Source organism: Solanum dulcamara, chromosome 9 (genome assembly GCF_947179165.1).
Source record: "Solanum dulcamara chromosome 9, daSolDulc1.2, whole genome shotgun sequence".
In the NCBI taxonomy this organism is placed as follows: Eukaryota; Viridiplantae; Streptophyta; class Magnoliopsida; order Solanales; family Solanaceae; genus Solanum; species Solanum dulcamara.
This window is the reverse complement of record NC_077245.1, coordinates 15,668,830-15,740,918: the sequence shown is the minus strand read 5'-3', so window position 1 is coordinate 15,740,918 and position 72,089 is coordinate 15,668,830. Positions and strand designations below refer to the sequence as shown.

The 72,089-nt window shown below is 35.0% G+C and overlaps 3 protein-coding genes across 4 annotated transcripts; 2 read left to right on the top strand and 1 right to left on the bottom strand.

Annotated features, from left to right (window-relative positions):
* The first annotated feature begins 16,084 nt into the window (after window positions 1-16,084).
* On the top strand, window positions 16,085-19,767 carry LOC129904044 (magnesium dechelatase SGRL, chloroplastic). The gene is made up of 5 exons (XM_055979572.1): window positions 16,085-16,391; window positions 17,407-17,583; window positions 17,763-17,921; window positions 18,756-18,902; window positions 19,358-19,767. Exons 1-5 carry the CDS (start codon window positions 16,257-16,259, stop codon window positions 19,475-19,477), a joined length of 738 nt encoding a protein of 245 aa, XP_055835547.1. The 5' UTR covers window positions 16,085-16,256; the 3' UTR covers window positions 19,478-19,767.
* A 22,391-nt stretch (window positions 19,768-42,158) lies between these two features.
* LOC129904712 (pentatricopeptide repeat-containing protein At2g36730) lies at window positions 42,159-44,264 on the top strand. Its single transcript, XM_055980292.1, has one exon. The coding sequence runs from the start codon at window positions 42,609-42,611 to the stop codon at window positions 43,998-44,000; it is 1,392 nt and encodes a 463-aa protein (XP_055836267.1). The 5' UTR covers window positions 42,159-42,608; the 3' UTR covers window positions 44,001-44,264.
* Window positions 44,265-45,463: 1,199 nt separating this feature from the next.
* LOC129902166 (TOM1-like protein 3) lies at window positions 45,464-60,072 on the bottom strand. Of its 2 annotated transcripts, none has more exons than XM_055977234.1 (10): window positions 59,888-60,072; window positions 59,295-59,453; window positions 57,019-57,097; window positions 56,347-56,445; window positions 56,144-56,257; window positions 51,164-51,309; window positions 49,905-49,986; window positions 47,862-47,947; window positions 47,597-47,788; window positions 45,464-46,342 (listed from the first exon to the last, which is right to left on the bottom strand). In XM_055977234.1, exons 2-10 carry the CDS (start codon window positions 59,402-59,404, stop codon window positions 45,661-45,663), a joined length of 1,590 nt encoding a protein of 529 aa, XP_055833209.1. In that variant the 5' UTR covers window positions 59,405-59,453; window positions 59,888-60,072; the 3' UTR covers window positions 45,464-45,660. The 2 variants fall into 2 exon arrangements, with proteins under 2 accessions (XP_055833209.1, XP_055833210.1); XM_055977235.1 differs by lacking the exon at window positions 59,888-60,072 and adding an exon at window positions 59,553-59,705.
* Between the last annotated feature and the right edge of the window lie 12,017 nt (window positions 60,073-72,089).

Below are 72,089 nucleotides of genomic sequence, written 5' to 3'. Positions count from 1 at the left end.
AACAAGAATAATTGAGAATCCAAGAAATTAGGTTTATAATTGTTCAATAATAACAAGTCTTAACTATACATACTATGAAAAAGAAAAATTGATCAAGGGATGTTATATCTTACCATAATTATTTCCGAAATCATATAATCAATAAATAAATTAAATTATACATAGAATTAGTCTAAACACATCAGTTACTTAAATTCAAAAGAAAGGCAGGATCAATTAAGAGCACAAAAAATAAGTAGAAATCAATAGATGATCAAAATCATACTACAAATTACTCTGAAATATCACAGTAGCAGTCCCCATTTGATCTTAAAACCAATTAGGCCAACAAATAAGGTAATAATGTTAAACATGTACTTTAACTCTGATTCACCGTGTGTTCAATCAAGCAAATAAGGCAGTATAAATAAATTATTACGAATAATTTAAAAGGACAGGGAGTTGAATAGATGTGTGTAACAATACACAACTTAGAAGAACATCAAATGGGTAAGTGTCAACAAAACCTCACTATAATCAAACCAAAATCTCACAATCAGAGGACCAAGAATTAGCAAATCTCATAGCGTAAAAATACAAGAATGTGTTAATCATCAAACATTCCAAAAGGAACACTTCATGGACAGAAAGACATTAAAGCTCTAACTGAACATTTAGAACAAATCAAGGCACTGTGATACGTCAACAAAGCCAAAAAAATCTTGGTATGTCAAACAAATTCAGAAGGAGGTTGTGGTTAATCCAAAACCCATATACGAATCACGCAAAACAAACAAACAATGATCAATTTGTAAAGAAAACAAGTGAATGAAGAGGCAAATGTCATTAGAAGAACATATTCGGGACAGATCTCTTATAGATCCATCTCAAAATAATGAAATATTGAAGCTCTTCTTGTGACCATGGCAGTTTGTTATCTTTAGTGTTGCTGGCTTCGCCAGCGAAGGAAAAAATGAGGCGGCGTTCATAGGGGAGATCAGAGAGGGGAGAAAAAGGAAAAGGGGACGTCACTGGTCCTGTCCGCCAGAGTTAAAAGGAGAAGAAAGAGGAGCATTGGGAGTGTGAGGCGTTTTCTCTCTAGAGAGAAGAGGAACAAAGGAGGAAAGAGCATGGAGGGGGCAGCGGTCTTCATAGCTTTTCCGGTGTGGTTTTCCGGAGTTCTCGCCGGAGACGAGTGGAACAGAGGGGTTCGGTGGTGCGTGAGAGGAGAGAGATCGAGAGATGAGGGGAGAGAATGGAGGAGAGAGGCGACGGCGGAGATAGTGAGGATGACCACTTGTCTTCTCTTCTATTTGGAGAAGATGAAGAGAGTGTAGAGAGAGGGAGATAAGGGAGGAGTAGCGGCGGCCTCTCCTTCTTCTCATCTAGAGAAGATGACCCCAAAATGAAAGAAAAAAGAAAAAAAAAGTTTTTGGTTAGGGTTTGGGTATTTAGTAATTAGATGTAGGAAATACAATCTTAGCCGTTCATTAATTGTGATGAGCGGTTGGGATTGAATCTTGATATTTGGTAAAGATGAGATGGATGAGTGTGATTAAAAGATGGATTTAAGATTTGAATTTGGGTTATATATGAATTTAATCTAGGCTAAAATTAAAATGAATAGGACTATGCTTTAAATAAAATGGAGAATTTTTTTTTGAATAGATTGCTACCTAATTAATAACTATAATATATATATATTGAATAAGTAAAATCATAAATTCTATTCAAGTAGTAGTATTTTTATACATAAAGTAACTACTTATGTATATGCTACGTAAATATATGTATATATATATATATATATATATATATATGACATACGTATGTATATAATACAGACTAAAATAGATGCATAATTTATATAGTTAACTAAAATATATAATAAAATTAATTAAGTAATAACTTTATATGCACATGTATACAAGACGTATTAAAATAGATATATAATATAAGCGTGTTAATATGAATAAGTAAATTATAAAATAAACTTAGTTAAGAAATATTTTTTATATAAAGAAAATACAGACATATATACTAAATAGATACGTAAGAATATTTGAACGTATTAAGCTTATTATAAAAATAATAAAGTTAATAGTAGTAATATTAATAAATAGCAAAAATATTATAAATTATTAATATCAAAATATACGATTTATTTATTAAACTAAATATAAACTTATTTAATTAATAAAGAAATTTTGAAAAATGCCTATTTATTAAGATAGCAATCCGAAAAGTAGTTATGGCAGGTCAAAATTGGATATCAACAACTGTCCCTTTCTGAGATTCAGCGTGTGCATATCATTAAGACAAACATGCATCACTCTACTTGACATTGCACTTCATCTTTGTGGTCTGATACTCAATGTGTGATGATATGGTCTTGTGATTGCTGAATTATGGAATTTTGTGATGATATAGATGTATATACGTGTTGAGGTGCAAGTTATAATGTTCTATATGTATTCTGATGATATTGAGTGAGATTGTTAGGTTGGCCTAATTTATTCTATGAAGGTTGTAGTTGTGGAGGTTCGGATGGTGTGTGATGGAGTACTTGTGTTCTGTATTACTTAACTTTACGTTAGATAGGTCTGCTTGCTAAGTACCATTGTTGTTTGGTACTCACTCCCTTGCTTTATCTTGCTAAGTACCATTGTTGTTTGGTACTCATTTCCTTGCTTTCTACACTTGTGTAGATTATGGACCCGAGACATCTTGATTACCCCCTTCCCACCTTCGTTTGAGGCTTGCTTATTTCGTGGGTAGTTACTTGTCACTTCGGCAGACATCACGTACTCTTTCATTTTTTTTTTGTTCTAATCTAGACACATACATTCACACTTGTATTTCTTTTCAATCTAATATAATACTTAGAGGCTTGTACACATGATACTAGGTTTTGAGGGTATATTTGAGTTATGTTATATTTATCTGCAATGTTCATGATATTTTAGTCTCTCTTCCTATTTTATTTCCGCATTTATCTTATCAAGGGTTATTTAAGCTGACCTGTCTTGGTGGGATAAGACGGGTGCCATTACACTCTATTTTTGAATCGTGACAAGTCATATGCTAAGTTGAAATAAGTGATAGTTTGACTTTCTAAATAAAATTTAGTGACAAGATAAAAGTTTTCAAGCTACTAACCCATTTATAATAAATGGAAAAAAGTCAAAATTACCTTCGAACTATTCAAAATAGCTCACATTTATCCTTCATTAATTTTTGCGATCAAAACTACCCATGTCGTCTATGTTTTGGACCACAAATGCCCTTTAAACATTATGTGGTAGTCCACCTAGGTAGTCCAACATAGCAAAAAATTCCTTCCCTCTCAATCATTTTATTCTTCCTTGTTGAGCTCTATCACAAAAAATAAAAATTAAAAAACATAAAAAATATCAAAAATAGTCCTTTCATTATTCTTATTTGACTCATTGTCCGGACTTTGAAACTCCAATTTTGAAGTATGGTGAGGTTTGTTTGAAGTTGTAGTTGCTTGTTGAAGGATCAAATTATTTATTTGGGTTTTGGGGTCATAGATTCACAAAATCATTTTCAGGTTTTCAATCTTTTAAAAACTTGTCCATAGTTTATTTATTTATTTATTTGGATTTTAACTCAAATCTTCAATTATCAATCCTCAAATTAAGAAATCAATTGTTATAGGTCAGTTTTTAGCTTTAATCGTAATATTCAAGCAATTTTCAGTAACATTCAATTAAATCTCTGTAAATTTTTGCACTTCAAAAATCCAACAGAAGCTAAAAAAAATTCTCACCAACAAGCTCTCAAATGAGTAGCTATTTTCGGGTTTCAACACACAAAGAATGACATCAAGAGTTTTTCAACATCATTAAACATTAGAATAAAATTATCAGTCTCAGATTCGATGATCCCAAAATCCAAGATGAACTCGATCCTTCAACACATAGCTACAACCTCAAACAAACTTTAATAAACTCTGAAATTGGAGTTTCAAAGTCAAGACAACAACTCAAACAAAATAATGAAAAAACTATCTTTGGTATTTTATGTTGTTGGGTTTTGGTGATAGAGCTCAACAAAGAAGAAGAACATTATTGAGGGAATGGATTTTGATGTTAATCCATGTACCCCATCCTCTCCTACTGATGATATTACAGGATTTGATATTTAGAATTGTTTCATCAGCTGCTACACTACTCTAGCGAAGTTCACCGACTATCCAGCGAACAACAGGATCCTTTTCCGGCGAATTCTCTTTCTTCCTTTTTTTTTCTTTTTCTTTTTTTTTTGTTTTTCGATGAAATACCTCCAGATCTATTTAGATCAGACCTCGATCTAGTTATTTTCGGCGAACTTTCCGGTGAATTTTTCAGCGACTAAATATCTTTGGGCCAAGTTCTATCGTTCCTCTCCTCAACTAATTATTTGAAGTTTGATTACTATTCTTCTTTACTAGTTCCTACCTTTAGTGTTTTAGTTATTGTTATTTACTTTCCTTCTTCACTTAGTGTCTAGGGTTGTTGATTTGCATATTAGCTAGTGTGTGTTGTCTCTTTATTATACATTCTATATTGTGAATTATTATCTCGTTGCTTGTATTCTCTTAATTTATTTGTTATTAGTTTTTTTTCACTTTGTAGTTCATATCATTTTAGTGGCTTTGGTTACTGATGGTGGACTAGGGTCATGTCCTCAATTGGGGGTGAAGGCGAGGGAAAATAGTATTAAGAGGGAGATGGGTTTTCGTAAGTTAAGAGTAGGATCGTGGAATATAGGGTCGCTTACAGGAAAGTTCATAGAGCTAGTGAAGAGTCTTAAGAGGAGAAAAATTAATATAGTCTATGTTCAGGAGACTAGATGGATAGGTTCCAAAGCTCGGGATGTGGATGAATTTAAATTATGGTACTCAGGAGGCTCAAGAGATAGGAATAGAGTAGGTATTCTAATCGACGCAGCTGTTAGAGAGTGTGTGGTAAAGGTAAAGAGGATAAGTGATAAGATGATGTTTATTAAGCTAGTTATAGGCAAGCTTTTTATGAACGTTGTTAGTGCGTATGTACCCCATGTGGGTCTGAATGAAGAAGTCAAAAGGCTCTTTTGGGAGGATTTAGATGAACTAGTGAGAGGTATACCTAGTATCGAAAATATTTTCATTGGTAGAGATTTCAATGGTCATATCGGTACAACTTCTAATGGTTTTGATGATGTCCATGAAGGCTTTAGTTTTGGGGAAAGGAATGGCGGTCGGGGTATCTCTTTTGGAGTTTGCCAAATCTTTTGAGTTGGTTATTGCTAATTTGTATTTTTTGAAGAGGGATAATCAATTGGTCACCTTTAGTATCACGATAGCTAGGACTCAGATTGACTACTTACTCCTCCGAAAGGGTGATAGAGGCCTTTGTAAGAATTGTAAGGTTATTCCGGGTAAAAATATTACCACCTAACATAAGATTTTGGTGATGGACTTGGAGATTAAAAGAGATAGGAGAAAGAAAACCCTTTATGATCGATCAAGAATTAGATGGGGGGCCAAACTCATGCCTTTTCTCGGGAGATGGGAGAGAAGTTAAATAGTTTAGGGCCTAGAGTAGTAGCGAGGATGTGAATAACATGTGGGACATGACAACTAGTTGCATTAGAAAAGCATCTGCCGAGGTTCTTGGGGTATCGATACAAATCTTTGGTGGTCGTCAAAGAGACTGGTGGTGGAATGGAGAAGTACAAGGCAAAGTGAAAACCAATAAGGTTGCCTATATAGAGTGGTTGGAGTGTATGGATGAGGAGGAGAAGTGTCACGACCCAACCTCATAGGCCGTGACGGGTGCCCAAACTAGACACTCATGTTTACCCTTGCTATCTATAAGCAAACTTGTCCATTGTCTGAGTCATAGTGTATAAATATACTAGCTAACACCTCAGCCGTCACGGTGATCACGATAGGGGAAAACATCCCCCAAAACATAAACCATATCTGCACGACTGTACATACATACCTATATAACCCATATACACCCCACACACATATCTATAGACCTCTAAGAGTATAATGATAACATAAGGCGGGACAGGTCCCCCACCGTATCCGTGAATAAATAAATACATGCATCGAAGGTTAGTACCAAAATTAGGCCCCAGCACAATTGAGCGCTTTCGAACTGTTGATCGGGACACCTATGCTGGCGGATACTCAAGGTGTGAGTCTATACCTGCGGGCATGAACGCAGCCCCCCCGAGAGAGGGAGGTCAGTATGACATATGTATTGAGTATATAAAGCATAACTGAAAACATATCTAAAATAGAGAGAGTCAGGGGAATAAATGTGATACTTAAGAAGGCACTGTACCTGTACTTGTAAATTATAAGCAAACATGCATGCTCACATATATAATATAGCCGGCCCTTTCAGGGCTCGGTGAATTATAACTGTAGGACCAGCATAGGCCCGGTGCCATTTTCACCTTATCACATCACATCCTCACATATATACATACGTACCCGGCCCTCTAGTGAGGGACTCGGTGAGTGGATCATGCCATTGCATTACCATGTCTTTATATAACGTACCCGACCCTTTAATGAGGGACTCGGTGGATAATGCAGTAAACTACGTATGATTTCCTACCCGGCCTGGGACTCAGTGATAGAAGGGTTACGGTATACATGAGTAGAGTAGTGAGTAACCATATGCAATTTAAACCATCATTGGAGACTTGTTGAGATAATCAAAATGAACTATCATTCAAAAATTAAGACAATAGCCATAACAAGTACCTTTGGAGTGTCATTATGGTTTGCATCAAAGTAGTACTTTTGGAATCATCTACTCGTATCAAGGCGTAATAAAATATCTTTTGAAAGTCAAGAAAATGGTCATCTTAGGGTCTTTGAGAATGGGGGCTTCCTTGGGATCACATATACTTCGTCTATATGTTTCATAAAGTTCATGCAAAAAAAAAAGAAGATTAACTTTACCTACTTACTACTTTCCAAGGTATAGAAAAACTTGAGAAGCCATAGTTCAATTATTGGAAGAGTTTTAGCTTAAAGGAGTGAATAAGAGTCATGTTTTATACCACAACATAAATTATACCAACTTAGGATGGTTGGACACTTTCACATGAATCGAGTCAAAAGGACATAAGTTCTAGGAAATTAAAAACGTTAGCCATCCTAGTGTACTTAAGAATAAGAGCTTCTTGTAGATTTTGTGCATTCTTCGTACGTTGGATTTCTATGGGTCATTCCAAAAGAAGAAAGACGATAAGCTTTACATACCCTCTACTTTCTCTCATAGAGTCATTAAATACATATATCGTACCCGGTCCGTCATGAGCTCGGTATCATAACTTTTTATTGCTTTACCATACCATCATATAACGTACCCGACCCATGATGGGACTCAGTGATTAATCATAGCATTATAACATTGTACTTATGTCAAAGACATATCAAGAGGAAAGAAGGGTAGCTTTACATACTTTTGCCAAAATATGCCAAGAGAAAGCTTCACATACATTTTCAAGGATTAATCGAAATCCGGCTTGTCTTGATACCTCTTTAACCTATTTGACATGAAAGTAATACTAAGGTTAATAGCCTTTAATTTTCCAATATCCCACTCTACAACTAAGTACTAATAGGAGTCATTTCCTATCCATTACCCTCGACTAGTTTGTTACTAGTTTTGAAGCTACCGAAAATCGGGCAGCATTTCCCCTATAACTTCAACATCCACGAGATTTTGACTCGGCTAAACATCAACAACCATACCAACAACAACAACCAGCAGCATATTTATAAGTAAATCACTTCAACATTACACAATACAAGCTCCAAACAACTAGCTCCAAACTACGATACAAAAATAAAGTTTTTAAATCTTTATTTCACAAAATCTTTAATCATACCAAATGGAGGGTCGTGTGGATGCAACCATAAGCACCCACACCCTTTTTAAAATACTTTACATCCCTGCAACACAAACCCAACCAGCTTCAATCACAGCACCACAACGACAACACACTACGCGACTTCGATTTAACTACTACGACTTTAACTTAGTTTGCTTCTAGCGTCTAGCATCCTTATGCAATTTTTCTACTTCCAACCTTATTTAAGACATTTAATATACCTCACAAAAATATCATAAATTCCAATTTGAAAAAGAAACCCTTACCTTGTCCAAAACTCGTCAAACTCATCGAAACTTATCTCGGAAGTTCCCTTAGCGCGCCCAAAACCTTGTGGCTGCTTGCTAACGTTTTGGTGCTGATACAATCCATAAATTTACATTAATAACACCTTCATACCACCATGGTATACCCTAGATAATTAATTCACGGAACAAAATCGGAGAACTTACCCTTTTTTGGCTCCAAATTTGTGGCTCTCTTTCTCAAGTTTAAGGTTTCTCCTCTCTCTTGTTCTAGATTTCTCTTCTCTTCTATTTATCTCTAGAAGTCTCTTGATAAGAATGACTACAGGATAAGTATGAACTAAATTCATAAAACATATATATATAGGCCACTTTTAGGGGTGACATGGGTCAATCCCTAAGTGGTGACACATGTCAAGCCCTTATAGGGCCAATGCACCTACCTCCAACCATGGGTTGCCACGCGGCATGTGAGGGACCACCCCTTACTCCAAATGCTTCCATGTGGAACTCTCAGCTGCTGCCATGTGGCACTCACTTATGCTTCCACGTGGCACCTTCTTTTCTCCCTCGTGGGTTCGTACTCTCGTCTTACTTTACGAACTTATGTAATTCTTGCTAAGTAAGGTTGGTATGTACTTGAGTAACTTAAACTTGTAAGCTTTCCAAGTTTGTAGCTTACGTAAGTAAGCCGAGTCCTACGACTCATTATTTAGTCTCCAACGTCTTCCAGATTCTTACAACTCTATTCTCCATCTTCTCTATTATAGGGTATCTCATTCCCCCTTCCTTAGAGTTGTTTGGTAGAGTTATAGATTATCCGGCTCACATGGTAACTCTTAAGAGCTTAAGAGTTCTTAAGGAGTCTTAAGAAGCTTTAAGAAACTTTAGGAAGCCTTAAGAAACTTAAAAGGCTTACGATCCTTCCAAGAAACTTAAGAGCCTTTCAAGAGACTTAGGAACCTTTCAAGAGACTTGAGAACGCGTTCCAAGGTAAAAAAGTATGGGTTGTAACAAGAAGAATAGGCTTAAAGATATCTATAAGAAAGCAAAGACGGAAGAGAAGTGGGCAGTCACCAGTGCTAAGACGACAGCTTTTGAACGTGTGTATGTCGAGTTAGGGGGAAAAGGTGGGGATAAGAGATTGTATAGGCTCGCCGACGTGAAAGAGGTAAAAGCACAAGATCCGGATGTGGTAAAGTGCATCAAGGAAGAGGAAGGTGAAGTGTTAGTAGATGAGACCTCTATCAAGCAAAGGTGGCAAACTTACTTCCACAAACTCCGAAATGAAAAAAGAGACAGAGACATTATACTAGGTGATTTGGCGTACTCTCATAGTCTTCAAGACCTTGGGTACTGCGGGTGTTTTAAGGTTAAGGAGGTTAGATGTGTTATTAGCAGGATGAGGAGGGGGAGAGCGATAGGGTCCGATGAGATTCCGGTGGACTTTTGGAAGAGCACTGACAAGGCAGGTTTGGAGTGGTTGACTAAGTTATTTAATGTTATTTTAAAGACTGCTAAGATGCCTAATGAATGGAGGTGGAGTACTATGGTTCTATTGTACAAGAACAAGGGTGATATCCAAAATTGTAATAATTATAGAGGTATCAAACTACTAAGCCATACTATGAAGATTTGGGAGAGTGGTGGAGATGAGGGTGAGGAGAAGAGTATCAATCAAAGAGAACTAGTTCGAATTCATGCCGGGGCGGTCGACTACTGAAGCAATCCATCTTATGCGGAGACTAATGGAGAAATTTAGAGAAAGAAAAAGGGATCTCCATATGGTATTTATTGACCTTGAAAAGGCTTATAACAACGTTTCGAGGGATGTTCTCTGGAGGTGTCTGGAGGCTAAAGGTGTCCCAATGGTGTATATTAGGGCAATAAATGACATGTATACTGGAGCAAAGACTCGGGTTAGGACGGTGGAAGGTGACTCAGAGCATTTTTGGTGAGACTACATCAGGGATCGGTGTTGAGCCCTTTTCTTTTTGCCTTGATGATGGATGAGCTGACAAAGTCTATTCAGGAGGAGGTTCCATGGTGTATGCTATTTGCGGACAATATAGTTTTGATTGATGAGACTAGAGACGAGGTTAATCATAGGCAGGAAGTTTAGAGACAAACGCTAGAGTCTAAAGGGTTCAGATTGAGTAGGACCAAAACAGAATACTTGGAGTGCAAATTTAGTGTTGTGATGGATAAAGAGAGCAGGGAAATGAGGCTTGCCACCCAATCTATCCCCCAAACAGAAATCTTTAAATATCTTGGATCCATCATCCAGAGTAGTGGGGACATCGATGATGATGTCAAGCACCGCATTAGGGCAGCATGGTTGAAATGGAAGCTAGCCTTTGGAGTTTTGTGTGATAAGAAGGAACTGCCTAAACTTAAAAGTAAGTTCTACAGAATGGTTGTTAGACCAGCGCTGTTATATGGTGTGGAGTGATGCCCAGTAAAGAACTCTCATGTTCAGAAGATGTATGTTGCGAAGATGAGGATGCTAAGATGGATGTGTGGACACACTAGAAGTGATAAGATCAGGAATGAGGTTATTCGGGAGAAGGTGGGATTGGCATCTGTGGTCGACAAGATGAGAGAAGCGAGACTGAGATGGTTTGGGCATGTGCAGAGGAGAGGTGTCGACACCCCAGTTAGGAGGTGCGAGCGGTTGGATTGGGGGCTATGTGGAGGGGTAGGGGTAGACCGAAAAAGAATTGGAGAGAAATGATTAGACAAGATATGGCGGTACTCCATATCACCGAGGATATGACTTTAGATAGAAAAGAGTGGAGGTCGCGAATTAGGGTAGAAGGCTAGTAAGGATAGAATGGTATCTTACTGTGTGTCGGTTTAGGGTGGTCGCAGTTCTAGGCGTGCTTGTATAGTTGTGTTTCTATTTCCTTTGATTATTGCAGTAATTTGCTATAGTTATTGTTCTTGTCTTGTAAATTTTGCATTGCATTTTATTTTTATTTCTATTTTTACTTTTTATTTATTTATTTATTATTATTATTATTTTTTTCTTTATGCTATATATATTATTATTTTTCTCTCATATTTGTAACTGTGACTTTCGAACCGAGGGTCTTTCGGAAACAACCTCTCTATCTTCACGAGGTAGTAGTAAGATCTGCGTACATCCTACCCTCCCCAGACCCCACTTGTGGGATTCCACTGGGTATGTTGTTGTTGTTGTTGGATTGCTTAGGTGGACTACCACATCAGGTCCAGCGGCAAAGATAAAATTTGAAGGACACTTGTGGATTAAAACATAAATGACAAGGATAGTTTTAATCCAAAAATAAATAAAGGATAAATGTGAACTATTTTAAATAGTTCGATGGTAATTTTGACTTTTTCTGTATAATAAATGTTTAGTTCATATAATAAAAACAATTAAAAAAAAGTAATCTTAGATTCTTGATTTTGCACGAATCTTGTTTTGCTGAAGGATCAATTTTCTGTTCACTGAGAACAAGTGGAATGTGAAAACATTAAAGTGATTAGTTTTAATGTTAACTATTTAAATTTATGTTCTTATTTGCCTAACTGGAGTTATAAATTAAACATTCAACTATTAAAAACATTTCACACAAAAAATTATTAAATGTTCAAACGTTACCAGTTTAATTATAGTTACTCCCTCCGGATAAACTTGTCACATTTTTGAATTTACACATCTTCAATAAATGTTATCATTTTCAAAAATAATTATTACTATGAGTAAATTGGGAACATTATACTTAATTATATCTAATTTTTCTAAAATACTAATTATTTTAGACCATTTATTTTTAATAAGGTCTACCATATCGGGTTGTGGCCTTTATTTTTGTGGGAACCATGTGATTTATTCTAGGAGTTTGTAAATATTTTTTCTTTAAAAAGAAAAAATTATAATTTTTTTTATTTTGTCTGTAAACCAAATTAAACAATGATCACCTATACGGCTATACCTTCTGCATCATCCTTGTAGCTATCTATTTCTTTTTTGTATGTATCAATATAACAATGATAATCAAAATCTAATTACTCTCTTAATTATGATGTAATCCCGTATCCTGATTCCTGGAAATGGTTCAGTTGTGCCTCCATGATGTCTAATTTTCTTATGGGCTTTTTGACATTTATGAAACATAACTATAATTTAAAAAATTACAGTAACCATGATATGTTGGTTTTATAGCGAATTTCTCTCTTCATTGCCTCTCCTCCCACTCCCCCCCCCCCCCCCCACTCTTTCTCCTATAATAAGAAGAAATACATTTAATGTATTATGTATTAATTGTATTCACTCAAATATAAGTGAGAGATTTGTATTTTCTATCAATTGTACACGAAAAACTATATTGTATTTTATATCAACTATATGTGTATTTATGCGAATATAATATGCATTCATCATCTCTGTCAAATGTATTATGTATCAATTGTATTCAATCAAATATAGGTGAGAGATGTATATTTTATATTTATTGTATTCGAAATATTTGAAAAACTAAACTTATATTCAAATGTATTTGTATTATGTATTTTTGTATTCGTGATATAATGAATTCAACATGTATTCATCCTCTCTCCTCCCTCTCTTGATCTCGCTCGCTTCTCTCCTCCCTCTCTCGATCTCGCTCGCCTTTCTCCTCCTAATATGTATTCATTTTGATACAAATCGGTTTGTTTTTGTATTTTTTTTCTCTGAAATTTGCGAAAAAATACAAATGTGTAGCAAACCAAAGTGTAGATGTGAATTGTAATTAGTGAAACTGTAACTAATTAAGGAGTCTTATTTAAGGCCTAATGTTTACTGTTTTTAAAAGTTTCTAAGGAATGAAGCAATCTGCCATTAAAGAGTTTTAAAACTTAAATTTTAAAATTCGATCTTCCATAAATGTAAATCGTTTTGAGTAAATGATATATCAAAAGACTTGAAACATCGAGAGGAGCTTATATTTAAAATTTGATACTGTTTAGAGGAGATTTTAGTTGGTCTGAATTGGGAAAAAAATCAACTTGTTGATGAAGATGAAATGTTGTAATGTATAAATATTGTAGAAACAGTGTTTATAAATGTATATACATCTCTAATACATAGTTATACATCATATATACACAGTGATATAATATTTATACAATATTGATACATCACATAACTATTTATACAATCGATACATTACATATACATGCAACTACAATATCAATAAGTTACATATACATACAGATACAATATTGATACACTATATATATGTGTGTGGTCATTTTATTGATTTTTTTATATCACTTGTATAATTATGTAAGAATCCCAAAAAAACTCTTTCTTTTTACTCTTTTGTTATAAAGATGTATCCAGAATTTCGAGAGAGTGGGTGCATTATTACGAAAAGGTGGATCTAATATATAAATTTGATCAGTTTGACCTTTAGATTCTTATCACTTAAACTTGTTATACATTTAAAATTTTAGGTCCAAAATTAATTCTTATTTATTCAAATAGTTAAACATTTAAAATTCAGTCAAATTTGAATTCATATGTACATATTTATATATGTATAACTTACATAAATCACATAGTGTAAAGGGCTAATTACCATTTTTCTCTATCCTTTTTCAATTTACAAAAATTTCTTTAAAACGTGGTAATCCGAATACATTAATTCAGAAATTCGAATACATTAATTCAGTAATCAGGATACATTAATTATGATTTTATGTATCGACAGGTTACATTTAAAGCGTGATACATTGAATTCATAAGTACATATTTATATATGTATAACTTACATAAATCACATAGTGTAAATGGATAATTACTATTTTTCTCTACCCTTTTTCAATTTACAAAAATTACTTAAAACATGGTAATCCGGATACATTAATTCAGTAATTTGGATACATTAATTAGAGTTTTATGTATCAGCAAGTTCCATTTAAAGCATGATACATTGAACATAGAGATAATTTATGAATTAGAATTAATGTATCCGGATTATTGAATTAATGTATCCGAATTACTGAATTAATGTATCCGGTTGGAAAAAAGGGATTTTTAAATTTTTTTGAAATGAATGGGAGTAATGAAAAATATGATAAATAAAGGAATGTAATTAGGTAATTTTTCCTTTGTATATTATAATCCTTTTGTGAGAGAAACATCACAGCAAAACTTTTTTCCTCAGATATTCTATGAGTGTGTTGAGTTTTCTTTATTTAATCAACTTTGTTAGTTTTTGTGGTTTTAAGTTTATATTAGGAGAGCTTGTTGAATGTTACAGCATTCACCTACACCAAGTGAATATCCTTACGGACAATATCTTTGACACGCCTCAAGCTATTAGAATTACCCACAAGTGTTCATGATAAAATATTTTCTGTAAAATTTCCAACAGCGTGAAGGGAGAAAGAGAAGACAAGAGCAAGGAAAAACAACAAGATATACTTTGAGGAATTTGCTATAAAATTCAAAGTATAGCTATATTAGATAATTTTTTTAAACTAGGAAAAATTATCAAACTAGTAAAAATTAGAAACTTATTTATGAAAAATAGCTATAGTTTTAAAATATTATCAAAAAGAGCAATATGTTGTTATTATATCAAACACTTTCCTTCTCTCCCTTACCTCCCCTCCCTCTCTCTTGCCCTCTCCTCTCTCCCTTGCCTCTTCTCACTCTTTCTTTCCCTCTCCTCTCTCTCTTCCTCTTTCTCTCTCTCCTGACAATAAGAAGAAATACATTCAAATTTATTATGTATCAATTGAATTCAATAAATATAGGTGATAGTTTTGAATTTTATTTCAATTATATTCAAAAAACTGTGTTTTGTATTTTTTGTATCATACGAATACAATATGCATTCATCCTATCTGTCAAATGTATTTGTATCCAATCAAAGAGAGGATGAATATAGTTGTATTCATTGTATTTCGAATACAATTGATACAAAATAAATATAGAATACAATGCAAATTAATAAATACAAAATATAATTTGTTTTATTTTGAATACAATTGATACAAAATAAATATAGAATACAATGCAAAATAAATACAAAATACAATCCTCTCTCCTCCCTCTCTCGATCTCGCTCGCCTCTCTCAATCTCGCTCGTCTCTCTCGATCTCGTTTGCCTCTCTTCTCTTAATATGTATTCATTTTGATACAAATCAGTTTGTTTTTGTATTCTTTTTCTTCAAAATCAACGAAAAAAATACACTCTCTCCCAGATTCTCTCTCGCCTCTCTCCTCACTCCTCTCATAATATTTTGTTATTATTCATAATTAAGCAAATTATAGCTATAGAGTCCTATTTAATGCTAAAATATTGTTGTTTTGATAAATTTTTCCTTTATTTTATTACATAAAAGTCTACTTTACTATATAATTCATAAGATTTATAAGAAATTTTGATATGTACATATCTTTAATTTAAGATAACATGATTCAAAAGTTTTGTTGATTTCTAAATTTATTTTCAGTCAAACTAAAACAGATCAAATGAAATAGAGGTAATAGTTAATTTTAAATGAATAGATTTACATTATATATTTAAATTTAAATCTTCAAAATTAAAATACCTAACATTGGGAAAGCGTTTGGCAATTTTTTTTTTTTTGACTTTCTATATAAATCGTAAGGGTATCTTATAAGGTGGGATAAGTTAAATAGGGAGTAAAATAAAAACATATGGTTGAGCATGAATTTGAATATTGGTAACAAAATAATGTAATCATATACCTCAATACTAATGTATTCCATTGAACAAGAATACTAAAATGTGATGTTTGTGTTTGTAAGATGTTGTGTTGTCAAAGGATGAGAGTTATACACAAATGTAGATACACTATTGGTCCATTTAACTGTCATGGATATTGTAGGGCCTCCTTACTCAGGAAAAAAAATATTTAGAAAAAATAATAGAAGTCTCAAAATTCCACTCTTTCATATCCACAAATTCTCTCTCTTTGTCTCTCTCTGTGTCACAAACGCATACACACAGAGGTGAGAGACACAATTTTAAGATTGTTGAAAGAGAGAGAAAGAAAGAAATAGAAAAATAAATGGTTGTGAAATGTTTAAGTGGATAGAAGATAGTATAGAGAAGAAGAGAGGATGAATTTGTCATGCAGTCCATGGCTACTCGCTTTACTTCTTCTTTTTACATTCATAATTGTCAAGTTAAGCATTCAACAACACCTTCTGTTCTCCTTTCTTCTTTTAGTGCCAGAAAACCCCCTTACAACACACTTGTCTTCCAGGTTCTTCTTTCTCATCTTTTCTTCCTAAATATGAGTTTCCTGCCTTTTGTCATAAATTCTGTTGATTGGGTTGTGCATTCCATTTGTTTTCTAGTGTAGATTTACATTTGTAAAGGGGAAAATGCCTATGTACTATTTGAAAATTGACATGGAGGAATTGCTCCTTTTTACCTCAACTACTTGTACTTATATTACTGTTTCCTCCTTTTCCCCGTGGCTGGGAATTTGGCAGAGTAAAAGTCCGATTTTCGAATGATGTTGTTTTGATAAGTACATTTTAGAATGGTGTCATTCAAAGAAAGCAAACTAATGGTAACAAATGCAAGTAACTTACCTAATTGATCAATCTGCTGACTCTGGCATATATTTAGTGCTGGTTTTGTTACATTGTAACAAATTAACAATTCGCAGTGTAAGAGGCTTGTCATTGTCCAGTAGTTTGAATATACATTAGTCTCTGGAACCCTGAGCTCGAGAAGTAAGTGTAACTTACTGAAAGCAATGCATAGCCTGCTTCAGAGTTCAAATGAATTCGGATTCTGTTAAACATCATAAAAAGATGACATTTTTTTTTAATAAACACAGTTGCTTTATGTAGAATAAATTTCCAACTGGGTAGCTATCCTGCAGAATATAGGCTTCAAAGCAAAGCAAAGGCTGAGCAACTATTTCTTCTAGGCAAAAAAATCATTAGAGATCCTTTTGTCTCAAGTTGTTCATTATATTCATCTGCACGTTTAGGCAATATCATCTTCCTTCTTCTCCTTATAAAATTTCACTTTTGAGTGTGCCAACTGAGGCGGTATTTCTGACACGACTTGATAGTCCGTGAAGTAAAAGATCAAAAAGGCGATCATAGATCTCTTCCCTGATGCAAATTTCAAATGAAGATGATCCATCATGACAACTATGTGGAAAAACTCATGAAGTTATATTTTGTCTTCTAATTTTCGAATCTATGTAGCTCTTTTTTGTTTTTTTAAATAATGAATACCGTTTTTGTCTTCATATCCAGGCTGTCAGGCTCTTGGGTCCTCCAGCAAGATTTGAAGCTTCAAAGCTGGAAGTCTTGTTAAAAGGAGAAGAAGTTGATACATACTCTAGTATCGTGCCAAGGACGTATACATTATCCCATTGTGATTTAACTGCTAATCTGACATTGACCATTTCAAATAATATCCAATACGATCAGGTAATGGTATTTTGCACTTTTAGATGGGCAAGTGTTTATCCTTAAGCTGTATCTATGAATTATATCTTCTTTTTATGGATTTTAACTGAGTTCTGGAAAATAATTTTCCCACAGATTGAACTTTCTTTTTGGAAATTTGTAATTTGAGTTCAATCCCTGCACCAATTTTTCTATGGCAGTTAAAGGGGTGGTATAATAAGGATGATGTGGTTGCTGAATGGACAGAAGTGAAAGGCAATTTGTTTCTTGATGTCCACTGTTATGTGAGCGGACCGAATCCCCTACAAGAGCTGGCTGCCGAGTTCAGATACCATATATTCTCCAAGGAATTGCCATTGGTAAGTTCTTAAAACATTTGTGCCCCTCTTACTATGCCTTATGAAGGAACCTGTAAATTTAGAAGATTTAATTACTATACTTTTACAGAAAGGAAAAAAAGAAGAGAAAAGCTTCGACTTAGAAAATGTTTTCTAGAGAATATGAAATTTGACTTGCATAGCTGCAGTAAGTTGCAGCCTGTAAGTCTGCAAGTCACATTGACGATACTCATTTCAGTTGTCAAGCATTAAAATGATTTTCAAGTTATTAAAACTCTCGCTGAAAGGCAAGGAGCATTAAGAATAATATATCTGTTTAGAAAGTATAACTCTTGTCCTATTTTGGTAGGTATTGAATCACTTCGCTTGCTCTAATATTAACTAGTGCATATGACTTATGAGTCCCTTGAAACAGAAAAGGATAGCTACCTCAAATTCAATAATAAAATTATTCTGATAATGCCTTATTAGCCTTAGCACAAGGTTTGGTAAAAATAACCTTCTTTGGTAAGTTAATTCAGCAAATAGCGTTACTGAAAATTATTATCACATTGATGTTTGGCTCCTAATCACATGAAGTTAACAGTTATCTAAATGAGCTCAAGAATCTGCTCTTCTTACCAAATATGTCTTCGTATTTCTTAACTGTAACAGCCATCCTCTTACTAGAATTTCCTTTCGACTTTCAACTGTTCTAGTGCATAACTTCTAAACAAGATCAGTGTATTGCAGCCATTCCAATGAGATTGAGGAATTCTTTTCATCCCTTTGTGGAACTGAAGTTTGGTTTTCGCTGCTAAACTGGCCTACAGTTTGCTTACTTGGTTGGTATCACGATTTTGCTTGTACTATCAGGTACTTGAGGCTGTGCTCTATGGGGATTCAGATTTCTTCAAGGAGCATGAAGAACTAATGAATGCTATTGTTAGAGTCTATTTCCATTCAAGCTCAAAGAAGTACAATCGTGTAGAATGCTGGGGTCCTCTAAAAGATGCTGCTAAGGTAGCACATAATTACAACAATGTTATCCGTTACTCCCTGAAACCTTTGAGTTGTCTAAAAGTATCATTTTTTCATAAATCAGAAGTCATTATGATCGTTCAACACAAAAAAAAATTGAAAATTTATGTGTGAATGTTAGAACCCCCCCCCCCTCCCCCTCTTTTCTTCCATATTATGTGCCAAATGTAGTAGTTTGCGAGTCTAACCAACCTTTTGTATGATCATTGTTTTCTTAAACATGTTTTTATTGTTTCCAAGTTTTAAAATATGTGATTTATTGTACAATTTTAAGATGTTAAGTCCTTATTAAAGAAAGATTACAGAATTGTGCTTGAAGTCAACTAAAAAAAATTGTTGTTTTGATCATCATAATGAACATTGGGGCGAGGGAGTGTATGGAGAACTGTATTCAAAATTATTCTTTAGATTTTATACAACTTATTCATGTTTTCCAGGGAAGACAAGGGGATTATATCAATGGTTTGTTATCGTCAAGCAAGGAAGATTTTCACCCTCCAAAAATCCAGGGAAGTGCAAAATCAATCTTCCAAGCTCTTTTCACCTTCCTTCTCTAAGCTAATATAATAAGGTGAAAGACTGCAAAGAGTTCATGGTTTTAGGACGTTTCGACTTGAGCTGCCTAATAATTCGACTTTTTGCACTTGGAAGGATCTCTCTTGAAACACATTTTAGAGTCATGGGGTCCTGCATTTTGATGACTTATAAAGACGAGAATTGTTTGCAAGGTCATTAGATTCTTTTATATGTATGTATTGCATTCTTTCGAATGAGCTCTTGACTGACAATTCTTGTAAAAACCAAAGACTATTTTCCATTTCACATATCAATCAGCAATTGTTCCATATGCTACTACTCCATACCATACATGGCCTGTGAATATCTTCATATTCAGATTGACTTATTCATTCTGTTGCTTTAGTATCGATCTCACTTATCAAAAATTGAATGTCCGTTTATGAGTGAGACCGATACTAAAGCAACAGAGTGACATTTGAGCATAGTTCAAAATCATATTTTTCTCAAGAGTTTACCTTTTTTATCCGTTTTATTTTTTTGAATAATATCTTGATATCATCAGATTAGTAGAGCACAGAAGGATATTGAACTCACATCCTTATTGCCTTCTGGCATATCCAGGATTTTCTGGGGCAACATCATTTTTGTAAGTGTCACTTCTACCTATTTATGCCCTCTCAACTTGCTATCTTACGACGAAAATGAGAATGAAAAGCAAAAGCATAAAGCTACATGTGACTACTAACTGTTTTCGATTAGGTATTTACGTTTTATATACACTGACAGTATTAAAAAAATTCACTATCAATGCAATTTAATCAGCTATAGCTGGTTAGTACCCCATTTACCAGGTTTCCATTTCAAGCTGCTATGAAGAGACCTATTATTATTAAAAGGAAATTTAACTGAAGAAATTACACGACATTGGAAAAGTTATTTGAGCTGAAATGAATTTAAAAATGCAGGTCAATCCAATCCGTCCAACTCTCATTAAGTTTTAATTACTTTATTTATTCTTTTATTAATTTTCAGTACGTTATAAAATTATTATTTTTCTTTACTATGACTATATATAAAATTATTAACATAAGTGCTCTCAATTTTACTTTTTATTTTAATTTTTAAAATTATATGTAAGGGAGAGAAGAGATAAATGAAGAGGCGATATTTACAAGACGGAGAATCAAACTCTCATCAACCGAAAAATTAAGCATCCAAGCCTACTGTGTACAAATATTCCCCCCTCCCAATTTTACATAATTTTAATACCAAATTTAATTTTGTATGTTAGATCTGAGTTCCACTGCGATATTATAAAATGTCAAATTAGTTGATTTTCATATGTTAGTCAACACAATATTGCGACGATATAAAATGTCAAATTTAGTTCGTATATGTAATCTTCCAATTTGAAAATACATTTCATTGATGGACCAATGAATTGAATTACCAAGACAGTAGGTAGACCAAATTGATTCATAATTAAATGTTTTAAAAAAAATAATTAGAAAAACCTTTTTTTGTTTGTATGATTTGTGAACATTAAAAAAGTTGTTTTAGTTCGATTTTATTGATCAAACAAGTTAATTATGTGAAAAACAATGAAAAAAGATTTTTTACTTTGGCAGGTTGGATTATGATATTCTATTTAGCGAAAGCGAAGCAAATTGTTCGATCTGAAAAAAAAAAAAACTTTAATTAGATTGAATCATGATCCATTTTTTAACTTAATCAAATATTTTACCTTGAATTAGATGCAGTTCCTCTTTTTGACACTCTTACACGTGATAACGAGATTTTGCATTTTCCTTAACCAACATTTGATCATAAATTTTTAAAATTTATTTTTAAATATCTGTTTGATTATAAATTTTAGGAATCTGTTTTCAAAAATATCTAAATTGAGAAATTTCACATACTGATAAAAATTTAATTTTTTTTCAATAAAATACATGTCTAAACATAATTTTAAATTTCAAAAATTACAATTTAAAAAACTCAAATTTTTAAATTTTAAATTTCAACTTGAGAGTTTATGGTCGTACAAAAGCTTAGAATGAAATAAACCAAATAATTTTTATTAAAAAAGTCAACAGATACTGATGGTAAAGTCATAGAACACCAATCTTGATCACGTCAATCAATGTAGTTTTGACATAATTTCACTATCTTTATCTCACCACAACACAAGCCAATTTTTTAATATATTTTTTTAAAAGTAGATTAAGTACTTGTGTCTGTTTGAATGGATTTATTTTAAGTAATTTGTTAATTAAAAATTATATATAAATTAAAAAAAATAAGTAGGTGCAGACTTAATTTTTTTGACTTATAAGCTGTTTTCAACGTATAAACTCCTTAAAATTAAGTTCATCTAAACCAATTCAATTATTTATTGAGACTTATTTTAAACGCAATATGACTTTAAATTAATCAGCTAAACACTTAAAAAAAATTAAAAACAGTTTATAAATAACTTTTAAGTCATTCCAAAAGACTCATTGTCAAAATTGATGTGGAGTGACTTTCTTATCAATTTAATAAGACAAAGGAATACCCTTTTTTTCGTCCTTAACTGAACATATAAAATTATCTTGTTATATAAACAAGGAGCATATGTACCTATAACATAATATTCCATTTCCTAAAAATGGAGACTCAACAATTACCCTTCATCATTTTTATTTCATTCTTACTATTCCTTTACTGTTAGAAAGTAAGTGGGAAGAGCAAATGGCTGTTCTCTTGTTGTTTTCTTTTCTTTATATGGGGTCTATTGAAAGTGGCAAGTTGTCCACTAATTTTCTCTTTTTTTTGGTTATAAATTGTCAAAGTTTTGTAATTGAAAATACAATATTTATATCTCTCAATTCTTTCTTTATCTCACTCTCTCCTTCTTATTTTGCTAAATTTAATTTATTTTATAACACGTTATTATCACGAAGCTCTAATTTTTTTATAAAAAATTAACTTCTATATCAGGTATATCTACTGAAGAAATTTAATTTTAGTTGTCTTTGTTATTTTTAAATTAATTTTCATCATGTCAAACTTGTTAAAACTGGAGTTTGTGGCACTTGATATTTCTGGCAAAAATTATTTGTCATGGGTACTTGATGCTGAAATCCACCTTACCGCTAAGGGTCTTGGTGATGCTATAATCGAAGAAAATAAAGCATCAAATCAGGATAAAGCGAAGGCTATGATTTTCCTTCGTCATCATCTAGATAAAAGCTTGAAGGTTGAATACTTCACAGTGAAAAATCCACTTGAATTGTGGAAAGATTTAAAAAAGAGGTATGACCACCTCAGGGCAACGGTATTGCCAAGGGCTCGTTATGAGTGGATGCACTTTCGGTTTCAAGATTTTAAAACTGTAATTTAAGTATAATTCTGCTGTATTTAGAATAACTTCTCAATTAAAATTATATGGAAAACTATAAATGATGAGGACATGTTAGAAAAGACACTAACTATTTTTCATGCCTCTAATGTGATATTACAGCAGCAATATCGTGAAAAAGATTTTTAAAAATACTCTGAATTGATCTCATGCCTTTTGATGGTTGAGCAACATAATGCTCTTTTAATAAAAAATCATGAAGTCCGTCCCACTAGAACTGTTTCGTTACCGGAAGTAAATGTAGTAGAAGCACATGACCAGTCTAAAAGAAGATAAAATAAAAATCAAGGCCACAATAATGTGCGTGGATATGGTAATGGTAGAAGACGGTATAATAATCGTCATGGTGGTGGTCAACATAAAAGGGAGAGCAATATGAGTTCTCAAAGTAGCCCTTCAAGAAGTAACTGTCATCGTTGTGACATAAAAGGCCACTAGAAAATTGAATGTCGAACGCCTGAGCATTTTGTAAGGTTTTATCAAAATTCCTTCAAAAGAAAGACAAATAGAGGTGGTGCCTCTTTTTCTAATGCTCGGATAGAGTCACACTTGGCGTTTGAAATTAATGTTAAGACGAGACATTCGCTTAATGATAATATTGAAGCAAATCTAGCTTTGAAGAATGACAATTTTAATGACCTTAATGATATTACTCATTTGGAGGTTGAAGACTTATTTAAGGATTATAATTGATATTTAATTTCATTATATGATTTACAATATGTTGTCATTTTTATGTACTTTTGATTATCATATTTTTACGTTTATCTATTTAAAAGAAAAGAAGAAAAAAAAAACTTATGTTTTTCTAGCAATATTGTTACTTATTTTATCTCTTATAATGTATTTTTATTTTATAAAGATAAATAAATTTTCCAGTCTTTAATTGGATCCAAGATGAGTAATGGAGATATGTACCTTTTGGATAGTGCCACAACTCATACGATAGTAAAAGAAAACAAATATTTTTGTCATTTGATTATAAAAAAGACTTATGTCAATACAATATCCGGTAGTACAAAATTGATTGAAGGCTATGGAAGAGCGGCCTTATTACTACCTAGAGAAAAAATATTGGTAATTGATAATGCATTGTATTGTAGTAAGTCTCAAAGAAACTTGTTAAGTTTCAAGGTTATTCGCCAAAATGACTATCATTTTGAAACTGTGAATGAAGAAAAGATTGAATACTTTTATATTACTACAATAAATGCGGAGAAAAAAATTATGCACGAAAAATTATCTGTATTTTCTTTTGAATTGTACCATACATATATTGGTACTATTGACTTGCATGCCACAGTAAACAAAAGATTTACTAATTCTAATGATTTTATCATTTGACATGATTGGTTGGGCCATCCCGATTATAATATGATGCGCAAAATTATTGAGAATTCACATTGACACACTTTGAAGAATCAGAAAATTCTTCAATCTAAGAAATTCTCTTGTGTTACTTGTTCCCAAGGAAAATTAATTATTAAACCATTAGCAACTAAGGTTGGGATTGAATCCCCTGCGTTTCTGGACGTATACATGGTGATATATGTGGACCAATTCACCCTTTATGTGGATCATTTAAATATTATATGATCTCGATAGATGCATCTATAAAATGGTATGCCTATTATCAACTCGCAACATGGCTTTTGCAAGATTGTTAGCGCAAATTATAAGGTTAAGAGCACAATTTCCAGATTATGCAATAAAGATAATTCGTCTTGATAATGCTAGTGAATTTATATCTCAATCTTCTAATGATTATTGTATATCGGTTGAAATAAAAGTTGAGCATCCGGTCGCTCATGTTCATACTCAAAATGGTTTAGCAGAATTATTAATTAAACGCCTCCAATTGATAGTCAGATCATTGCTAATGAGGACAACACTTCCTCTTTCGGTACGAGGCATGCTATTTTGCATGCAGCAGCACTTGTGCGCATAAGGCCAACAAACTTTCATGAATTTTTCCCATTACAGTTGGCTTTTGGAAGGGAACCAAATATATCCCATCTTAGAATATTTTGGTGTGCGGTATATGTCCCAATTGCTCCACCGCACCGCACAAAGATGGGTCCCCAAAGAAGGTTGGAAATATATGTTGGGTATGAATCTCCTTCTATTATAAAATATTTAAAACCTATGACTGGAGATTTATTTACGGTAAGATTCGCTGATTGTCATTTTGATGAATCAATATACCCAACATTAGGTGGAGAACATAAACAATTGGAAAATGAGATAGATTGGAATTCATTATCACTATCTCATTTAGATCCTCGAAAAAATCAATGTGAGCAAGAACTTCAAAAGATGATTTATTTGCAGAATATTGCAAATTAACTGCCAGATGCATTTACTAACCTTCCACGGGTTACTAAATTGTATATCCCAGCTGCTAATTCTCAAGTTTGAGTTGATGTCCCAGTAGGACAACTTGTTCAGGCAAATGATTCTAGGCCACGATTAAAATGTGGAAGACCAATTGGTTCCAAGGATAAAAATTCTCAAAAAAGAAAAGGAATAAATAATCAAGATAATCATAATTTAGGGGAAATTGCTCAAGAAGAGCCTAGAGACACAACAAATGGTGATATCAATGAGGAGATCCAAGTACCTGAAAATAGTAAGAATGAAGAAATCTCAATAAGTTATGTCTCGACAGGAAAATGGTGGAACCAAAATAATATTGTGGTTGATAATATTTTTGCGTATAATGTTGCCATTGAAATAATGCAACAAGATAAGGATCTTGAACCAAACTTTGTCAATGATTGTAGACAGAGAAATGATTGGCCAAAATGAAAGGATGCAATTCAAGCTGAGTTAACTTCATCTGAAAAATATAAACTTTTTGAATTAATAATTCGAACACCTGAAGGTGTCTAGCCAGTAGGGTACAAATGAATTTTTGTGCGTAAATGAAATAAAAAAGGTGAAGTCGTAATATATAAAGCATGACTTGTAGCCCAAAGTTTTTTGCAAAGGTTTGACATTGACTATAAGGAAATATCTCCCCTTGTGGTGGATGCAATTACCTTTAGGTATCTAATGAATTTGCAGTTCATGAAAAACTTGCAATGCACCTAATGGATGTGATTACTACATATTTATATGGCTCATTGGATAATGACATTTTTATGAAAATTTCTGAAGGATTCAAAGTACCTGAAGCATACAAGGATTCTCAAGAAACTTGCTCAATATAGCTTCAGAAATTCTTATACGGATTAAAACAATCAGGGTGCATGTGGTACAATCGTTTTAGCGAATATTTGCTAAAAGAAGGATATAAAAATAATCCAATTTGCCCTTGTGTCTTTATGAAAATGTCTAAATCTGAATTTGTCATAATAGCAGTATATGTTGATGATTTGAATATTATTGAAACTTCAGAAGAACTTTCAAAGACAGTAAAATATTTGAAAAAGGAGTATGAAATGAAAGACCTCGAAAAGACAAAATTTTTATCTTGATCTACAAATTGAACATTTTACAAATGAGATATTTGTACATCAGTCAACATATATTGAAAATATTTTTAAAAAGTTTTATATGGATAAAGCACATCCATTGAGTACCCTAATGGTTGTGAGATCTCTTGATATTAATACAGATCCATTTTGACCTCATGAAAATGATGAAGAGCTTATTGGTATTGAAATACCATATCTTAGCGCAATTGGTGCATTAATATATCTTGCCAATAATTCTAGACTAGATATAACTTTTTCCGTAAGCTTGTTTTCAAGATTTAGTTCTTCTCCAACACAAAGACACTGGAATGTAATTAAGCATATATTCAGATACCTCCAAGGGACCATTGATATGGGATTGTTCTACTCAAATGAATCCACATCATAATGGATTGGTTACGTAGATGCAGAATATTTTTCTAATCCCCATAAAGGTCGATCGCAGATAAGCTATTTATTTACATGTGGTGGTACAGCTATATCATGGTATTCAACAAAGTAAACTATGGTTGCCACAATCTCAAATCATGCAGAGATAATAGTCATCCATGAAGCAAGTCGAGAATGCATTTGGTTAAGATCAATAACTCAACACATTCAAGAAACATGTGACCTTTCTTTGAAAAAAGATGTTCCAACAATATTGTATGAAGACAATGCTACATGTATAACTCAACTGAAGGGAAGATATATCAAAGGAGACAGAACAAAGTATATTTCTCCAAAATTCTTTTTTACTCATGATCTTCAAAAGAATGGTGAAATAGATGTCCAACAAGTTCGTTCAAGTAACAATTTAGCAGATATGTTTACCAAGGCATTGCCGACTTCAACCTTTGAGAAAATGAGATACAAAATTGGAATGCGGCGTCTTCAAAATATCAAATGAAGTTTTCATCAGGTGGAGTAAAATACACGCTGCACTCTTTTTCCCTTAATCAAGGTTTTGTCCCACTGGATTTTCCTGGTAAGATTTTTAATGAGGCAGCACTCAAGGTGTATTACCAGATGTGTGTACTCTTTTCTTTTTCCCACTAGATTTTTCCTAGTAAGGTTTTAACGAGGCAAAACATCTATGAATGTTCAGAATAACTATGTATATTATTGTCACGCCCCGGGAGGGTACCCTAGACGTGACCGACACTCAAAAGCCATTTCTGACCTTCAAGCGAACCACCTAACTCAATCATTCTGTCATTCAGTCCTATACGCTCAAAGGAAGGCTCAATTATAACATGCTATTTACAATATGTGGGCCGAAAGCCAAACATGTTTAACTTCACAAAATAAGTATAATAGGACTCCTCAAAATAACAGTCCAACCTCCCCACACTCTAGTCTATGAAGCCTCTATCAAAGTCTGGAAGGTGCCAATGACAAGCCCATGGCTACCAACAATCAAGATAAAGGAAACAACAACAACAAAACTATATAAGGAAGCTCAACATCCTCCGGAAACTAGGAGGACTCACCAACTAGCTGGGAGTGTATGTGGATCTTCAATGAAGCGCCGGTTGATGATCTCTAGTACCTGTTGCTGCATCATAAAACGATGCAGGACAAATGGCATCAGTACATGAAATGTACAAGTATGTTAAATGGCTGGAGGAAACAAACATCAAGAAAGCATCGATATCAACTCAGAATCTCAACTCATATATATATACATAACAACTCACTCAAGTGCCCTAAGTCTAACAAGACGTGTTTTAGACCGGACCAAATCTCATGCCACTCAACTCAACTGACTCGGAGTACTATCAAGACCTAAATGGGAGTTTCTCTTATCCGACAACCATCACTTATGAGCCAGTGACAGTACAACAATCAGACATCGTTGCCACATCCGTCCATACCTTGCCAGGGCATGAACGCCTCCCTAATCATGGATACCATCGATTAGTCAAGTCCTATCATTTCAGGACAATAAAATGGGAAACAACCAACTTTAACGGTTCCATCCCATGGGAAGCATCCGACTTTAACGGTTCTATCCCTACCTACGTTGGCGGCGTAATTTCTGGGGTTCGAGTATGGACTATACTCTTACCCGCTTCGGTGCTCGATACTCCTCTCATGACTCCATGCTCATAAAACTCCCTCTAATCATCTCAAACAAGCCCTCACGGCTAGTTTCATGTGGGACATTGCCAACTCCTCAACTCTATTCTCATTTCAACGCAATTAAGTCATAATGGCAAGTTCTATTTAGGACATCGTCCACTTGTCAATTCCATCCTCTAATTAACTCAATCAAGCCTTATTTAGGTAAGCATTTATGACATCTCCTCAAGACTCATCATAACTCTATGACTTTAGCTCAACAATTCAAGTAGAATAACACATTTAAGGAAATTGACTTGAGCAACATAATCACATGACTAAAGAGATCAACAAAACATAATAACATGTCATCTCCATCAACTCATACTAACATAAAGGTCTTAGGAACTTTTTAGCTCAACAACATGAACACATATAGCATCAAATAAATAGGGGACAAAACTCATTCAAACATAAACCATACTAAGAAACTCCATTTTCATGAACATCTAACCTCAAAGCAAGAGTAGGGCACATGGGTGGACTCAACCCATGTTTTGGATAGCCTTACATACCTTAGAATAGACTCTTGAAGAAACCTTGTTGTTGGGTCTTCAATGGAAAGCTTGAAGTCTTGAAGTTCTTGGAACAATCTCTTGTTTGAAATGGAGAAGAAGAAGAAGAAGAAGAGAGAGAGAGAGGAACTCCTAGGGCTTTTTTTTAGAGAGAGTGGGGGATTGAAAATGATCCCAAAATGTGCTGAGGCTGATACATATATAATTTGGGGGAATTCCCAAATTACCCCTTCTCAAAAGTTCTGAAAAATAGGAAAAAATGCTCTTGGCGCGATAGTGGCGCGTCGCGCCATTGCAGCGCCAGGCTGATTATGCCTAAAACCTGCACATCTCGTAGTGGCGCGCCGCGCTAAGGATCAAACTACTGAGGCACATTCTTGGCACGATAGTGGCGCATCGCGCCCTTACAGAGCCAAGGCCAATATTTCCTGAATTCTGGAAATTGGCTTAAAAAACCCTGCACACCTTTTAGTGGCGCGCCGCGCCAGAGACCAAACTACTGAGGCATGTTTCTAGCGCAATAGTGGTGCGTCGCGCCACTGCGGCGCCAAGCCCAGTTTTCCAGCAATTGCAACCCAGGCCTGAAAATCTCTACTGTGCTAGTTCTTCTTAGGATCATCATATCTTTTGACTCCATACTCCAAAATGTACATTCTTAGTGGCGTTGGAAAGAAGACTCTACGACCATTAATTCAATAGGTTGTGGGCCACCCAGATTGTCATATATCAAAAGATAGGGTCATTAGAAGTCAACCCCTCATGCAAACTCCTCCTCAAACTTAGCCACGACGAATCTTTTGGATTGATTTGGTCCTAGGGGTCCTTCATGACCCCACATCACCTCTAACGCTGCTCAATTTCTCAAAGACTCATCTTACTCATGCAAATGCGCCATAATACTCGAGTTCGATCCTACCCAAATACAAGAAAGGTCTGAATCTTAGGGAAAATTTTTTGAGGGGTGTCACATTATCTCCCTTTGGGATCATTCGTCCTCGAATGACGAGTGATCAAGAATGGACTCGGGGTACAAATCACAATCAAAATTCAGTCATTCAATCAATCAAATTCTCAATCAATTATCAATCAAGACTCAAAATGCATAAATGAATTCAAATCAAGGAAATGGGCATTACCTTCAACATTCTCATCGGTAGGCACGAATAGATGTGGATATTTAGATTTCATAGATTCCTCTGCGTCCCATGTGGCTTCCTCAATAAATTAGTTTCTCCAGAGGACCTTGAATGAGGCGACCTCTTTGTTCCTCAATTTGTGGATTTGGTGATCAAAAATTTAGACCGGAACCTCTTCATAGGATAAGCTATCCTTAACTCCGATACTATCAATAGGGACTACTAATGAGGGATTGCCTAAGCACTTCTTCAACATCGAAATATGGAATACCGGATGAATAGAGGCTAGCTCTGAAGGTAACTCCAACTCTTAGGCAACCCTCCCTATCCGCCTTGAAATCTGGTAAGGACCGATATATCGAGGACTAAGCTTCCCCTTTCTTCCAAACCTCATGACGCCCTTCATGGGTGACACTTTCAAGTATACCCAATCACCCACCTCAAACTCCAAGTCTCTCCTCCTAACATCGGTGTAAGATTTTTGGCGGCTTTGGGCTGTCTTTAGCCTATCTTGGATAACTCTCACCTTCTCCATGGCTTGATGAACAAGATCGGGCCCAATCAACTCGGCTTCACCAACTTCAAACCACCCAATTGGCGATCTACACCTCCTCCCATACAAATCTTCATAAGGAGATATTTGAATGCTTGCATGATAACTATTATTATATGCAAACTCTATGAGAGGTAAGTGATCATACCAATTCCCTTTGAAGTCGAGCACACATGCCCTCAACATATCTTCTAATATCTGGATGGTGCGCTCTGCTTGTCCATCTTTCTGGGGATGAAAGGCCGTACTCAAGTTCACCTTCGAACCTAATCCCTTCTGAAAGGATTTCCAAAATTGGGAAGTGAATTGGGCTCCTCTGTCTGAGATGATAGACAAAGGGACCCATGCAATCTGACGATCTCCTGTATGTACAACTTTGCATAATCTTCTACGGTGTCAGTAGTCTTAACCACCAAAAAGTGAGTTGATTTCATCATTCTATTCATAATCACCCAAATAGAATCGTGTTGCTTTCGGGACCTTGGCAAGCCTGTAATAAAGTCCATATTGATCATATCCCACTTCCATTCCGGAATTTCTATGTTTTGGGCTAAACCACATGGCCTTGGATGCTCCACCTTCACCTGTTGGCAATTCGGGCACTTGGAAACAAATTCCACAATATCCCTCTTCATCCCACTCCACCAATAGATTTCCTTCAACTCATGATACATTTTCGTGGAGCCTGGATGAATAGAGTATCTAGAACTATACGCTTCGGTCATAATCTTCTCTCGAACATCATCAACATCAGGTACACACAATCTACTTTAGTACCTCAACATACCATCTCCCCCTTTGGTGAAAACCATTACCTCTTGTTTGTGAACAACTCCCTTCAATTTGAGAAGGATGGGGTCTTGGTCTTGCTTCTCTTTTACCTCTGCCATAAGTGAGGATGTAGACCCATCCTGAATGGTAAATCCGCCTTCATTGTTCTCTTCTAGACGAACTCCCTATCGGGCTAATCTATGTACCTCCTTTGCCAATTCCCTCCTCCCCTCCTCTACATGGGTAGTGCTACCCATAGACAGCCTGCTAAGAGCATCAGCAACAACATTAGCTTTACCTAGATGGTAGAGGATGCTCATATCATAGTCTTTGAGTAGCTTGAGTCATTTCCTTTACCTTAGGTTGAGTTCCTTCTGACTAAAGACGTATTGTAAGCTCTTGTGATTGGTGAACACATCAATATGCACTCCGTACAAGTAGTGGCGCCAAATTTTAAGTGCAAACACCACAGCTGCCAGCTCGAGGTCATGAGTTGGGTAGTTCCTCTCATGGACCTTAAGCTGTCTTGAAGCATAGGCTATCACCTTCCCTCTTTGCATCAACACGCAAACCAAACCAATCCTGGATGCATCACAGTAGACCACAAAGCCCTCTGTTCCATCGGGCAAAGTCAAGACAAGAGCAGTGGTTAGCTTGGCCTTTAGTTTTTGTAAACTCTCCTCACAAGCATCGGACCATTGAACTTAGCCATTTTTTGGGTCAGCTTAGTTAATGGTGATGATATGGATGAGAATCCCTCTACAAACCTTCGATAATAGCCGGCAAAACCCAAGAAGATCCTTATCTCTGTCGGGGATGTGGGTCTGGGCCAATTCTTCATAGCCTCAATCTTCTGAGCGTCAAGCTGAATACCATCTCCAGATACAATGTGACCTAGACATGCCACCGATGCAAGCCAAAATTCACATTTGGAGAACTTTGCATACAGTACCTGCTCTCTCAAAGTTTGCAAGATGACTATAAGATGATGGGCATGCTCCTCCTCATTCTTGGAGTAGACCAAGATATCATCTATGAATACAATCACAAACATATCAAGATATGATTTGAATACTCAGTTCATGAGATCCATAAAAGTTGCGGGGGCATTAGTCAACCCGAAGGACATGACCAAAATTCAAAGTGGCCATAACGAGTCCGAAAAGCGGTCTTCGGAATATCACACTCCCTCACCTTCAATTAATGGTAGCCGGATCTCAAGTCTATCTTTGAGAAACACGTGGCACTCTGAAGTTGATCAAATAAGTCATCTATTCTGGGGAGAGGGTATTTGTTCTTTACGGTGACCTTATTCAGTTGTCTGTAGTCAATACACATTCTAAGGGACCCATCTTTCTTTCGCACAAATAGGATGGGAGCACCCCATAGTAAGACGCTCGGCCTAATGAATCCCTTATCTAACAAGTCCTTTAACTGCTCCTTCAACTCTTTCAACTCAGCTGGGGCCATTCTATATGGAGGAATTGAGATAGGCTGGGTATCAGGAAGAACATCAATCCCAAAGTCAATCTCCCTATCAGGAGGGACTTCAGGCAGATCTTCAGGGAAGACTTCGGGAAACTCATTGACAATCGGAACCGACTTAAGGGATGGAGACTCAATATTGTCGTCTTTCACTCGGAAAAGGTGATAGATACACCCCTTTGAGATTAGCTTCCTGCCCCTAAGGTAAGAAATAAACTTACCCTTAGGCGTGACAGGACTCCCTTTCCACTCTATGACTGCCTCATCCAGGAATTTGAACTTGACAATCTGAGTCCTACAATCGATAGAGGCATGACAGACATAAAGCCAATCCATGTTAAGGATCACATCAAAATCGACCATGTATAATTCAATTAAGTCGGCCAAGGTGTCCCTGTGATGGATCGACACAGTGCAATCTCTATAGACCTTCTCAGCTAGAACAAAATCACTGATAGGAGTAGCTATGTAAAAAGGCTCACGAAGATATTACTAGCCACATAAGGAGTCACAAAAGATAGGGTGGCACCCGGATCCATCAATACATAATAATTAAGAGAAGAGACTCGTATCATACCCGTTATGATATTTGGAGAGTTTTCCTGGTCTTGACGACTACCCATGGCATATAGGCGGTTTGTACCTCAACTCGTACCTGAAGTAGTGCCCCTCTGATTACCCCTAGCCGGCGGTGCGGTGGCAGAATGCTGGACTCTATTTCCCTTGTTGGACACTTCCTCTGAAAATGGTCCATTTGGCCGCATTTATAACAACCAACCCTTCCCGCTCTGCATTCTCCCAAGTGGAGCCTACCACACTTACCGTATGGTGGCTTCCCCCTCAAACCTTGACTTACATTGACCTGGGATTGAGAACCCTGGGGCTTGAAATTCTGGCGACTCTGACCCTGTCGATCATACCTGTTCTGCGGCATAGGTGCACTGGCGGTAGATGAGGCATAGTTGGAAGGCCTCCTCTGGAAGAAGGACTTGTTGCCCTTGCTTTGCCTCAGTTCACTCTCATGGCCTGCTGATTTTACCTTCTTGCTCAGGTGCTCTTCTCTGTCTTTTCTTTTATCCTCCTCCACCTATTGAGCATATACCATTAATTTAGAAATATCAATATCCGAGATCAACAATGCTGCTTTGCACTCCTTCTTCACTTGCCTCCCTAATCCGGAGACGAACTTCCTCATCTTTGACCTCATATTTGGGATTATTTCTAGAGCATACCTATACAGCTGGATGAACTTCAGGCCATACTCCTTAACTGTCATGCCTTCCTGCTTCAGATTTACAAACTCCTCCACCTTTGCTTCCCTCAATTCTCGGGAAAAGAAGTGGTCAAGAAAGGCTCCCTCAAATTCATCCCACCTAGCAGGTTCAACATCCTCACCCCTACCCTGTTCCCATTGGTTATACCAAATGTTCACCACATGTTTGAGTTGATAGGACACCAACTCAACCCCCTCAATTTCCGTAGCATGCATAGCTTTCAGAATTTTCCACATCTCATCAATAAAGTTTTGGGGGTCTTCATCAACCTTAGAACCCGTGAATGCTGGAAGATTCATCCTCAGAAAGTCTCTAATTTTAGTGGCAGCAGATGACTCTTGGGGACTAGAGCTAAGAGTCAGCGAACTCTGGTTACCATTTTGGGCAGCCATTAATTACGTGAGCATTGCAATCGCCCCTCGAAATTCTGCCTCTGATGTGGGTGCAGGCGGAGTAGTAGGCACTTGGGTTGCCTCCACATACCTCGCAGGTTGGCCTCTAGCCCTTGCTGGGCGTACCTTGGATTGGGGCATCTCGGCGTTGTCAACGTTTCTCTGGCTAGCCATACGTTTAGGAGGCATTATCTGTAACGTACAAACGCACGAATTAGAAAGAAGTTTTATAGAGTTTAACTCTATCACACGAAGTCAGAGTATGAAAGAAGTGAAATAATTCCTAATGTCCTATAGCCCCCTGCTTATAAGTGTGGTGCACAACACACCTATAAGCAAGACTCTACTAGACACGGCTTCATAGACTCCCTAGGACACTTGAACTATGTGCTCTGATACCATGTTTGTCACGCCCCGAGAGGGTAACCTAGACGTGACTGGCACTCGAAAGCCATTTCTGACCTTCAAGCGAACCACCTAACTCAATCATTCTGTCATTCAGTCCTATACGCTCAAAGGAAGGCTCAATTATAACATGTTATTTACAATATGGAGGCCGAAGGCCAAACATGTTTAACTCCACAAAATAAGTATAATAGAACTCTTTAAAATAACAGTCCAACCTCCCCACACTCTAGTCTATGAAGCCTCTATCAAAGTCTGGAAGGTGTCAATGACAAGCCCATGGCTACCAACAATCAAGATAAAGGAAACAACAACAACAAAACTATACAAGGAAGCTCAACATCCTCCGGAAACTAGGAGGACTCACCAACTAGCTGGGAGTGTATGTGGAACTTCAACAAAGCGCTGGTTGATGATCTCTAGTACCTGTCGCTGCATCATAAAACGATGCAGGACAAATGCCATCAGTACATGGAATATACGAGTATGTAAAATGGCCGGTGGAAACAAGCATCAAGAAAGCATCGATATCAACTCAGAATCTCAACTCATATATATATACATAACAACTCACTCAAGTGTCCTAAGTCTAACAAGAAGTGTTTTAGACCGGACCAAATCTCATGCCACTCAACTCAACTGACTCGGAGTACTATCAAGACCTAAATGGGAGTTTCACTTATCCGACAACCATCACTTATGAGCCAGTGACAGTACAACAATCAGACGTCGTTTCCACGTCCGTCCATACCTTGCCAGGGCATGAACTCCTCCCTAATCATGGATACCATCGATTAGTCAAGTCCTATCATTTCAGGACAATAAAATGGGAAACAACCAACTTTAACGGTTCCATCCCATGGGAAGCATCCGACTTTAACGGTTCTATCCCTACCTACGTTGGCGGCGTAGTTTCTGGGGTTCGAGTATAGACTATACTCTTACCCGCTTCGGTGCTCGATACTCCTCTCATGACTCCATGCTCATAAGACTCCCTCCAATCATCTCAAATAAGCCTTCACGGCTAGTTTCATGTGGGACATTGCCAACTCCTCAACTCTATTCTCATTTCAACGCAATTAAGTCATAATGGCAAGTTCTATTTAGGACCTCGTCCACTCGTCAATTCCATCCTCCAATTAACTCAATCAAGCCTCATTTAGGTAAGCATTTATGACATCTCCTCAAGACTCATCACAACTCTATGACTTTAGCTCAACAATTCAAGTAGAATAACACATTTAAGGAAATTGACTTGAGCAACATAATCACATGGCTAAAGAGATCAACAAAACATAATAACAAGTCATCTCCATCAACTCATACTAACATAAAGGTCTTAGGAACTTGTTAGCTCAACAACATCAACACATATAGCATCAAATAAATAGGGGACAAAACTTATTCAAATATAAACCATACCAAGAAACTCTATTTTCATGGACATCTAACCTCAAAGCAAGAGTAGGGCACATGGGTGGACTCAATCCATGTTTTGGATAGCCTTACATACCTTAGAATAGACTATTGAAGAAACCTTGTTGTTGGGTCTTCAATGGAAAGCTTGAAGTCTTGAAGTTCTTGGAACAATCTCTTATTGGAAATGGAGAAGAAGAAGAAGAAGAAGAGAGAGAGAGGAACTCCTAGGGATTTTTTTTAGAGAGAGAGTGAGGATTGAAAATGATCCCAAAATGTGCTAAGGCTGATACATATATAATTTGGGGGAATTCCCAAATTACCCCTTCTCAAAAGTTCTGAAAAATAGGAAATAATGCTTCTGGCGCAATAGTAGCACGTCACGCCATTACAGCGCCAGACTGATTACGCCTAAAGCTTGCACATCTCGTAGTGGCGCGCCGCGCCAAGGACCAAACTACTGAGGCACATTCTTGGCACGATAGTGGCGCGTCGCGCCCTTACAGCGCCAAGGCCAATATTTCCTGGGTTCTGGAAATTGGCTTGAAAAACCCTGCACACCTTTTAGTGGCGCGCCGCGCCAGAGACCAAACTACTGAGGCATGTTTCTAGCGCAATAGTGGCGCGTCGCGCCACTGCGGCGCCAAGCCCAGTTTTCCAGCAATTGCAACCTAGGCCTGAAAATCTCTAATGTGCTAGTTCATCTTAGGATCATCATATCTTTTTACTCCAAACTCTAAAATGTACATTCTTGGTGGCGTTGGAAAGAAGACTCGATGACCATTAATTCAATAGGTTGTGGGCCACCTAGATCATTATATATCAAAAGATAGGGTCGTTAGAAGTCAACCCCTCATGCGAACTCCTCCTCAAACTTAGCCACGATGAATCTTTTGGATTGATTTGGTCCTAGGGGTCCTTCATGACCCCACATCACCTCTAACGCTGCTCAGTTTCTCAAAGACTCATCTTACTCATGCAAATGCCCCACAATACTCGAGTTCGATCCTATCCGAATACAATAAAGGTCCGAATCTTAGGGAAAAAATTTTGAGGGGTGTCACAATTATTTCTTATAAAGTTTTTATTGAGGCACATTATACGTGGACATCTAAGGGGGGGTGTTATACTCAGACAAACACATATAATCTCAGATCATGATCAATCACATAAACAAATAAATGCAAATGCAATGTCAAATATCGTAATGCATGTCTGTCCTATGACACACATCCGCTGATCACCTCAGATCGAAACCCATGGGGCCTCACATAGACTATGTATCTTTCGAAAATGACCTCGGACAATATCTGCTGGAAGAGACCTCGGCCAATAACTGCCGGAAAAGAACTCAGCCTCCGGAAGAGACCTCGACCGCCGGAAAAAACCTCGACAAATCACCTTAATTGGTAGAAACCTCGTTTCCAATATTCAGTACCTCACTTATATCATTCTGCAGTCATTATAGATATAATATATGTACAAGTAATGAGTGAAATGGGACAACTATTCACATAAGCTGTCATATATTCCACAATCACACAATAGATCAATGCCTCGTAATTTACAACACTTAGACAATTACTTGTTGACACCCAACTTTGATCTTCCACAAACGTATATTAGTTATTGAACTTCTTCAATTTTAAACAATCTGAAATAATTACTTTTATAAAATACCAAAATATTTTCAAGTGTAAATTTAAAAAAAAATTGTCATTCTTATAATTTTTAATGATATATATGCAATTTTATATAATTATTAATTTCTATAAATATTCAAAAATGATAAAACAATAATAATAATAATAATAATAATTTTATTTTATTGTTTCATAAATTAGTAGCTTATATTTTTGAATTAATTAGTTTATAACTAAGAAAATTAATTCATTTTGGCTAGAATTAAGAAGCTCGTTAATTAATTATTATCGATTCATCTTATTTAATTTTTAGCTGAATTCAAAAATTAAATCAATTTTTGTGTGGCCATTTTTCTTACAAATCTAACCATTTTTCACTCCACCCTAAACCAAATTTCAAATCATATTTTTAACCTAAAATTCGGGCCCAAAGTCATCTCAATCCAATATTGTCATCCCACTCTCTACAAACCCAATAATAACAACAACCTACACTACTACAACATTCGAACACCTATACACCTAAAGCCCAATTTTTATAATAATTTTGGTCCAACGCCAATTCACTATAATACATATATTATACTTATACAATACTAACCTCACCCTTTCTTCTTTTTCCTTTTCCACCTCCCAATCCACTTAAACCCTTTTTTAAAAAATTCTCAAACATCATCATTCTCCTACCCCCACCCTTTTCCTTTCCTTTTTTCTTTTTCTTTTTTCACCCCACCAGACTCATCATTATTCAAAAACCTCATTATTACTCCCACCAAACTTACTCTTTTTTTAAAAATACCTTCTTCAAAAAAAAAGGAAGAACAACAATATCACAAAAGAGGGAGAATTAATCAACATTCATCAACATTTAAAAATATACAAGAAAAATTCAAAAAAAAAAAAGAAGCAAGAACATAATACTACAACGAAAAAAATTAGACGGAAAAAAAGACACAAAAAATTTTAGTCTCAAATTTTTGATTTTTTTAGTTCTTTCGCTCATTTCTTGGTGGGTTCAAGGAGTTCGTCGCCCTCAAATTCGTTGTCTCAATCGCTGCCCGAAAATAGGTAAAAATCTTTTTTTGGCTTTATTTTATTTAATGAATAATTATTCCATGTCTTCTATGTAGTTGATTTGTAATTTTTTTTTTAGTAAGCATGTGTTAGGATTAATTAGAATAATGATAGAAATTTCTTGTCCTGCTTGAAGTGTAGTGATATTTTTTCTCAAATATGTGAAAAACTCTTAGTTTCATTCATTATTTTTCCAAGTAGTTTTCTTTAACGATATCTTTTTCTGTTTTCAATTTCTTCTTTTATCATCATTTAGATAATAAATATATGCTTAAGTTACTTGTTAATTAGAACTTTCATGGCTCAATTGATTAAAATTTTTCTTTAAAATTTGAGTTAGTATAATGTATATATTAATTCCATGCCCTTTATTTACTCAAATATATTTTTATGTTCCTTTTTTTTTTCTTTCACTATGTTACTTTATTATGTTTATATGTGATCCTTTTAAGTGTTATGCATATATACATATGTGTGTTTTGATATTTCATTATTATGCCTCAAATACTCACCATACCAAGTTGAATTTAGTGGTAATTTGATCATGAGTTGTGTTGTTCCTATTTATTTACTGTGAAGTTTATGTGTTTGTTTGTTAATATACAGTAACTCATATTTGTATTATTAAATGTTATGCATGAATTGGTCTCTTAGTACAACACGTGATTAATTAGAATTAATGAGGTATCCCGTCTTTAGATGCAAGTTTCATATTGATTTTCTTTAGATCCTAGTAATTGCACTTAAAATGAGATATTTAAATAACATTTATTCAAGTAATAAGAACCATATCTCAATTGCTTTCTCTCTATTCATTTACTAATTTTATCTTTTTTGTTTATTGTATGAACCATCATCCGAGTCCAATATGGACTTTCTCCATTATTTGCATTTCGACGTTGAACCACGGAGGCCCAAATACCCTCTTTTTTGAGTCATCCTCTTCAAAACAAATGGAAAGGGATGCTAATTTACAGGTTGCTCGAGCTAAAAATAGATTGTATACGGTGTATATATAGTCCGATATACATGAAAATAGTATTATATACAGTATATATACATCCGCGATATATGGTGGAATTGGGCTTAAGGCCCAAAACGCAGGTGGCCCAATAACTTAGTCGAGGCGTACAGAAACTAATTGTTGGGTCAAATTTTCATACTTTATTCATTTATATTTAATTCGGATTGTAATAATTTATTTATTTATTTACGTTTATTTATACTTGCATAGAAGTTGATTTAGTTTGATTTAACTTAATTAAACTCCCCTAAAAGAGAAACCATTTTTTTGTTAATTTATTCTTTAAAATGATCTCATTTAAGTATTTTTTTTTACTTAGACATTTCAACAAATATAAATTTCTTCCAAATTATCTTAAAGGTTTTTAAATTGATGTTCTTTCAAATCAATTGAGTTTAGAGTGTCTTTCCCTAAATAGATTTTTCCCTAAATAGATCAAGTGATTTTTCTTATTTAATCAAAGTATTAATCGCCTTTAATTTAGTTAAAATACATTAGATCTACTACTTCTCTTTAAACATATTTAAAAATCATTTACTTAGTCATTTAATAGAGTATATTTTCTTGATAAATTATCTCAAGTATTTCAAGTTGATTTATTGCTCAAATAAATATATTTATCTTTACTTTAATTTTTTTAAAAAAAATTGTTTTTTTTAAATTTTGGGGTGGGGTGGGGGTAGGAGGTCCGATGGGGGGTAGGATGGAGAGAGAGTCAAAAGAATTTATTTTTTTTAGAAATTATTTTAAGTTTTTTAAAAAAAAATTGTGGTGAGGGTGAGGGTAAGTAGTCCAAGCGGGGGTGAGTGAGAGGGGGTTGGGTAGGCAAAAAAAAATTGATATTTTAAAAAAAAATTAGGGGTGATGGAGATAGGGGTGGATGAAAAAATTGGATGGTGGGTGGGGGTGGAATTTACGGGGTAGAAGAAAAATTAAATTTCGTTTTTGTATAAAAAAAAATAATTGTTTAAAAAATAATAATTTAGGGGTGGGTTAGAGCATTAACAATTTTGTTTTGATTTAATGTCTTTTGACTTTAGGAGATTAAAGTGGGTTAGAACCATTTTATCCGAACCATATTTGACCAAATCCATATTTACCCATATTTTATATGGATGAATTGTAATTCAATCTATTTTGACTCAATTCATATTCAATTCATCCAAATTCGATCAAATCCAACCATTTGTCACCCCTAGAGATTAGCAACAAAATTGGTTGTCCATAAATGAGAAAATACATATGCATCAAGATACTTTAAATTATCCGAGGAAAATTAGAGATGTGAACGGTTGAACAACCAAAATAAGATATGTCCATCCACCAAAACTTTGTGAACAATTGAAGAGCACATTGTCACGGACTTAGACTTCTATTAAGACTTTCGTGCGGTACTTGACAACTTATTCAAAAATATTTTACGATCTTGTAAGCTTAAGTAAGCCATTTAGACTGGATCACTAAGGAAACGCTAGATTAGAAGAAAGACAAAAGACATTTTATAAAGAAAGCTTTGATATTGCTTTGGAAGATTGCTTGTTGTTTGATTGGTGTACAAATGAATGGTTCCTTATATTTATACTACTCACTAGGGGTTAAAGTGCAAATAATAATTTCTATACAAGTCTTTCTATATTTATAAATAAGTCATCTTTCTAAAATACTCTACGCAACTAAAAATTATAAGGACTTTTCATGCAAATTCATGAAATTCTAAAGTCTTGAATTCTCCACATGTGTCTATAACCTTACTATGTACTAGACATTTTCCTATGTAAGGTTCCACATAGATAACTTTGTGTCATGCACTTATATGGCGGATCATCACAACATATACTATTTACCTATCCAGCTAAACTTGTGAACAATTTAATAAGATAGATAGAATGAATATAGTATCAAAATCTCTTTTTTGTTTTATTTTAGATTTCTTAAAAAAAATAAGAAATTTTCACCAGGATGTCAACATCTCTATGGGGCCTACTCTAGTCTTTTATCTGCGGAGAGATGGTCGTTTACATGCTGACTTAGAGCAGTTGAGCCGTAGTGCTCCGTCGGATCATTGTTACCAGATTCCTCTCGTGCTCACGACGAGTCGAGAAGAAGGTTCGACATTGACCGATTAGTGAGATGCAATTCGCATCCGTTGGATACTGGGATGAAAGCTGTGAAGTCTAAGTTGCTCGCGATTTCCTAGTTTTGCAGCTATATCGGCATATAAGATTCTTGGAGAATGGGGGATCCTTTCACGCGCGAGGAACTGTCTGAAAGTGAAAGGCATCAAGCTAGTCTATCAGAAGGCAGTTCTTGAGCAAGTGAGATTGGCTGAAGTTCAATATGCAAGTTATGGACGTCCAGCTAAACTTGTGAACAACAAATGCGAACATAAGTTACGGAAATTTAACAAGATATATAGAATGAAGTTAGTACCAGGTCGTCGACGCCCGGAAAACTCTTGTACAATTGATGAAGACGTGCAAATTTTCTTAAACTGACATGAGCTTTACCTCCAAAACCCAACAACTCCTGGCTCTTCTGAACTCTTGTTCTTCTCTGAAACATGTTTTCCAAATTCATACTCAAATCATAATCTCCGGACTATCTCAACAAAACTGTATCCTCCTCAATATTGTCAACTTCTTGGCTTCTCATACCCCCATAAACTCGTCTTCTTACGCCGGTCTTGTAATCAAACAATCACACAATTCGTCTAATTCGTGGTGGAATATCCTCATTAGGAATTATGCTACAGGCGACAAGTGTTCACATGCTGAAGCCATTCGGTTTTTTGTTGAAATGCGGCGTTCTGGAGTTGCTTCTGATGAATTCACATACCCTTTTCTCTTCAAGGCATGTTCGTCTTTTTTGGGTTTGAAGGAAGGGAAACAGATTCATTGTGATGTCATCAAGATTGGTATTTGTAACAATGTGTATGTCCAGAACACTTTGATTCATTTTTATGGGTCTTGCAAGAAGATTGTGGATGCATACAAGATGTTTGATGTAATGTCGCTTAGAACTGTTGTTTCTTGGAATTCGATGATTTCAGCTTGTGTTGAAAGCTGTTGGTATTATGATGCGATTGAGATTTTTCGTGTGATGAGAAAATGTGTGATTCGACCGGATGAGACAACCATGGTGGTTTTGCTTTCTGCTTGTGCTGAGTTGGGTGACTTGAGTTTAGGGAAATGGATCCATTGTCAAGTGATTGAGCAAGGGATGTTTGTGAATTGTCAATTGGGAACTTCCCTCGTTGACATGTATGCTAAATGCGGGGCAGTTGATTATGCTCGTTTGATCTTCGATAGGATCGGTGAAAGAAATGTATGGACATGGAGTGCGATGATTCTTGGATTAGCTCAGCATGGATTTGCTGCACAAGCCTTGGAACTCTTTTGGAAAATGAAGGATTGTTCCGTGAAGCCTAATTACGTGTCCTTTCTTGGTGTGATTTGTGCTTGTAGCCATGTTGGAATGGTGGAAGAAGGCCATCGTTTGTTTCATGAGATGGAAAATCTCCATAGCATCAAGCCTATGATGGCACATTATGGTGCTATGGTAGATATCTTGAGTCGTGCTGGTCGTCTAGAAGAAGCATACAAATTCATAGTTGGCATGCCCATTGAGGCTGATGCAGTCATATGGAGGACATTGCTTAGTGCATGCCACATTCATGATATTAGCGACTATACTGGAGTGGGAGAGAAGGTCAGAAGGAGGTTGCTTGGATTGGAGCCTAAAAGGAGTGGGAATTTGGTCATGGTAGCAAATAAGTATGCTGAAATTGGATTATGGGAGAAAGCAGCAAAATTGAGAAGAGGTATGAAAGAGAGACGACTTAAGAAGATTGCTGGAGAAAGCTGTATATCAGTTTTTCAGAATCCATAGAGATTCTTATCAAGTTGCTAAGTAGTAGCAAGTTTTCTTGTTCCTAAACACTGTTCACAGCACACTTACCAACGTGCAGATGTTGCTAAGTGTCTGTCATCATAATGAGATTCCATAGGAAAATTTCGTGTTTTCCTCTAGTTCAATTGTGAGATACTTAAGCAACCATATGACACACACTATGTGTTCTATGCTATCAAACTGAAATTGAATAAAGGCGGAATGACCTCGAAGACTTCTGTACTTGGCTTTGTTTGTCACCCAGACCCTTCTACTCACGATTGTCAAGTGAACACTTAAAGTTATTAAAACACGGTATTTTAAACCCCTCTGATCATGTGTGTCTCTCAATCGCGCTGATGTGGATAACACATCACTATCCACATCAGATATAAATTGCCACATTTTTTTTATTACAAATAATATATTTTTTTAAAGAAATTTCAAACTCATCTCCAAAGCCCTTTTTTCTCGATTTCTTTCCAATTTTTCTTCTCTTCCCTGATCCTTCATCTATTTTTCTATTTAGATCTTATCTTATCTTCTTTGTTTTTTTCTTCCCTTGTAAATTTTCTGTGTTGAAGAGAAATTAGAGACAAGTAAAGCTTTGTTATGGTATTTTATTATAAATTTTGTTATTTAATGGTGGTGATAAAGTGACTAAAATGGAGGGTGAGAAAGAAAAGAAGATGATCACTATAGAAAAATTCATCAAAAATGCGCTATATAAAATTGCGTTCAATTTTGAAAGTATCAAACATATGTATTTCAAAAATTCATCTAAAATCCGGCTCTATTTCACAATCAAGAATCTCCCTTTTTTTGCCCTTTTTCTTTTACCCAATTCAAAATAAATATCATTTTTCTCAATCATACTAAAACTCTCAAATGATAGAAAGAATATGGGAAGAGAGAGAGGGAAAGAATTGTGTGTAAGAGTATGAGAAGAGATAGAACAAGTGTGTGTTGGTGGTGGGGGTTGGGCAGAAATTATGAGGAAGAAGAAGAAGAATTGGGGGTGGAGAATTTTTTTTTTTTTTAATTGTTCTATTTTTCCTTTTAGCTTCAATATTTCCTTAAATTAAAATAATTGTCTTCAATTGCTTTTTAATGCATGTAACCATGCTTTTTATCTGATTCAGCAAAAAAATGCCACATAAACTTGGTCAATGGTCAAAGGAGTTTAAAATAATGTGTTGTAAGAACTTTCGTGAGTAGAAGGGTCTAGGTGACAAATGAGGTCATTCAGCCTTGAATAAAAGGTATTGTAACTTTGGATTTTCTACTTGGAGGCAGACGTCTCACCTGGTTCCACCTTGTTTTCAGAATTGGGTTTGGATCTACCTGCAAAACATATAAAATCATGAACCAAAATCCCTAATCATAGACCATTTTTTCCCTGCTAATTGAGATATACGAGAACCCCGATATTGTTAGGATTACAAATCAGTTGAAACAACAAATCAGAAATATCAACCCCTTATATGATTCAAGGTATAAATGTCATTTCAGCTACACTATCACTCACCTAAAGGCTCAAAATAAAGCAGAAGCAGCAGCTCCAGTAAATCCATAAACTCAGTCCTCTCTAATATTTATTGCTACAAGATGTAAAAGTAGATATACACCACCACATATTATTCATATTCATTGAAATCACTTAAAATGATCTATTGGATTGGTTTGAAGATGACGAAGACTTGGCTTTTGCAAAATCAACAAGATCTTTGAAGAGTGCGTCCTCAGGTTTCTCTGGTTTGGATGGTGAAGAAGAATTAATGGAAAGATTCTTTGTTTGTCCAACTATGCTGTCATAAGAACTCGATCCAGTTCTTGGGGGAGGGGAACCACCAGAAACATGTTTCTCAAAGTACTGCTGTCTCTGATCATATCTGGCTGGTGGTGGAGGGAGTGTGGTAGGAGGAGGAGCATCCCAAGGTGCTGGAGGCAAGTGATCAGCAGATTTGGCTTTTGAATCGGATTCATTGTGGTTGTTTTTTACAGTAAACATAGATGCAGTGGGGTTCAAGAAGTCATCATCAGCAGTTGGATTTAGCAAATCATCCGGAGGGGGTGCAGATGAAGATGGCTTGGGACTTGACAGTGGGATGGAACTCGCATTGTTTGAATTTGTTGAAGCTGCAATAGGTGAGGATCCTTCTGTTCCCAATGATCTTTCAGATTCAAACCTGTCACCACTGAGATAATCAACCATTTTCCCATCTGTAAAAACTGGTCTCCTTGATGAAGGTGGGGGAGGAAGAGTTGGAGTAATTCGCATAGGCTCACTCTTCACATCAATAGTCTTCCGCCCCTGTCTCTGTGATGGATCTCTTGAAGTTCTGCAAATTGAGTGACAGTAACACATCAAGAAAAGGAAAAACAAACGCCAAAGACCACACCGTCAAGGATAGTAATAGAGATTTTGGAAAAAGCACAACAATACATTCCTACGCTCCATAATCAAATTAAAGCACAAACCTACACTTTACAATGGCTATAAATAATTTGACAATTATCAGTTATAATCTCTCTTTATCGTTATTGTCCCCCAAGGGACAAATGATTGCCAATTATAGATGATGCAAGGTTCCATACTCATTGCTCAAGAATCTCACTCAAATAAGATTCTTAACTAAGAAACAAAATTGTGCCATGCCAGCACACAGATGAATAAAGTAAATTCACAGAGGCACTAGATTGCACAATTTCTTAAGCATCCTGGACAGTGGACACCAATATCAATCTGCAGAAGTCTTTCCCTTGAGAACTCAGGTAGTACCAGTAAATTCTCCTCTGAATTTGACAGCACTATGAAGAAGTTATGGTCACGCCACCAGAGGTGGCAGTAGGAAAAAGTAGGTCCAGAAAAGAAATTTAAAAATGAAGAATTGGGTACCATGGACTCTTTTACCCCAAACTTTCCCCTCCAAACCTTTCTGAAGGCCTTTGCCCCCAAACCTCTTATGGTAATATAACCAGCCCAACATTCTATTAAAAATTGTAAAAAAGGAAATGAAACTTCTACCATTATCCCCAAAATTTCCTATTAAGTAACTGGACATATGTTTATGCTAGTGGAAAATTAAAACTCAAGCTAATTATTACCTATATGAGAGCTTGGTAATGAATGATAGACTGGTATAGATTGAGAAAAGCTTCATCAACTCTTTTATGAATTAACAACTATGAATGTTCTAAACCTTGGTGAAACCCAAAGTTTGAAACAATATCACAATTCTAGTCTCTTTTCATTAGCACAAATGGAATTAACTACCGACTGTTTTTTAGTAAAAAAAAAAATCTAAAAGTAGGTTACTTCAGATATCTAGGAACCATTTGAGATAAAATTCTTCCCTGCAAATGAAATCCAACTTCCCTTGATGGAGTATAAAGAGAGTTGATTTATATTCTCATATCAATGACCATCTAAGGATCTCATCTAAATGCATTTACTGCATCGCACACTGCAAAGTGGCAATATTTGCAGTAAGAACGCCAAATGCCAGGCAAAACTAAAAGAATAAAATTGAACAAAACTACTGTGCAGGGAGGGGGAGAAGAAACGGTGTGGCAGCAAAATGACCAAGCATTACCTCCGTGATAAGTGAGAGAAATCATCTTCTGACTCATCATCCTCATGATTCACATTCATAAGGGGTGCAACAGGAGTTTCTCTGGGTGGTACAGCAATTGTTGAGGTTCCTTTGGCAATATCATCATGTCTACGAAGAACTCGCTGCAGATTGTCATTGAGTGCCAATCCTTTACACAGCAGATCCTCGTCTCTATTTGCAAAGGAAAACAATGTTCAGGGGCTATTAGAAATGAGATAAAACCACAATAACTACAGGTTCTTACACAGTGTTGTTCACAAGAATCATCACACGCTTTTGGTAAGAACGACACTGTTCAACAAGATCGACTATCACCTCCTCCTTCACAGACTGCATAGACGTCACGTAATAAATTAAAACATGAACGATAATTCATCTTGGACTTAACAAGTACCGCCAAACATAAATTGGATGTAACAATGCTGATGAACCAATACGTATTTTAACACTCAATGATGGAATGTAGCATCACTTATCCAGAAAATGGAATACAACATGATAGTTCCTTGTATTTCAGCTATATAAGTACTGAAAGGAAGAATAGGATATCTATAATTTATTAACCCTATTTAACCTACAAAATTAACAAAAAATTAATATCTGTAATAGGCACATAAAAATATCTCAATCAGCATAAAAATGATGGATTTCTTTCTCCATTGTTTTCAATGTGTTTTCTACATGGTTCTTCACTATTGTATTTCCTATTCTTACTATTTTTGTTAAGCTTTACTTGAGCCGAGGGTCTATCGAAAACAGTCTCTCTACCTTCACAAGCAAGATTTCCATCGAGGGGGTTCAAAAAAATAAGCAAGCACGCTAATAGGATCCACAAATAAGCGGGTATGATTGGGTCATATATGAACGGGTCGGACAGATATAAGCAACTAGGTAAAATTCAACTCTACCTCAACACTAACAATAAAATAGAGAAAGTACGTGTTTGACATAATATTAAAATCATATGAGAAAATGTATTTTTTAAATTTTAATTATGGGTCTTGTCTCGGTCACTGTTGTATATATACGTTATTCAATTCTTGAAACTAAATAAGGGACACAAAAGATTATACTATCCAAAAGAATATATTAAAATAAGATAAATAATTTTTTAAAAGTTTAATAATGAGGATTTTTTAAATTCTTGATTTGTACGTTAAAGACACATTTTTCTTGAGTTTGTGATCACTGATCCGTAGTAGAAGTATATGAGAATACTTCTAAAATCCAATCCTATTTATTTAATCTTACTTATAATCATATTATTCCTTAATCAAATGTAAATTAAACTTTTGACTTAAAATGAGTATGAGCGAATGTTTTTTTAAAATTTTAATTATGAAAACTTAAAAAATGTCATAAGTTTTACTTAATTTTATAAAAATAGAAAAAAAAAATATTGTAAAGCGTAATTCATTTTATATTGCGCTCTAAAATATTCATGATTATTTCTTTAAAATAATTAAACAGATAATATAGTTTAAACAATATTGGACCCATCACGTATGAGTTTCATTTATTTAGAAAATAAAAATGAAAATCGGCTGAAACTATAAAATATGGAAAAAATGTTGTTACCCGGATTCGAACCCGTGAAATCACCCGCACGAACTTTGCGAAATCATGAACCCTTTTACCGCTGGAACAAGCCTTTGGCTTATGCTCAGGGGATTCATCACAAAGTATATATAAATAAACCAACAAATTGATTCTATATATACAATGTAATTTTCCGACGAAGGGGGTTTGGATGAACCCCCTAGGCTCCATGTAGCTCTCCGCCCCTATTCACAAGGTAGGAGTAAGGCTGCATACACACCACCCTCCACGGACCCCACTTGTGGGATTACAATGGGTATGTGGTTGTATTACCAATTTCATTTCCACAACTACCTCAGCATATTGGTTTTCACCAAAAAAATGTTTGATGTCTTCTACTTTCGATATTCAATGTTTCAATCTAAACTAGTCATTCAACCTTATGTACTCCAGCAATATTTTTTCTTGAAGACCTAGATGCAACAACATGCCCCCATCAAAAAGGGAGAAAAAAACCATGCCAGATATTTTACATTAAAGGACTTCTGAAGTTACAATTTCTTTATCCTCTATTAATTTTTGTTTCACTGGGGAGAGGATAATTAATCATTTTACCTAAGCTTGTCTTTTCAATTAGTGAAGGGGTGGAAGGGAGCATTCGGAGAAAGTGTAGTTCTGAAATTTCCACTTAATCGAATAAAGTACCCACTATGAACCTGAGAAATAAGAGCACAAACCAGGTTCTGACCTGAGGATTCTTAGGATCCAAGGCACCAAGCATCTCCGACAGGACATCTGCTAGCCCCTCAGCACTTTGAATCTCCGCAACACTGAAAAGACGGGATACCAGAATTGTCACTTACTTGAAATTACCTGTTCTTTAGAAATGTTGCTTACTTGAAATTAACAGTTCTTTATTTGACTTTCTACATTTCTTTTGTACATGACGTCTCGTTAAACAGCAGACAAGGGACAAAAGGCATTGGAGAAGGTTGCAATAAGTTTGACATAAGTCGGATAAAAAATCCACATCAATTAGAGTGTATAGTAGATGAATAAAAAGATAGAGCTCCAAAGGTCACAAGTCACTTAAACGCCAAATAATAACTCAATTCAAAAGAAAGCAGCAGTAGAGTATAGCTGAAATTCAGGGCTTTTCATATTGTACCACCTCGGCTAAGATGGGAGCATTTAATACCTACAAAATGGTTACCAAATGAATGTTGTGGGCAAAAATTGAAACTGTGTTTTGATAAAAGTTGCTCTATTTGACCAAAAATTCTTAATGGTTTACTACATTCTTCCAGTTTCAATGCATCAGCTATGATGGGTCAGAACTGCCAGCTCATCATGTAATAGAAAATGATAAATGGATATTGGGTCTAACTCAACTCCAAAAACTAGCTCGAGAGAGGAGGATTGTCCAAAGACAATATAAGGAGACTGTCCATCCCTTTTTCATCCAATGTGGAGCTCTTCAACACTCCACCTCACGCCCAGGGCTAGACATTTGGGGCGTGGGAAATTTAATATGGGGTGCCACCGTGCCAGCATCAATAAACTATGAATTAAGACGGGTCCTGCTCTGATACCATGATAAATGGACCTCAACCACAAAAGCTAGCTGAGGGGAAGATTTCCAAGACCTTATAAGGAGACCACCCATCCCTTTTTCATCCAACAATGCATTGTTTGAATCAGAAATTTCACTTACACTTGAACAAGGTTGCCATAAATGATGGATACCATAAGTACTGCCTCAAATTTTAATTTCTAGATAGTTAACTTGAGAGTCTAATAAGGGAACACTAATTGACCTTTAAAACACAGGTGGTGCATATAAAGTATAAACAATAGTGAAGCACTTACAGAAAAAAGAGAGGTGCACATAAACAATATCCATATAAATCTTAATAGTGTCCTATAATACGTGAAATGTTCATAAACAAAATTCTACCACTTTGAGCAGGAACCATACCAAACGGAAAACAATAAGTTAATCAATACCTGAGTCCAGAGGGATCAGACTCAAGAGAGGCCTCAACTGCAGCCTCCTCATAAGCTGAAGGCATGTGGACTATTGGATGGGTTTGTGGTGGTGTAAATAAAGGTACACTATTTTCCTCTCGAGGTGGAAACTCTACACCTGCAGCCTGCAATGTTCATGTTTAAAGAAAATATATGAAGATTTGAATGAATCTAGATCGGTGATCAATCAAATTGGCAAAAACTACTATTATCTAAGTACAAAAGTGGGAAGCCAGAATGACCAAATAACCTTTAAATGTTGACTGATGTCAATATCCTCAAAATGCATTATTTCTTTAACATTAATGTTCAAAAATGTAAAAATATTCCAAATATATAACAATCAAGTCATTCAGAATCTTTTCCAATACTCTATTAGATATACAAATAGAATGTATAATCATCATATATTTTGTATCTTCTGTAATTTGTGGTAGCTTTTAAATTCCCAACTAAATTCAATTCATGCTAATTTCTTCGATTAAACTTGGAAACAGACACCACATCACTTGATCATCAGCAATGACTTGGAATAGATGTCAAAGGTCACTGTATAGTTCAAGAAAGAAGTCAGAAAAAGTTCCAACTTCAAGTTAACCAATTTGTCACACACATTTATAAACACCAATATTAGATAACAAAATACCATAGCCATGAGTACATCTCTCTTCCTGTGGGCCAGGGAACTCGGATGGAGGACGACACTAAAGCCACAGTAACACTGGTTACTGCTGTATAGAAAACACTTATTAATTAAAAGATCTTCTTCTTTAAACTGACAACTGCTTAGAAGATCTTTTTTTTATAAAGTTGTTAATTAATAGTTTTAACTATTGAGTATGTATGCATGCAGCAGAGTTTATTTATTTCATTTCAGGAAAAGGGGTAAAGATATCCTTCAAACTTTGTGATTTAGAACGGATATACTCCTCGTTAAAAAAGTGGCGCATACATACCCTCGCCGTCTAACAAAAGGTGCATATTTATCCTTTTTGTTAACAGGCCTATATTACTGAATTTAAAAAATTCTAAAACTGATTTTTTAATTCCAAAAAAATGCCGCATGGCTTTTTACCTCTCTTTGATTCAATCATCATCCCAATGACTTAGAAACTTGAGATTTTTCGAGGGATTGAGTTGTTTAGTTGGGTCGGGTCTGGAGGGCTTTAAAAATGGGTGAGGTGATTTTTTAGAGCCATGTGACATTTTTGGAACTAAAAAAAACAATCTTAGAATTTATTTAAAATTCAGTAAATATAGATTTATTAACGAAAAGGCTATACAAGCACCATTTATTAGACCACATGGTCAAATATGCATCATTTGTTAAGACAGCGAGGGTATATATGCACCACTTTTTAACGAGGGATATGTCTGGTCTAAATCGCAAAGTTAATGGGTATATTTGCCCCTTTACCCTTTCATTTATTGTATATCATTTTTTCTTCCCTACTTTTCATTGATAATGTGATAGATAGATGTGGTAGCCAAGAAAAGGATGGAAGGAGATATTGGTATGAAAAGAAGAGTCTCAAAAATAAAACATAGAACGTGACTAATATTGGTGCATATACAAATATCATATCAACAAAATAGCAAGGAGAAGTTAAATTTAATGTTTTGTCTAATTAAGTTGCCAGAAGGTATGGTTGTTGATTCTATGACTAATCTTTTAATTTAAATGTGAGTTAATTAATAAACAATTGAAAAACACCTGTGCTTTTTACTGAAAATTGACAGACAATCCACAATGGATGAGGCGATGAGCAACTTTTTGTGTAGAATTTTACAATAGTCTGTGCGAAACCTTATATGCTTTTACTCAAAATTATTTGAACTTTGATATTAATTTCTTGGAAAAATTATTTCACCACCATATCATTACTTTGTTTTAAAATGTAATTAAGTCTCCATATATAAAAGTGTGATCTAAACATACAAAATTTTGATTTAACAAATTGTGATGGCATAGCAGTTGATATACTTCACATTTTGCTAATGGAGTTTGCACCTTTTTTTCCTTCCAATTTTGTTTTTGTAGACAACAGGCACATGTTTTAATACTATTCATGTGATTTTAATGAAAACGTCCAGAAGCTAGTCAACATAAGAAGATGAAGGCTTTAGTTGATACACTGTAAAATCTAAAACAACTCATTTCCATCTTGATTTCCTAATTGGAGAGAAAGGGTAATGCAAAACGATGGAGCAACTGTGACAACAGATTAATTCAAACATAATGATACAAAATGGTATCCTCTCTTCGTTAGAGAAGTTCTACAAATCATGAGCAATCAACTTATTCAGGAAACTTATCAAAGAAAACTTACTTAGAAAAAGAACTGTGAATTATAAAACATACTCAATGTAACCCTAAGATAATATCAAGAATTACCATTGCATGATTAAACAGTGCAGCCATTAACATTGTCCTTTTCTTTTATTCAATGGTGCAGCCTTGTACATTTGAAAAGCCCAAAAAATATAAAAGGAAAGAACGATGCATAATAATCAAATACAGGAAGAGAATCAAAAGAAATGTTGGTAAACAGTAAAGCTTGAGGTGATTAAGAAAACATAACAACTCAGGACAAAGGCAACACATACATAAAGAACTCTCTGGTTAGTGGTTACAAAACCATGTCAGAAGCTACAAAGGGTTATACAATGAAACTTTGATGATGTCAAATAATTTTCGGTGTATTATAAAGGAAATAGAAGGTATTTTGGAAATTCTAATACAGGACGCACTTTTAGGACAATCTATTTAGTTTTTAAGATTTGTTTGGTTCCTGTGTTATATTTAGCATCAATGTAAGGTTTAGCAGTATTTTCAATTAAATTGGATTATCATTCTATAAATGGAGAGGAATGAGGTGTTTGAAATAGAAGATAGGATCCATCTGCTCTAATCTCTATATTGTACTTAATAAAATTAACTATATCTTAAATCGGGGATCATTGGTGATGAATTAGGGGTTCTTCTAATAAATTGCAGCCACTTCTTTGTGTATCAGAAATAAAGAAAATGATGTTTGGCTACTTAATTTTTCTTGGGAAACAGGCCCATGCTGCTAACCCTTCAACTTATGTTGTTTCTTTTCTATTCTAATATTTGTTGCACCAATGTTGTAATCAGATTAAGGTTTGTTTTTCTTTATCTCACCATTGAATCTGTTATAGTTAAACGATAAAAGTGCATTTTGATCTATTTTTGCAAGCATAACACATGACATGCTTTACGTCATAAAGTGGTTAAAGTTAGTGTTATTCCTTTTACTGTGCAGTGTGCCCTGAACTTCAATCAACCAAAAAACCCAAAGTAGCAAGAAAGCAATAAGGGAAATAAAGAGAGAAAGAAGTGAAGAGGCCCTCATAATTATGTACTAAGCAACAAGGACCTTCTAAAATCCACTTAAAAGCAGCTCGACATTTAAAAGAAATTGTAATAACACATTTGAAAATACACACCTTAATTGACGTGCCGTTCTTCTAAAAGATCTACTGAAAAATGAAAGCCTCACATACAAAAGTGCAATATGCAATTTTAACTAGCATATGAAGAGAAGTTTGAAAAAAACTAAAAGAAAAAGAAGCACACAGAGCACAACAGTAAAAGAGTAGCATATAAGAAGATATAAACTGCATACAAAAGTTACCCTAGATCAACAGGACTTTCAATTTTTGTCCACTTGCCATGTTATTAGAACAAATCTGTCTTTTACTGGCATAATGTGTACTTCTCAAAATGATCTTAAAAAAAGGAGATAGCAGCACTTGCATACATGTCCATGTTTAATCTACTAAAAGTGGTTCCAACTCTCTATAACTTGCATGACTTATGTCTGAACAATCACAGGAGGAGCTATATATTTTTTGTTAATGCTCCACGTAGAAAATACATACTTCCAAAAAGGGCTTCTATGATGATCTATATTAGCTAGATCCCCATAATTGTACATACATGTATTGAGGATTGATTTCTTAAATGAACTGATTATATCAAACATGTTTTAAGGACTCAAACGTTAATGCTCTAAAACATATTTTTGCAATTAAAAAGTTGACAACAGAAAGAAAACATAACTATCATCTTAGGAAGTCTTTTCCAAAACTTTTGAGCTGAAGCTACTGAGGAGGTGCCAGTATCAATAACTAATTTACAGACAAAATAATATTGGAGGGAAGTACTCTCCATTTGGGAAATAAAGAGTGAGTTTAGTAATTTTACAAAGGAATGGGAAAGCACACGTAAGCCAAAGGCAACATCATATTGATAATATGAGGTTGAATCCATCAGTTAGGCTATAGCAGTCTCATGAACAGAAGTTCTGCAGAACTTCCACGATCAATAGTTGTTTCGCGCTTCTTTTGTTGCATTCCTGTAACTTGTTTGGTTTGGATAGAGAAGAGGGAAACAAGTTGAAATTGGAGAAACTAGTTTCTACTAAGGACCACTTAATTATTTCATCGGGGCAATGTAGAGATAAAAATTATTCTTCTCCGGTTTTGCTCTGGACCTAAAAGGAAGGAAACTCTCTTCTTTCAGTTTTCTTTATCTTTCTTTAGTTCATTTTCCATTACCTTCGGTTCATTTTATCCAGTTCAAAAGACATCTAAACAGAGGTCAATGTGAACCGATATAGGGAAAACCACATTCACTTTCTTATCTAACAGATCAGTTCTGACCCTAGACTTGCTTAGCCACTTTTGGTTACACCCATAATTCTTTTTATTGAGAATGTAAGAGAGGAATTGATTCAGCTATATCCAGGAATTTATTTCTTTTATGTGATAAAATATCTAAGTCATTATTACCAACTGCAACTGAAAACATGAACCTTTGCTATAGCAAGGTACTACAGAAGGGGGGAAATCAACCAAGAACAACGTTGAACAGGCTTTCACCCAAAGATTGATAGATGCTTGAACATAATAATAGGGACACAAATGAATCACCTTCAGCTCATTATATGCAGCGTAATACTGGGGAAACCTTCCCCCTGGCCCTCCCAAAGCTTCTTGCCATGAATCTATCAAAATCAAAATCTTCTCCCTCACATTTAAATCAGGCTGTAATCAAAAATGATTATTCTAGTTATTAGAGATCCAAAATAGGCTTAACAAGTTAAGGAACCATGTATTAATACAAAGTTGTTTACCCTCTTCTTCACAATTTTGACCATGTCTCGTAAAATGTCACGCTCCACAATTTGCTGAAACACATTCTCTCCACAATTTTTGCTCAGAGTCTCAAGAACCTGAATAAATAATTTGTAGAAAGAAAGAATTAGTAAATAATCTTCAATTCAAGTTTCTCTTCACAAAATCTTTTGCAAATTCAAAGGGAAAATCCCATGACGAGAGCCATATTTAGAAATGTTATATGCACATGAAAAATCTACTCCTGCGATATTCATTGAATTACTGATAACCTAAATGTGTCTTGGGACATGAGCAGTCAAAACATGACGCATTGATGAAGTGAATTTCTATTGCCAATTGTTATTGACCTAACTGAAAAATGCCAACACTATGGATGTGCTGAAACACAGAGGAGATATTTCAACTTAGTACGCCAGTAAGCTAAAGTTTGATAACTATACTAACCTCCTAATGGTTATACCAGCTTCACAGACGATATGTCAGGAACGAGAAAGTTGAGACCACTAGCATGTCATATTTATTTGTTAAACTAACGATAAGTGAATTACTAAGATATGAGACGTTCAAATTTTAGACCTGTATCTTCAATCATAATTGCAAAACTAAATTATGTAGCCTAACAAAAAGATGAAATCTAGTAATGGTAAGGGCAAGTAAAATGTACTTACGAATAGTGTAAGGAGCTGTATTTTCGGACTTTTACTCCCCAAGCGTTTCTTGATAATCTTAAGAGCGTCCTTTGCTTGTCTGCAATTAGAATTTAATCAGTAAGCTGGTACAAAATCAACTATAGAAAAGCTCAACTTGGCAAGACAAACTAGGGCAATTTAAAATTTTACTACAAGACGACAAGCAATTTCAGAAGATCATAAGATGGAACATGAACTGACAGCGAAGAATACCATTTCAAGTCAAAGAAAATGCAGCAGAAGTGCATAGCCAGAAAGGCTACATCCAACTTTATACATGTTTACGTACGTTACTGCCTATCATGCCCTGGGATTTCTTTGAGAGACTTTATGACTTTCTTTTTCCTTTTTCAATTATCCACCTCCCCAGTACATAATTTTCAGGTGAAAAGAAGATAGACAACTGACACTCACAGTAAAATTCTTCCCATAATCCCATCACATAAATAAGTTGTTCAATTTAAAGCACAAGGTTCTTTCAAGCCAAAAAGGATTAAAACAAGGAGATCCACTCTCCATATCTCATTGTCATTGTGATGGAAATGTTAAATTTAACCCTTAAAAAGGATGGAAGTTATAATAGCTCAAGGGATTTCATATTAGATAGACACAGCGATAGGAGCTTGGAGATCACACATATTCGCAGATGACACATCATTATTTTGATGCTGAAAAAGACCAAATGTTGCACCTCGGATGATACAAGATCGAAATGCGGAAAATGAAAGAAACCCTAAAATCTAAGAACAAGGAAGTAAAAGATAGAAAGCTAGACACAAGAATGGAACTAATATGCAACAATGACTATATTAAAGTCAAAACCTCCTATTACGAATACCAAACAAGCACCTAAACTATAGAGACACCCTCAAGAGGATTGATCCTCAAGTAAGAGATACCATCAATGATGCAAGCCGAGTTTCATCAAAACCTTACACAAGAAGCCAAGCTAAAGGGTTTTCCTTTGACCAATTTCCTTCATTCCACCTATCTCCTTACCTTATGGTCATCATTCACTCTTATCTTATTTCTCCACTTCTAGTATGATTTTAAAAAAGAAATTAAGAACATAAAATAAAAGGAGCTTAGTGACTGTGTAACTGCTTCTTCAGCTTTCTCATTGGGAAAAATCATAATGGAGATGTTTCCCTAGGCAGTTTAGCTTTCAGGATTTCTCCAATGGATTTGAAGCAATTCTTCTCCCCCCTACTGAGAATCGCGAAACAATTGCCACTATTGGGGGATTGTTTCAACCTAATGAACTGACGGGCTAGGTCTTCACCACTGCATATCCTGACTGTGCCTTGTCATTTCACAACTTCGGTTATGCAGATAGTCCACCCCAACTGCCAGATTGGAGTATATTACAGATGCTTCTGTCCCAACTCAGCATGATTTTGCCCATGGTGGGAAAAAATTGACCATGCAAAATACATTAGTCCCTCATGTTTGCAATGGGGTGGGTAAAATGGATACATCATAATATGGTATTGCGACTACACTCAATTCATCATCCACCTTAGAAGACCAAATCCCAAGTGATATCTTGAGAAACTCATCACGTGATATTGATGCATATATAGATGAGTTATCATTGCCTTTTACGTGACTTGATTGATACAAGACAATTGATGTGTCTTATTTTAATGATTTCAGCTCATTCTTGATGGATACTCCTTATGAGAGTGACATGACTGGTAAAGGTGTATCTGAAGTTTCAAAAGCTCAAGCTTCACTATCCTGATAGTGGTCATCCCAAAGAATTAAGTGGCAAGTGTGTGAACCAGTATGTTTAGATTGCAACAGATGACTCCACCACGCACTTCAGGAAAAGCAACATCAACATTCTGGTTTACACACTTGTAACTTAAATCTATGGAGCACCATCAGGAATGTGAATTTGTTGATCCGGAGGTTTGAAACTTTAGATATACCCTTATCAGTCATGTCACTTGGTACCCAACAAGAACGAGCTAAAATAATTAAAATAAGACCATTAATCATCTCATATCCATCAACAGCCCATAAAAGGCAAATGATAACTCATCCATGTATGAGTCAATATCACGTGATGAATTTCTCAAGATATAACCTGAGATTTGATCTTCCAAGATAGATAAAGTAAAATTTTATGAAAATCAGTATCATGATGGTACTGCAAGAGTTACAAAAACAGAGAAAGTTACAGAATCATTTCAAGCAATCTTTACCCAGGATTACAAAATACCACAGAGACATATAGACAAGAAAGTTACCCAGGATTCATGTTGATAATATCACAAAGCTCAATGTTTATAGCCCAGTCTGGACCAATCAGCATATCACTAGTTGCCCTTTCTGCACAAGCCGCCGCATTGTTAGCCATCTTTTCTATTTTCCACCGTTTCTTCAAAACTGTTCTGTCTTTGATCTCCCTAAAAGGAAAAGAAAAAACATCAAAATTTCGATAAATTCGAAGATAAGAACATAAAACACTCCCTTTAAACACAACAAAAATCAAAATAGAACCTCACCAATAATCAAACAAACTTGCGATTGAACAAAAGATACCAAAAAAAAAAAACCACCAAGAATCAAAGAAAGAAACAGATCATCAAAATTCCCAATCCCCAGCCAAGAATTATTTTTTCTAATTCTAGAATGAAGAAAAACAACACCCAAATAAAAAGAAAGCATCAAGGTCAAAAATAGACCAGATCAATAATGAAGCAACCCCAAATAAAACTATTTTCAAGATCATGACGTATACACAGCTGAAATGAAAGAAAAACAAAAGAGAATTCAAAGAAAGATCAAAGTAAAGGGTATCAAAAAATCATCTGGGAAATGAAGATCTTTAGTAATTTACCTCTGGGAAATGAAACACTATATGCAACTCCAAAGTAAATACAGAGACAGAGAGAGAGAGAGATTGGATTTAAGTGTGGGTTTTTTTAGCCTTTGACGGGAAGCGCGTATTGAACCACCAGAAATGGACCGGAAGATGGTTTAGGAATTTGACCATTACAACTATTTTGTTCAAATGCGGAGTGATCGAGATTTCTTAATTTTTAAGTCTTTTTATAGCATTAAATATATGATGGAGTCATTAAAATATTTTAATGTTTAAGTCATTTTATAGGGTTTTTCTCTGATTTTTTTTACTATATTTGAGTTTTATATTATTATAGAAGGAAAGTTAAAATATTATTATAATCCATTCCTTTTTCAGAGAAAGTTTGAAAATTTTCTTACTATATTTGAGTTTTAATTTATTTTTTTTGGAGGTATAACTGGTAAAGTTATTGCCGTGTAACTAGGAAGTCACGAATTCAAGCCTTGAAAACAGCCTCTGACAGAAATGCAAGGTAAGGTTGCGTACAATAGACCCTTTGGTCGGGCCCTTCTCCGGATTCTGCGCATAACGAAAGCTTTAGTGCACCAGACTGTCTTTTTATTTGAGTTTTAATTTTTATGGAAGCAAAGTTGAAATATTATCATAATTGATTTTCGTTTGTTGTGGGATAAAGTTTGAAAATTTTCTTTATCATATTTGAGTTTAAATTTTTTATGAAAGTAAAATTAAGTATTGTCATAATTGATTTGCTTTTTTGGAATAAAGTTTGGAGATCTTCTTAACATATTTGAGTTTTTAGTTTTTCATGAAAGGAAAGTTCAAGTATTATCATAATCAATTTTATTTTAGTGAGAAGTTCGGAAATTTTCTTACCATATTTGAGTTTTAGTTTTTTTTTATGAAAAGAAAATTAAAGTATTACCATTTCTTGCGCGGGGGGAGGGAGTTGAAGATTTTCTTACCATATTTGAGTTGTAGTTTATTATGAAAGGAAAGTTAAAGTATTACTATAGTTGATTTTCTTTCTGGGGGGGGGGGGGCCTTAAAAATTTTTAAAAAAATTATCATATTTGAGTTTTTGATTTTTATGGAAGGAAGTTAAAGTATTAGCATAATTGATTTTCTTGGGATAAAGTTGGAGATTTTCTTACCATATTTGAATTTTTAGTTTTTCATGGAAGGAAAGTTATAGTATCATCGTAATTGATATCCTTCTTGTTGGATAAAATTTGGAGATTTTCTTATCATATTATAGTGTTAGTTTTTTACGGAAAGAAAGTTAAAGTATTACTATAATTGATTTTCTTTAGAAAAAAATTGAAGCTCTCTAGATTTAAAATTATTCTTCTCATACAATAACATAATAGCATCCATAATATAGTTGTTGTAGAATCTTGTTTAGGGAGAGCATTTCACTCTCAATAATTTAGATTTATATTAGTTTCTCATATGTAGTTGTTTAGTATAATTTCTTTTTATCGTCTAACTTATTAATATCGTGATTTGCATATTAAATTTCACATGACGCCCTGCTATTTATCCCAACAAATCAAACATTTCAAATTTGCAAGTAAAATCCAAAATTATGATAATATAATTTTTTTTATTTGATAAAATCGAATTTGATCTTTAAAATTAGAAAAAAAATCCTTATTGAAAAGTTTCTCAATTAATGGATTAGCTTGAGACCTCCAATGGGAATCCCATTTAGGGATTGACCTACATAATATGAGAAGGAATCATATGAATTTTTTTTTAGTAAAAAACTCACATTATGTATATAAGGTATATTTGATTTGTATTTCAAAAATAATAATTTTAAATTAAATATTAGACACTTTTATTATATTGACTTGTTTGCGTATTTGCTACTTCATATATTAAATTTACTTAGTAAAAAATTTTGAATTCGTCATTAAATTTGGCTAATCTTTACTTGTCAAATACACTGAATATATTGTTATATTAAATTTGACTATTATATAATAATTAAAAAAAGGAATGAAAATTATCAAAGTCAATGAGAATAATCAAGTCTCTTTAGAAGAATGGTCAATTATAATTTCATGACTATTCGTCTGTATGTATAGTTCCGCCTCTAGAAGACATGAAACAATTGTGAGAGTCAATATTCAATAACAATCCCTAATGAAAATAATATTCAATATATTTTGTCTTTTTTCCTTTTAAAGTTTTGCCCAAAGATAAAAGATATTCTAATACGAAGGATTAACACAAGCAAAGACAGGAAAAAATTGACAATTAACTATCATGGTCCTTAGAGGATAAAAAATAATATTTAGCGGCTATATGTATTGATTTTCTTTTTACGGCAATTTGGAAAGATGAGATTACGAGTTTTAAAAAATCCAATGGTAAACAACAAAAAGAGCATGTCATTTTCTCATTTTGAGTTATTATTTGAATGTGTATTTGAGTTAAAGTTGAAAAAAGTGTATTTAAAATTGAAAGCTGAAACAAATAAAATTTGTGAAAGTCAAATTTGTGGCTTTTAGCTTATAAGCAACTTTAAAAAATCCAATCCAAACACCATGACAAACATATAAATAGCTAAAAAAAAAATGGCAAGTACCTTGATGATAATAAAGCATGGAGAATATTTTACTTATTTTAGGCCTTATTTAGATATCTGAAATTGAATATTAAATTGTATATTAAAATTTAAATGTATGAATTTAAATACATATCCAAATATTAAGATGTTATATTAAGATATGAATACTAAATAATTAAAAATAATTATTTTCTTGACATTCAAACGTAAATTTAATGTGAATTTGTATTGGATGATGGTGGTGGTTCTAAGTAGTAACTAGGGGTGATTAGTGATTAAAAATGTTATTCATCATGGTAATAAGGGGTGAAAATTAATGGTCATAGTGGATGATAGTGATAGAAAATAGTGGTGATAATTAAATAACGATGACTAACGATTACAGTATAATAAGTAGTTGTGATGAGTGTCGTTAGTGATAGGTGGCTATGATGTAGTTGATGATGACCATTGTAGATGGTGGCTAACGGTGATGACAACCGATGTAATGACCTTGAAGGTCATTTTTGGAAATTTTTATAAAAAGACCATTTTATCCCTCCCGATAGTTTTTCTGAGTCATATCTGATTGATATCTGATGTCGGTTTTATGGTTTTTCTTGAAAAATAGAGATTTTTGGTAAACTTTGAGTTTTAGAGATTTAAAATGGCTCAAAAGTGGTTTTGAGGTCATTTGGAGTTTCGAGTTTCGGAACGGAATTCCGTCGATTCCATCAGTTGAAATTGGTCTATGAGAGTTAACGGAATCACATTTGGGGTCATATCATGGATTTGAGGTGTTGAGTTGGAAATATTTGAGTTTCTAGCCATAGGTTTGACTTTGGTCAACATTTGGGGATCGGATGCTTGAAATTGAATTCCGACGACTCCGCTAGATTCTGAGGGTGATTTTAGCCTAGGTAAAGTTCCTATATATTTTTCGAAAGCTCCGAAGGCGTTTTGGTCTTTTGAGGCATAAAGTTGGTTTAGTTGCGACTTTTTGATTTTTGGGCCAAGGAGACCTTGAAATTGAATTTTGATGGTTTTGTTGAGTCCAAAACGTCGCGTTTAGTAGGTTGCTTATATGGTTTGTCTATACGGAGTTCCAAACGAATCTCGAGGGTCATTTGGAGACTTTAAGACTTAAGGAAACATTGTTGATATCTGGTGCCATCACATTGTGCTTCGCGTTCATGGAGTGGGAGGCCGCGATCGCGAAGGCATTGATCTTGATCGTCGCATTCGCGGGAGCTCCACCGCGTTCGTAGAAGCCCGATTCATTGGCCATTGCATTCGTAGGAGCCTGACCGCATTTGCGATGACCACTAGCCTTGACCTCCATGTTCACGGAGTAAGTGGACTGGGATCGTGAAGATGAAAAGTGGCCTGAACAATGTTCTTCTAAAATCAGGAAGGACTCATTTTTACTCCATTTTTGGACTTGGAGCTTGATAAGGAAGATTTTTAGAGAGGATTTTCTCGTGGGAACTTCGTGGGTAAGTTATTTTAACTCATTTTTACCATTAGCCATTGATTATTTAAGATTATTAGCATGAAATTGAGGTTTTTGAATTGGAGAAATGGGGGTTCAAGAACTTGAATTAGTTTCAATGTTTTGATGATTGTGAGCTCGTTTTAATTCTGAATCCACTTTCGTTTTTACTAGTAAATCCCAAATATCTTGAGGATGTTGTTCATGTAAAAATTTCTAAAATTATCTTCTCATTTTCGAAATCGAGTTTCTCTGGCATTTCGAGTCAGTTTTGACCCGATTTTTAAAAGTATGATGTGGATATCGTTGGTTTCGTATTTTGATTGAAAACTTGAATTTGCATAAATTGTGATGATTTGGAGTGCATTCAGAAGGGAAAAGCTCATGTGGATTAATCGATCGTATATTAGCTAAGGCAAATGGACTCTTAAAACTCCTTGAATCTCTTAAAATTCTCTAATATCCCGTTGTATATGTGTTAAGGTGTAATGGGGATAAAGTTGCGGGTTTAATCGTGATATGAACTAATCCAACATTAATAGACGGGGTTAATAAAAGACGATGTGTGATATTATTGAGTATTGAATATTACATGCCGTAATCTAGATATCTATGTGTGTTTGATGAAATACCTGATTAGTCTAATTGTGATTGTGGTTTGTCTGAATTGATTATTCCTCAATACTTGTGTGAGCATGTTGTTTGCATTGGTTCTGAAATACTGTGATGAGAGGTGCATAATTGTGAAACCGAGGTCATTTTCGGTTAGAGATATGATATGACCGAGGTCATTTTCAATAAGAGATTGATAGGCCGAGGTCATTTTCGATGGAATTATATTACCGAAGTTATTTCTAGTGGGATTATATTACTAAGGTCATTTCTGATGAAATTACTTTGCCGAGGTCATTTCCGGCAGGATTATATTGTTGAGGTCATTTCCTGCGGGATTACTTTACGGATGTCATTTTCGATGGGATTATATGGCCGAGGTCATTTTCAGTGAGATCAGAGATTATGAGACCGAGGTCATTTTCGATCAGATTTTATTATGCCGAGGTATTTGCCAGTAATTGCACACATGCATGATAATTGAGTGTGCATATACATAGTCTGTATATCTATGTTGATAGTTTGATGCCTATTTGTGACTTGTGAGTATTTGTACGATATATCTTGTGATATTGAGTTGTGATCTGAACCTTATTGAACTGTTTAGTATGAACTGTTAGGCTGGGATTGATTTCTGTGCAGGTTGTAGTCTAGAGGTTCGGTTGGGTTGGAAAAGGAGTTCGTGACTTCTATTAACTTAGTTTTTCTAGTTAGCTTGTTGGGTACCATATTGTTTGGTACTCATCCTTACTTCTACAATAGTGTAGGTTCTAATCCTGGACTTTGATCACCATATCCTTTTTATCATTCGAGGCTTGTGAGAGTTTGAGAGAGGTAGCTATTGGTATCCAGTAAACACTCGCACTTCTTGTATTTTTATGTTTTACTTTATTTGAGAGTTGAAGACATATTGAGACTTGTATTGTTTTATTCCCATATTATTATTTTAGCGGCTTGTACATGTGACAACCAATCTTTGGAGATATTTTAGTTGAAAGACTTCCGCTTTTGTTTATTACTTACTTATTTTGGTTATTTTCACTTTATTCTTCATAAATGATGGGTTTTAGGCTGACTTGTCAAGTGGGAAATGACAGGTGCCATCACACTCGGATTCGGGTCGTGACAAATTGGTATCAGAGCTCTAGATTCATAGGTCTCACATGTACAAGCCAAGTCTAAGTAGAGTCTCGAGGATCGGCACGGAGACGTCTGTAATTATCTTCGGGAGGCTATGAAGACTATTAGGAAAGATCTTCACTCCTTGACTCTCTATCGTGCGTTCTTAGTCTGATCTAATTTATATCACTTCACTCTGTCCTCTCACTTATAATGATGGCTCGTGCTTGGTTCTACGTGTGTGCAGTTGAGATGTCATCGCTTGGTTTCAGTGTTGGGTCTGGTATTGAGGAGGAAGTGATATATTTACGAAAAAATGTGTAGTCAAACTCGAAATACTCTGCGATTCGAAAGGGGAGAGTAAGGTTGTGGTTAAGTGAGATGCTTTGAGGATATGGTATTTAAGGATAAGCGATGGTTGAGGGACTTCATGAACATCTTGCCCTCCTGGTCAATTATTCAACCGAGAGGATAGCGTTTGTGTGGCTTATACGATATCTGAAATGGTTCAACAAATAAGGATGGTATGATTAAGGAAATGACTATGTTATGAGCACTGTGACTGTGGAGACTATAGTCTGTGAAGTTCATCAAAAAGGAATTAGTGTATGGTGTATTATGAGGATAATATTGTGTCAATCGAGATCAAAATTTCGGCGACGGCTTATTAGTGTGGGTGTATCTCAGAAAGGGTCAAAATACGGCTGCTACGATGATATTTTTGTTCTCTTGGTTAGAGTTATAGGTCGTGTTGCTTCTGCTATCAGCCTGACTTACGGAAGGGTGCATATAGCTTTTGGCTGAAGACGGAAATGCTTGGTATTATTTTTTCAGCTACTCAATGGGTATAAATGTGCGGACTTGCTGACTAAAATCCTCTCAATGGATATGATATGTTAGAGTGGTGGATCCAGCGGATGTTCACACTATGGTACTAGGGATACATGGAAATAGAGACATACAAGGAGTTGTCAACTGTTTCACCTACTTGGGTGATGAGGTCTGATGTTGCATTATCTCTTGAGAAAATTAAGTGGTTGTTACTATTAACGCTTGAGTTATTTATAAGGAAAGTTATAGTGGTGGATCGAGTGTATCGATCTTGTCTCGTCTCTTTGGCAAGGTACGATACTAGGGTTGGCATTATTATATTGGGAACTGATGACTTCATGATAAGCCAAAAAGGGGTAGACAGATATTGAAATAATAAGTTATGGGTAAAAAAAGTTCCAACAAATATACTTGTGTGAAGGTAGTTAGGGATGTTAGTGAGAAAGTGCTATTAAAAATGGGGTTGGTCCTTTGGATGTGGTTAGTATAATTGGGTACAAGGTATCCTGTAGATGATAGGGTTGACTTCGAGATGATTGCGAGGTGACTGAATATAGTAATAAGAGTTTGGGACGTTTCACGATTAGAATACATCTGTATAATAAGGGCTTTTGGTTAAAAAGACACAGAATGATAAGGATGACTTACAGGTGCCTAAGGTTGCGATTTGGTACTACCTACCAAGTAGCATAGTTGCATGAAGAGTGTATGATGTATTGGAAAATGCTGGAGTAGAATCGAGAAGAGTTCAACTTATAGAGTAAATGGAATGTAGTTTGACCTTCAGAAAGTTGTGAGAGTAAATTACCTATTGTAAGGGATAATAATTTATCTTCCGAGATTTGATAAGTTAAATTCAAAAACATGTGGTTTTGTCCGTTTTGCTTTGATTATGAATATAGTATTCGGTATACATCAGTCGAGTTGAGTATTCTTCGAAAGTGGAGCCTATGGATATGCGACTCTAGTGTTATAGTTAGTTCTATTACAATGTCGAGTTTGACGACCGACTCGGTTTAGGTTCCTAATAAGGGACATGGTAAGATCGATGGATAGTTGCTTGATAATAACCTAAGGTGTGTGATCTCATAAAATCTTCGAGGTATGGACTAATGTCGATTGATGAATGAGATTGGTTTACCTGGTTTGGATTGAATTCAGGTGTTGCATTATAAGTCTACAGTTGTGGTAGATAGCTTTGTCAAGGTATGAATCAATAAGGTAAGAAACGCTTGATTGTGTCTATCGTCGAGTATTTTGAAAGGACTTGTGCATGGTTTGAGTTATAGAGTTGATTACTTTTGATTGTAAAAAGATTCGATGAAGTTCCATTCGAGGAGTTTGGGTTGAGCTAAAAGGTATTATGCCGTGGATGTTTGGCCAAGGAACAATAATGATAAATGAGTTGTGGAATGAAACAAGAGTCTTGCGCAATGGGTACAAGTTAAGAGATTTGAAGAAATAAGATATCACGTGTAAATCCTTAGTTCAAGGTTGAGGATGGTATGGATTTTTGCATTTGAGTTTAGATACAACAATGCAAGGTGGACTAGTTCAACACAGATGTATGATGGGTCATCAACTATTTTTTGAACACCTGGTATCGGTGTCGGTGATAAACAATAATGTATGAGAGGTTATGCGTTTTGAGTTGGGTTGGATTGTTCAAATTATGGGAGGTGACTTATGGATGCACCACCAGAAGAACGTATAGTTCTATTTGGTTATTGAGGATCTTGAGCTGGATTGCTAGCTCTATTAATGGGACTAGCCAGACTATAGTAATTATTACATAGATAATTGGTGTTAAATAGAGGTTATGTGCCCATGGTATGCAGAATTATTGGGGTGACCAAGAATTTCTTTAAGTTTAGCATGAGGTATATGATGAGTTAAATAGTAGTTGAAACAGGGTAAGTGAAAGATTGCGTGAAATTGTTATCGATCGTGATTCAATAATTATCTCAATGTGAAAGTACTATGAAATTCAAAAATTTGGATTATTAGCAATTGGATGGGACCCATACCTACCGTGGAATGCTTAAACGGAGAGAGAGCGGACCCTAGTTCAGAATTGGGAGACAACAATATGTTGCTAAGGATACCCGAATACTAGTAACGGTTTGAGGATAAAGTAATTGTCCGGTGTGACTGTAATATTCTAGTAGTATTGAGAGTGTTGGCTTAAATGGAGCACCGAAAGGGTATGAGGAAGTTGATAAATCGAGTATGTCTACGATTGTTAAGAGACCAAGCTGGTTGATTGTGAAGTCAGATAGATGAAAATGTGTGATATGAACACTATATAAGAAATATATTGTGTTATTTGACTTCAGTTCTATACATTCTTATGTGACCACCTACTTTGTTTCACACGTGGTTTTGAAGCATGATACCTTGTATGTGCCCATGCATGTTTTTACTTTCGTGGATGGATTTATAGTGGTGGATCTTATCCCGACCCAACCCCGTGGGCCATGACTAGTGCCCGAACTAGACACTCGTGTATACCTGTTATCTATAATCAATCCACAACTAAACATGATAAGGGGCTTACGGAAATAGGATGTCATATCAAAATTGTCCCATATTTATATATTAAAGCGATCTGTCTCCTGAGGAGTTATAACGTCAAAGGTAATGTGGTACGTAAGCCGATAAGGCTGCCACTACACATCACATTCCAAAATATACATGTATATACGCAAGCCGACAAGGCTGCCGCTATGAATAATAATGTTCCAAAATATAAGTCATACTAGTACAGCTGGATAACATCTATATACCACCCACATATATGTCTACAGACCTCTAAGAATACCAATAGTAACGTATGACGAGACAGGGCTCCGCCGTACCATGGATAAATAAATATATACATCAAAATATCTATATCGAAATTCTAGGCTCCAGGACAATGGAGCACTTTGAAAGTAGTTGAGTGGAAATCCTAAGCTGGCGGATCACCAAAATAAATATCTGTACCTACGGGCATGAAATGCAGCCCTCCGAAGAGAGGGGGTCAGTACAAAATATATACTGAGTATAGAAAGCATAACATATCACAAATGAGATCGCATCTGAAGTAGTGATTCAGGAGACAATTATGATACTCAAAAATCACTGTACCTGTGCCTTATGAAATAAAATCATGCATATCATCATCATATATTATACCCGACCCGTTATGGGACTCGGTGTCACAATTATATTGTTATATCGTCATATGTATATATATATACCATTCCCAGCCCTCTAACAAGGGGCTCGATAAATAGAGTAGTCTACACTTATACCGTACCCGGCCCATTATGGGACTCGGTACCAAATCATATCTTCATAACATCATATTATCATATCAAATACCCGGCCCTCTAGAAAGAAAATTGGTGAATAATGTAGTGGAATCCATACATGATAACATACCCAGCCTATCGTAGGACTTGGTGGATAATACAATTATATTATGCACGAATAGGGTATCATTAGCAACCATGTGTAATTTGATCATTATCGGAGACTTAATGAAATAAACAAAACAACCCATCATTTGAAAACCAAGACAATAGTCATTTCAAGTACTCTTCTATTGTCATTATGAATTATACCAAATGTGGATTATACCAAAATATGAATTATACCAACTAGGACGGCTGGAAGCATACACATAAGTCAAGACATAACGATATAAGTTATGGAAATCAAGTACATTAGCCATCCTAGTATATCTAAGAATAAGAGCTTCTTTGGAATTTATACATTCGTTGTCCGTTCGCTTCATATGGATCATGCCAAAAGAAGGAAAGGTTAGTTTTACATACCTTTAGTGTTTATACGTATATGCTTCCAAATATTGTCTCAACCTATATTAAAACGTTAAGTACTATGGTTAAGCTATGGATAGAAATAAAACGTACTCTATCGTTAGTAGGTTATTTCTAAAAAAAATTGGACAGCACCTCACCTATACCGCATAGTTTTCCCACTTCCAAATCAGACATATAACCATCAAATGATATCAACAATCCAAAATATTGACATAAAATAAGATTTATTATTGACAATAATCCTAGAATGTTGCCACCCGAATTATGTTACCAAAACAGTAAATTCGGAAAGCCGAGTACCTCAAGTTGTATCTAAATTTTAAAATTGAAAATCACAAAACTGGACTTGATGACCTTAATGAAACTTTTAGATCTCTGTCTTAAGCTTTCAATCCAAAAGGAATCAATGCAAAAGTCATTTTGTAGAAAACGATACCATCAAACCACTAACAGCTATACATGAGGAATTTTTCAATCAAAAATCTGGACAGAACTTGTCTTATGCTTCATCCTCTTGTTTCGACATAATAACAGCAGATATAGGATCCAACATAACATAATAGTTGTAGGTACGTGAATTAGATTTCCAAAACATATTTATTTTTCTAAAATCAAAGGTCTACACATCGAGATATTCAAGAATTACTACAAGCTACACAATTCCAAAAACGGATTTGAACACTTACAATCTTCATACACCTTATTCCTCCAAATTCAAGAACAACAACTCATCAACAAAATCAAAACAATATCAACCATTATTATACATCATCACTAAGCTAATTTTATCCATTTAATCCATCCAAAACAATCCCTTAACCCATCAATCTCAACAAATCACCAAATGAGTTTATAACTCTATTTTCTCTGTTCTAATCCGTTAAAACTCTAAATAAACTTGTTAACAATGAAAAGGGACTTTAATATTACCTCAAGTGTGCATCAACCATATTAAATCTTCTCCTTATTAGTGATATTTAGCTCAAATTGAAGGCAACGTGACGTACAACACTTTTCTCTTCATGAGCTTCGGATTTCGGGACTCAGATTTTGGTCGGATTTGGTTTTCTCTCTAAGATCTTCCTCTATCTCTCTCTCTAAAAATTTCTGGATATTTTTTTGTTTTAGAATGAAGAAGAAATATTAAAACATCCCTTAATGATGTGGGTATTGGGCCTGACCCGAGTTGGAATCGGGTTGGGCTGAATTCACTATTCAGCTTGACCCTTCTGTCTTAAAACATTCATATCTTCTTATTCCGATATCACATATAGATCCACAACCTATGGTTGGAAATATATTTCAATTGTTTGATTTTGAGAGCTTTCCCAAATTACCAAATTATAAAGGGGTTATGGTCTCCCGAAGTCAGTTTACCCGAAAATGTGACTTTAAAAAAAAAATATTTGATGGCTTCTACTTTGATTTGGCTCAAGGGTCCTTCTTGAGATGTATTTTACTTCATATAAATTATCTACATAAATTGGCATTTACAACAAATCATGCTATTTTAAAATTCAAAATTAAAAGTCCTTGAATTTGTATCCGTTAGCTCATGAATAGTCAAGATGCAAAAATACAGAATATAACATTCTTCCCCCCTTTAGAACATTCGTCCTCGAATGTTAAACCCACCTCATAAATTCTTATAAGGAATTGGGGGAATATTTTTTTTTAATGCAACAACATATAGTTTCATCTATCAATCAATATAATTGATCTAGAGGTTTAGATTACTTGTAGGCGTAGAGAAAAAGTGAGGATACTTATCCTTCATCT

Excerpts from the sequence above, each read along its gene's own strand:
- LOC129902166 (XM_055977234.1), bottom strand. The coding sequence starts at position 59,404 with ATGGCTAACAATGCGGCGGCTTGTGCAGAAAGGGCAACTAGTGATATG. Across the intron at positions 57,098-59,294 it reads ATTATCAACATGAATCCTGG|ACAAGCAAAGGACGCTCTTA; the intron begins GTAACTTTCTTG and ends TTCTAATTGCAG. Across the intron at positions 49,987-51,163 it reads TCTGATCCCTCTGGACTCAG|TGTTGCGGAGATTCAAAGTG; the intron begins GTATTGATTAAC and ends CCGTCTTTTCAG.
- LOC129904712 (XM_055980292.1), top strand. The coding sequence starts at position 42,609 with ATGAGCTTTACCTCCAAAACCCAACAACTCCTGGCTCTTCTGAACTCT.
- LOC129904044 (XM_055979572.1), top strand. The coding sequence starts at position 16,257 with ATGCAGTCCATGGCTACTCGCTTTACTTCTTCTTTTTACATTCATAAT. Across the intron at positions 17,584-17,762 it reads ATAATATCCAATACGATCAG|TTAAAGGGGTGGTATAATAA; the intron begins GTAATGGTATTT and ends TTTCTATGGCAG. Across the intron at positions 17,922-18,755 it reads TCTCCAAGGAATTGCCATTG|GTACTTGAGGCTGTGCTCTA; the intron begins GTAAGTTCTTAA and ends TTGTACTATCAG.